Consider the following 72,089-nt stretch of genomic DNA (forward strand, 5'->3'; position numbering starts at 1 on the left):
AAAATCCATCTTGATATTTAAAATCTGAAAAGTGCATGAGGAAAATCTAAATCAGAACAGAGAGGAAGAAAGGGTTAATTGACACGAAGACCAGCACAATCCTGACCATATTGATTGTAGTAAGGTTTTCATTAGCAAACAATTAGCAACACCCACACCAAATAAAAGGAATTTCTAAACAACAGGTAGTAATAACAAAATACATTCCTTAGCTGAGAGTCATTAGAAGGTAGAGAAAGATTATCCATAAAGAGAGGATTAGTAAAACGAGAAACCCCTGATGTAGCAAAGGGAGCCTCAGCAGGCCAGCTGCCTAGATTGAGGTAATAATCCCACCTTTTCTTCAAAGAAATAATAGAAGTAAAAAGAAAGATCAGAGCCAATAAAAGAACCCCTTTGCATGATACAGTGTGCATGGATAAATGCATGTGCCTTTTAAACAATCATTTCTAACAGGGAAACAAAGAAGAATCAGCAGTAGGGTTCAGTAATATTTAAAGAGACCCAGGAAACTGATAATGCCACTTTTATACCTGTGCAACTCCACTGGCTTCTTGTTTTGTATCAGCCTAAGTAGGAGGAGAATCTGGATGCACACAGTACAGTACAGTGTGCTACAGGACAAATTGTTGTTCTCTGCTGTTTTTCTGACTGCTGGGGGGCAAACAGAATGAACTAATTGGTCTCTTTAGGGTTTATTTATTTATTTATTTATTTTCCTTAGAAATGTTTTAGGTTATTTTCTTGCCTTCGTATTAATCATTGTTCCATCGGGTTATTGCAGGAAGAGCAGAGTGAAAGTTTGCCAGTCCGAGCACCCCCGGGAGGTTTCCATCCCTTCTACAAGGGCAGCATGGCTACGGCACCAGGTAACTCGGAGAGGGGGGAGAAGCAGTTCAGGGGCCAGAGCCCAGGTACTCGGGACTCTTCTGTCGGTCCCATGGGCTGGTTCAGCCAGGTTTCCACCTGATGAATGAGGCTCCAGCGGTTCGCTCTCCTCTCGGCTCCACAGGACCCGCTCTGGCAAAGCGCACTGAGCTGCACCAGAGGCGTCCACATCCGCGTGCCTTCACCTGGGCACCTCGGATCCCAGGCTTCCCTATGGAAATTCCAGCTAAGGTTCAGGCTGGGTTCTCGCCCCTAGGATCTGCCCCGACTGACATCTGCCCTGTGCCCTGTGCCCCTCGCAGGCCGGTCCCGCAGGCCGGGCGTGTGGCGGCGGCGCCATGGCGGCGCCCGCGGCCCAGGGCGGGCCCTGCGGCGCGCGCCGCCTCCGTCAGGTGGCGCCATTGCCGCGGGCCCGGCCCGGCCCGGGCGGCCCCGGCTGAGGGCGGGGGGCCGCCGTCAGTCCGCCTTGTCCTGTTGTGGCCCGGTGAGTCTGAGGACGTGAGCGGTGAAGCAGGAGCCAAGAAATGGGTGAGGACACCTTTATTTGGGTGTACCGGAGAGGGAGGGTTTGTAGGGCAAACTAGTTGAGATTTGTGCCGCGTGGCCTTGACCTGGAAGAGCAGGTTTGCATCTGACATAGGTCACTGGAAAAGGTGTGAGGAGGGTTATCTGCAGCTCTGTGATATCTTTGATATCTTCTAGATAACCCCCCTATCTGCTGCTGCTGTCAGCTTTCCATAGCACCCTCAATGCCGTGGTGGGGCCGAGGCAGCAGCAGCTCTGAGCTGTCCGTGCCTGGCTGCCGGAGGCTGCCATCCCCCGGCCCCTGCCTCAGAGCCGGTGGGTGACTCTGCCAGGGCCCGGGCAGAGCCATCCCACCGGCCCTGGGGACTCACGGGAGCTGTAAGGAGCTGTAGCTGCTGCAGCGTCTCATCTGTGGAGAAACGACTTCAGAGGTGGGAAATAAAGAGCTACCAGCAAAGCCTCTCAAAGCGCTCACCTGCACAAAGTGCTGCACTGCACCCTGTGGCTTCTACTCATAACTCTGCACATGCATGTGGTCGGGTTTGGGAGAAATCCGCCAGATTCCTTCCGTTTCTACCGCACTGAAATTGCAGGACACTTTGAGTTTTAAATGCTCTCACAGCTAGTTTACAGCGAGGGACTAAATTAACAAAACAAAAGGTGCTAGTCAGGAAAAGTCACTTAGATGTACTTAGTCAATCTGTGGCATACAGAACAAACTATCCTCTAGGAATGCGCAGTTACTAACAATGAAGTCAAAACCAGTCCCTGTCCTACCACAGAGGTTTGGCTATGGCTCAAAAGAATGTACTGCACAGCCATCAACCTCCACAGCCCCCCTAAAGAGGAGCAGATATTGCTGTGGTAGTGATGCTGTGCTTCAGGACTGTCCTTTTTGCACACCCAGTGAACCACGAACTTGGCGTGCCAAAATGAGCCCAGGACCGGGCCAGCCAGAGATGCTCATCACCAAAATCTCCTCCAGGTGAAGTGTCTTTTTACACCCCCATTCAAATGCATGGGGGAGAGGGCATGAGCAACTCCACCCTCGACAAAAGCTTATGCACAAGGCAAAATCTCCTGGAGATTTCCTCCTACTCTGCTCCCTCCTATGGTTCCTCCTGGAGGAGGGGGCAACGAGGCCCATTATTTATTTAACACCAGATTGCTCAAAAAGAGGTTTGAGCTGACTGTATGAAGAAAAATAGGTTTCATTACCTATAGTGCTTCACATTTCAGAGAAGCTTGTATTGTTACACAGTTTGAATTGTTTGACAATATAATTATTATTATTAGTCCATAATGTACACTAACAGGTCTGGCGGTGAAAGGCTGTATATTAATGCACAGTAACTATGTTTCACTGGAGGGGGTTAAACAAAACTGTAACTAGGGTCAAAGCTATGCCTTTGCCTCCATCTGCTAGAAACCAGGCATAGTTGCTTAAATTTTAATTACAAATTAATAAAACAAAAATATGCTACATTTTGCCTTGGAGGGCTAAATGCTAATTTTGGAGCTAACCATGAAATATCTAATATTGGAAGGCTCTAATGTTAAAGGTTACTGTAGTTTGCCTTTGAAAATATACCTGATAAGAGCCTTGAATTGGAACTGAACTAATAATCAAAAAAGAATGGCATAGCCCAGTGAACTAATTTTTACACCTTCTCTCTTTCCGCAGGTTCAGATAATTTCCTGACAAGGCTGCTAAACCAATATTTTTTTCTTATTAAAGACTGACAAGTTTCTGGAGCTCCTCTATAGCCACACTAGTTTCTGGGAAGAAGAGATAAGCCCTTTCCTATTTGCCAAACAATGATGGCAAACAAAGCAGCATTCTACAGGAAGCAAAAGGCTTTTTAAAAAAATGTAGTTTGTTGGCTTGGCTGAAGGTTGCCTGCTAGACTGAACAAGCAAATACATTTTATTCATATTTCTCCATAAGGCCTGTTTCAGTACAAAGTACAGGCATTAAGGTGCAGGTACAGGATTGGTTTCAGGGTGACTGGTCTGTTTTATTCACAGTAAAACATTTGTGTGGTTAATAGTGCTGGAGATACAGCATGCTAATGAGCCCCCTGAAGGTGTTCTTCCTACCTAGCCTCCAGTCACGGAAGCAGTTTACAAAATGTTTAACTCTTGAGATGCAAAACAACTGGTGGCTGTGACTGCAATGGCACCATCCCTTCTTCTGGGTCTCAAAACCATATAAAACATCATGATTCCTGGAAATAAGCTGTACTCTTCAACAAACTAGTAAAACTCAGTGAGAAATGTGCAGGAGGAGGAAGATAGTGGCTAGAATATAGGAATTTGAGACAGTGAGTCAGATAGAGGATCTCTGTCAAAATACTTGTGAAACTTCACTTTTGGCAACACATATATGTTTAGGGCAATTCAGATCTTAGCTCCTCCTAGTCTGTTCAACATCCTGCTACAAATAATCTTTTGCTTCCCTTCATTTGTCAGGTGCACACACACAGCCCAGTTCCTCTGCCCTGGCAGAGCTGGAACCCATGCTACTTTGGACTGTGCCAAACACCTTGGGCAGCCTTGACATTCTTTGCCATTTGAGACCCCCTTGTGCCCTCACTGCTCAACAAATTTTGCTGTAAAAAAATTAGCAGGTTTAGTAGTAGTAGAACCATAGCTCTGCAAGGGCCAGAGAGAAAATGTATGCAGAGGGAAAATATACTGCTCAAGCACCTGAATTATCTTGAAGAAATCTTCCTTTCTGACAGGCTTTCCTGTGAGCACTGACAACCTCAAATCACAGTTTTGCTGATGTCAAGGCATGTTGAGGAGATACAGGACTTCTGCTATGGGATGTCTTTGCTGGGATGTGAGAACATTTCTCACAAAGTCCTATGTTCCCAGTCCAGCAGTTACATTTCAGATGATGGAAGGAGAATTGCTGCCAAGAACCCACGAGACAAGGGAAAGGGACGCTGGGCTGATGAGGTGATCAGTGAAGAGAGGAAGGTAAAAACAGCCAGCCACCACTTCCTTCACATTCTGCCAAGGGAGAGAGTTAGTGTCCTGCCAGCTGTGCAAAGAAAGCAAGCCAATCTGGAACCAGACCAAAACTGCATAAGGAAAGAGGGGTAAGGCAGAGAGCTAGTGCTCGTGCAAACCTGTCCCTATGCTTGCATTCTCTATGTGGCTACAGGGAAGTAGTCTTTCTTTGTGTTCCTGCCTGTTTCCAAGGGAGGTAGCATTTGAGAGTAAATATTTAATGGCAGCCAAGAGTTTGAGTTCCACAAAGGCAGTTAAGTGTTTATTCCTCAGCCTGGCTCCTTGCTTTCTTGGAGCAGAGTAGGTACAGAGCCTGTCCTGGAGGTGAGCCAAGCCAGGCATAACCACCCTTTTTGTGGCATGCTTCCCTATGGAAAAATGTCAGGCTCTCATTGCTGTTTGCTGTGGGCATGTGAATAAAGGGGCTCATCTGCTGTCCTGAGGGGTTCAGTGGATTTGGTGACTGATTTCCCACTTTGTAACAGGAGCTTCCAGAAAGAAATCCAAGCCCAGCGATCCATCTTTCCACATTCTGTCCTATAACCTGAATATATGGCTTTTAACAGTGTTGCCGGTTGCCCTGAGGTATTATTTTATGAAGCTCTGTTTAAACATGTAGGAGGTTTTGTCACCATCAGGCAAAGCTCTGTAAGAAACCTGAAATATGTAATGAACATACCATCCACCAAGGCTACCTAACTGTTCTCTTCAGGTTTTTGCTTGTGTTTTAACCTCTCTCAAGCTGTGTGTTTGAATTCCAGTCCATTCCTCTCTATACTAGATTCCACCAGTACCTGCTGCCTTATGAACTGATCAGAAGTACAAGGAGTTTAAAGTGTGTGCATGCAGGAGAGTGATTACTGGGGACAGCTGAGCATTATTAATGTTGCAAAAGGATAGGCAGGATCAAAAGGCTTCTCCTGTTCTGACCAATCAGCCTTTGTTCCTGGGGGGGGGGCAACTTCAGGAGCGTAACAGAGGTCATGACCTGTCATGAACCTGCAAATCTTGCAGATTGCAGCCCTTACTGCATCTTTTCTGGAGAAGTGGATGTGTTCTTTTTAAAAACTGGGTGACAGCTTCTGAGCAGGAGCCACAAGGAAGGAAGGAAGGAGGTGAGAAAATGCAAAGGGAGTCCTAGGAACGAGATTTTGTCCCTCAGGAGTATGCAGAAGCTTCTGTATGTTTGTGGGAAATATGGTCTTTCCCTTACCAATTCTTTTGAGCTCTGCTTTTGGTAAGGGCAGGCAGAGGTGTGTGCAGTTCACTTAATCACTACCCTGCCCTCCTTGGAAGCATCGAGCAAGCTTTATTTGTAATGAGTTCACTCCTGCAACAACAACAGCAACAGAAAAAAAGGAGATCTATCTTAACAAATGACAGAAAGACCTTAAATATAGAGTACTTTCCTAATTGTATGGTAGCATAAACCTAACTCTCTCTAATAGAAATGGCCCATAAGTCTTTGGAGTAATAGATTACTTTTATTAAAGGTAGGGTCTGATCTGGAGAGTCTTTGTACTGATACAATGGAGAGGATAGCTCTAGTTATCAATACCAAAAAATGAAAGGAAAGAAGAGGGGCTATTCTTACGCTATTTTTAGACAGACTCTGTTTTTACATTCTTGACTTTCTTGAGCCACAGTGCCACACAACTGACTAGGAGAATGTTTTTACAACAGAACTAATTACAGTGAGGTCAGTTTTGTGCTTTGTAAGACCAGGTGGAGAATTCTACCATGTTACCATTGTTTTGGTTAAAGAATGCATTGGACAAATTTTTCAATAAGATTCTGACAATAAAGTCAGCAGCAAGAACAGCAGCTGTGTCTCAGGTTAGGTACCTGGGGCTCAAGACTGAAAGAAAGTCAGATGCAGCATGATAGACTCGTCACATGATTCCCTTTGGGCCTCATATCCTCTCCCTGCCCCAAAAAGGAAATCATGGTGTTTTGGGAGCACAGATGCAATCAGGACATCTCTTGAAACTGTGACCCTTCCTGGGTTTCCCACTTACTGAGTATTGCATCTACATATTCCCCTGGAATCCAGCACCAGATACTGATAAGTTACCATTTAGGCTTTTGCAAGGGTTTGAGCTTATTGCACTCATTACTGTTAGTACCTTTTAAAACTTAATCCCAAAAGACTGTCAGAATCACAAAGAACTTTGATGTGTTTTTAAAATAACTTTTTGTTTTGACTTTAAATAGATTTGATCACTGGAAGCATCAACAGCCCTGTGTACTGGATTTAAGCTGCATTTAAATTAATTTGCATAGTAGACAATATTTTCCAAGTTTTCTGTAGTAGAATATAAATTCTCTTGACTTGTACAGCTTTTAAATGCAAAGGATAAAATTCTCTAGCATGCTTCTGGGAGGCAGGCAGTCCTTCTCATGAAAGCTGTGAGGTTTTGAAACGATTCTAGGGGGACAATGTTGAAAATCCTTTAATGCTAGAGCTCATTCAGCATATTACAAGGAATATGACATAGTTGACTATAAAACAGGGAACAGAACACCTACTTCCCAAACACTGCATTTCTAATGAAATACACTATTTCTTGATAACTTCTCCCATCCATTGTGAGGAGGGCTATGTGCTCCTTTAGAAGATGAAGGATGGATAAAGCCCAGGAGGAAAAGTTAATTCAAATAAGCTAACTCCACTGGGGCAATGTCCAGCTCCGTATTTGCAATTTGTGCTCCAGCTGGTGACAAAACATAGATCCAACACAGGCAGTCCTGTCCACCAGACACTGAGCACTGGCACAAGTCTCATTCTCTCCAGTGATAAGGCACAAGAGATGGTGGCAAATCCTTTTTCAGGGGTGTGGCTCCAGATAGCTCTTCCTGAGGGAGGGTGTACAGTTCCTTGCAGTTCCTTACCTTGTTCCATGGTGGTAACACTCCTTGTTAATAGGAAAGCCCATCACACCACAGTCACACATTGCACCCTCAGCCAGACATGGGATGCCTGGCATGGACCTTAGACATTTTGCATAAGTATGTGGGACTTCTGGAGCTGTGTGAGGAGTTTATTTTGGCACACACAGTTCTAACAGACTCAGCTGGAAAGGGACAGAAGTAAAAGATGCTGACAGATTGCTACAGGTCCTTGGCTATTCATTTTGGAAGTGAAGCTACATTTGGCTGAAGGTTTTATGATGCCCTCAGCAGGTGTGTGGTGATGGCAGATTATCATTTGACAGTTCTGTCCAATCTATAAGACAAAAAGGGGGAAGTGTTATTGATACTGCTTTCTTCTAGACCAATGCCAGCAGGCTGTGAGTGCACCTCGAGATATTAGACTGTGTCCAGAAGAACTGGAGGAATGAGGCTGTTACCACAAGATTGGGCTACGAGGAGAAGGTGCCTCAGCATAAGTACCACTTTGTGTTCTGTGTAAATTAGTTCAGGAGCTTTTTGAAAAGTGGGGTGAGGGACAGAAGTCCTTAATACTAAGGATAGCCATCTTATTCCCAGATGCTAGAATTGAATGTGAGCCAGAAATGAAACAATTTCTCTAAGAGACTATCTCTCACACACAGAAGCATTTCTCAAGGCATAGCCCAGCTACCAGAAAATAAAGCACAGGCAAATGGGCAAGAGCAAATGCAAAACCTAAATCATCTGAGACCTGAGACAGTAGATTGCCATGGCTGTCAGTAGGGTCACCCTTTTCTCCCACTGACAGGGGAGCTGGGGGTCCTGGGAACCTCTTGTCCCACGTCACCCTTTCTGGGACAGGGCTGCACAGCCTCTCAGTGAGTTTCTGGCTGGAAGTCACAGCAAGGCAGAATGGTCAGGACTAGGCTTGAATCCTATTTAGCTATCCCAAGAGATGTTTTGTTTTGGCTACCAAAGAGGAAAAGAGGCAAAAGCTGAAGGAGCTTATTCTCTGCTTCTGTGTTTTCGTCTCTCAGTTCTCCCCACCTTCAGATCCGTGCTGCTTTGGCTCAGTTGCTGGCCTCTATTTGCATTTTATCCAGTCCACTCTGGCATGTTGTCTTGGCTCCTTCTCCTTCTGCTGCAAAGATTTAGTACTGTTAGCAAGTCCTGGTAATAAGTTAGTTCCACTTTCAGTTTAGTGGCTGTGGAAAGAAGTAAGACATCATTTGGCCGGGAGAACCCAGGTGGCACAACACTCTGGGTCACAGAAAGGCAAATCCTGACACTTTTACCTCATAGTGAATTATGCTTTGTCTTCACATCCTCTACCATGGTGGCTCCACACATGAATGATACACCTGTTCATGATGTTATTTAATGTGCAGTGCCATTAATACCAGTACATTACTGATTGCAAACTTCATATATTTTTCATTTGTGAACTCTCAGGCAAAAGGAAGGGGTAGGTTACAGAATGGAGACACAGCTCCCTTCACCTGAAATTGAAACTATGTAAATTCTTCCTTTCTCCTTTCACTATATTTTCAGTACTAGAGTAGAAATGGGGTATTCATGGTCAAACCCACATGACAAGTGACACCATACGTGATGCTGAAACACACTGTTTGCTGCTAAGAAGTGTGTCTAATGCAGGTTGAAGCTGCTGGGTGTACTAGCCAGATCCTGGGCATACTATGCAAAAGAAATGATTAAGCCTTTTATGGATTAAGTGAGCTAACACAATAGAGGCCACCTGCCAAAGTGTTTGCCATATGAAACACAAGTGCAAAAATTTTCTTAGAGGAAAAAAGGGAAGGCTTTCCCAGGAATTTGAACAAAAATACAGGACTCTAGTGGTTTCATAGGCAGGAGGCAGTGAGGACACGTGGCCTGAATGCAAGCTAAAAGATAGTGAACTCTGGATAAAGAAAGAGATGGGATGTATGAAGAGGAACCATGCAGAATCAAGTAGTCTGTTTTTTTCTTTTTCCTGTTTTATTGCATAAAAGGATGTTTAAGTGCATTGTAAGTAAACTGGACTGAACAGAAGAAATACATAGCCCACTATTTTAATTTTCTGCTTCTAAATGGCACAAGCTGTATTTTCCTGTGCTTTCAACTTACAGTTTGAACCATGCAGGTGATTTCTAACGAAGATCCAGAAGTGCAGGAGAAAAACCCATTGAGTCAGGATGTAATTGAGTTGAAGAAATTCTTACAGTGATATTCTTCAGGTGATAGCAATACTTGCAAAACTCAAATACTGACCAATAATGTATTTGAAATTGAAACGGAACTTTTCAAAGGCAATGAAAATAGCAGCAATAAAGCAATAAAGAATGACCTTTCATGCAAAAGAATAGCTTTGATGCAAAAACTTTGTTGGGTATGCGAAGTCAGAGCAGATTGCTCTCCCAGCAATGTCAGAGTGAATTGGCAATTGGACAATTTTTGAGAAATTTTATGCTAGGCAAACTTTGGTGAGCCTGGAATTTCTTAATGATGGTGATCTTCAGCAGGATTTATGGAACTGACAAATAAGCATCAGAAAGAAATTAAAAGGATGACAAAGGAGAAAAAAATTGGGAAGTGAATAACTAGAGAATGTGGATTAAATGGGGCTTTGTCATATGTTCCTAGCCTTTTTTTAAACCACAGAAAGCAAGAGGAGAAAGGTCAGATAATCCTAGCTCACCGGATACAAAAACCCCCATTTCCTCTGAAGGAAAAATCCAAAGCTCGTTTCTCTGAAACAATAAGACTCATTTGTCCCACATGAATGGCTGGGAATGTAGGGGAGAGCAGGGCATTTCCCATGTCCAACTGAAATGTTCCAGCCCTGCTGACGCTGCAGAATACCCAAGGAGGAATTAGCTACAACTGACACAGCCCCCTCACTGGCAGTTTGGAAGAAGCCATCCATCAGAGTGGGCTGAAATACAACTAAGGATTAATAAAAACACATGATAGACAACTCCAAATATCAATGAATAATTTTAGGATGAATTAGCAAAGGACGTGTCTGTTCACCTATGTCTATGATTTTCAGGATTAGATCAAGAAAAGTATGTCAAAGATCTCATCAGTTTGGAATCTGAATTTTTTGCTGCAGCAGTATAGTAATGGAAAAGAAAAGGGATGGGAGGAAGCCTGAAGCTGGTGTTCTTCTACCTTGTGAGTATAGCTGGCTGCCAAATAAGTGAATGGAAACGGGGAGTGGACTCTAATCCTGGCTCGTCCACTTTGTGAATGACTGGCAACAAAATACTGTTTTGCAATATGAAACAACAAAATTAAATTTTCAGCAATGCAAGTTTATTGGCAAATTGCCCCCCCTTTTGCAGGAATTTTAAGGGAATGATGGGAGAGCATGGGGAAGGCTCTCTTAGTCAGCATTCAGGTGACTACTGCAAAAGAATAACCTGTGGCTTCATTTTCAGTTGGTAGTGTAAGATCACCCAAGCCCTCACCCACAAGCCAATTTGTTGCAACAATCACCATGTGTGAGGAAAGGTTTTGAGATGAGTGGGTGTAAATCAAGGTAGCAGGAACATTTGTGCTTTTGTTGTTCTGTGAGATACCACCCACAACCCACTGTTGGAGCACAAACCTTCACCACCAACACAATCCTCCGTGCCAGCTTTTGAAAATATTCTGCAAATTGACCTTAGGCAGTTTGAAAAAACAGTAGTTTTTGTATATAAGTTAAAGTATGTTTCTGGGTTTTGTTAACAGAATACATAATATTAAAAATTGGATTCAAATTAAGGCAATTGTGTGTCTCTACCTTTTTGTAGACATCTTTGAGAGGAACGTTTTGTCCTGAGCACCATTCATGGTAGCAATTGTGTGTGTATTCCTACAGCTGTTAGAAACTAACCCAGAAAATATCAAAGCAGCAGAAATAGTGATGGAAGATGCCAATGAGTTAATAGTCAGGGACACAGCTCCTGGACAAGCGTGACCACAAGTAAATCTTAGATTTGTTGTTTTATTCTATACCTTCTGCGATGGTGATTTGCCCTGCACAGCAGAACAGATCTTGGCCTTTCTTTTTCACTTACTAGAGGATTTGCAGAGCAGGAAAAGAAGATTACAATTCCTCTCAGCAGAAAGTAATCCTTTTAAGTTAGGTATGTCAGCATTCATTGAGAAGTGTGGGAAAGTGCATGCTACTTAAAATGCTTGACAGGTCTCAGAGAAGCGTGGTGGCAGGAAGATGGGAGTAAAGCCCCCAGTTGTGATTACAATGGCCCCCAAATTAGAGACTGTTAGAGGGAGCAGTGAAAGCAGAGTTCAGAAGCAAAGATTCATTTTGATGTTCATCCAGCCTGGTAAATTCACAGCAGTAAAGGCCAAAATTATAAACTAGAGTGGTATTGTTGATTTGAAACTCATGGGAAACAAATTTTCTGTTTACATGGCCATTTTAGAGAGGTGGTGATGCTGTCCTGTAATTTTACAGTGCATCATGTTGTTACTGAGTATCCCATAACTTCATGGATCTGCTCCACCTGATACATATTTCGAGTAGCTCATAATTCCTTCAGTACACATTTATTCTGTTTGTAAATTTTAGTCTAATTGTAATAGTCATACTGAGCCCAAGACAGAGCTTATTGTTTAGAGTTTCACTGTATAGTTTTGAGTCCAAAGAGTTGGACTGAGACATTATCAGCAATGCTCTCATGAGATGATAAGCAAGGTCAGAAACTATTCTGGATACAGTCATTGCAAAATAATCAGGCTTAATATATAAGGCTGAAGTTGAAGAGTACAGGAATTCAGCTAAATCTCATCTGAGCAGATGATGAGATCCTACTGACAAGGCAATAACACAAAAACTGTTGTGGGTTAGAAAAAAAGAACTTCGAAATAATATGACAAGAGGTAAAGAAACTGGACAGGAATTCAGTGATGGAAAATCCACACTAAGAAGTATTTGAGCTACAGCCACAGAAAAATTAAACTAACAAAAATTTAAAAAACCCCCACACTTCTAATAAGGCAACATAAAGAACAGTAACTGACAAGAAGGGCTTGAAATGCTGAGAAGGAGAATGATTATGAAAGTACAAGATGAAGTGGAAAGTTACAGGGGAAAAAAAGAGAAACAAAGCAACAAATTGCATAAAATAGCTGAAGATATCAGACAGTTCATAATGTATTTGTAACAGCATAATAGCTGCACATTTCTATTGTAAGAGAATTCAATTTTATTCACTCTAATTTAGCACAGGACAGTCAACACAGCCATTTCAAATCTGTTGTTCACAATCCAATATAGCATCTTGACAGCTTTTAGCAAACGAAGTGCTTCATAACATAGACTGTTAGGGACAAGGGAAAGAACCAAGCCCAGGATCACATAATATACAAGCTTTTCAGGAATGTATTGTACAAGACATCTTTATTCTTTTGTATTTTAAGAAGTCTGCATTTCAATTTTGCTGATATTATACATAATTCCCACATTTTGTCTACTGAATTCCCTCCTCCCCACCTCATGCCCAAAGCTTCTTATTTCTGCACCCTGAGTGACAACTGCAGGTGCCTCAATAGTGGATATTGCAATGCAAACCACTGTTTAAATGGCCTGCTTTGGCTAAATGCTTCTTTGTTTGCATGTAACGACTTCCCTCACATTCTCTCTTAACAAATACCTTCCATATGCTTGGAATATAAAGGCTTGGAAGTACTTAAATGGGTAGTCTGCCGTGTGTTACACTAAGGATCAGATGCAATGGTACATGGAGAGAACTCATTTCAGTTCCAGAAAACTGTTTCCAAAAAACTGTTACTTTCCTCTAACTTTTATTTTAAGTCAATATTTACAGTGGAGTGTTTAAAATACCTAGTCAGACCTGGGAATTCATTGGAGTAGGCAGAACTGCACTGCACATTTTGAAGCGCTCCCCTAAATGAAAAAATACATTATGCTTTTAAGTCTCTGTCGCCCAGAAGGTACTGAAATAGTCAAAATAATCTGAATTTATTTTTAGCACGGCAATTCACAATTGTGTTTGAAGGTAAGCTACAGAATAACACACTTGTTTCTTCTGATTTGCTTTTATCAATTCAAAAACTATAAAGGTGGTTATTATGGGCTTATTTCAGCCAGATTACATGGGCAAGTGAATTTCTTGCTGTTCTACTCCAGCTGTCCAGACTAGTGGGCTTGTAGAAGACACCAGACAGAAACCTGGGTGTGAAACATACTCTGAGATCTTATACTGAGATCCCCCAGTTCTGACATAGTCATCACTCTCCTGTTTTCTCAAATCCCATGAGGATGGCAAAGACACACTTTTATTTTACAGTAGTGCAAACTCTGAGGTATTTCAGTGCTGACCCAAAAGAGCTCTTTCCCACTAAGCCACTTAGAGAGTCCGTCCTTTTGAGATGGATGATGAACAGCTGGCAATAGCCCCATCGGAGAACGTATGAGGGTGCTATGCTGGCAAGATAAAGCTGCTCAGCAAGGCCTTCAAGGGAGAAATACTCAGATGCAAGGATGGGAAAAAGGAAGAGAAATTTATAAAATGCGCTCTAATTAGGGCAGTTAACATAATTGCAATCGTATTGGAAAGTGTACCCTTCTATTATCAAAGCTGCATCAGGAAAACACTATCTCAACAGCTTTCTGCTGAACCTGCTTCACATTACATTGGCCAAGGCAATATTCACAGTGTCAGTGGGACAGACTTCTACCTCACCCAATGAGACAACTTTGGGAGCACCTCTCTGCTCAAAGGATAGCTTTTCTCACTGAATTACTGGGCAATCATAACACAAAGTACCTAATCCAGTAAGAATCCCCTTGATTAAAAAGGGACACGTAAAACGTTGTTAAATTTTTAATAAAAATTAAACCTCTTAATTGAGGAATACAGGTTGTTCGGAGGAAACTAGAAAAAATATTTTGCTTGGCTTTGTGTTCATCTTTCATTCTACTAGCTGCACAGTGGAAAATATTAAATGGGAACTTGTGTGGAGGAAAAGTTGCTTTGAAATTTGATATATTCCTTTTTTTTCAATTATATTTCCCTGATCAGATTTACTTTCCAGCATTTGTGATATTTTGAAATTTGAACTATTGACTTGCTGTTTTAAGGAACCAGTTCTGCTTCCCATCCCTTTCACAGTGAAGTTAAAGGCTCTTGACTTGGGAAGCTGGGGAATGCATTTAAAGTCCGCCTGTACTTGGCACTGGTGAGGTCACATCTCTAGTCCTGTCTTCAGTTTTGGGCTCCTCGCTACAGAAAGACATTGAGGAGCTGGAGAGTGTCCAGAGAAGGGTGGTTGAGTTGGTGAAGGGTCTGGTGAAGGATCTGGAGCACAAGTCTGATGAGGAGAGGCTGAGGGAGGTGGTGTTGTTTATCCCAGAGGAAAGAGGGCTCAGGGGACACCTTATTCTCTACAACTGCCTGAAAGGAAGGTGTAAGGAGATAGGGGTTAGTCTCTTCTCACAAAGAACAAGTGATACGACAAGAGGAAATGGCCTGAGATTTTGCCAGGGAAGGTTTCCTCACTTAAAGGGTGGTCAGGCATTGGAACAGGCTACCCAGAGAAGTGGTGGAATCGCCATCCCTCAAACTGCTTAGAAATCATATGGATGTGGTGCCTGGGGCCATGGCTTAGTGGTGAACGTGCAGTGCTGAACTAATGACTGGACTTTACGATTTTGATTCGAAAGTGGCATCATTCCCCCCATTTTCCCCCCAGAGGTTTTCAAGAGGCTTACACTTCCCGCCTGTATTGCATAAATAAACATTTTAAGTTACTTGGAGGATGAAAGCCAATTTCCTTCCAAAGCCTGCCCCTTTCAGACGAACAGCTGCCGCCCAGCGAAAAGCGTGCAGGAAAGAGCGGGCGATGCTGGGTGCCCAGGGGATCGGCAGCAGCATCCCAGCAGTACCGGCCCACCCCGAGGCAGGCCACGCGGGGTGCCCCATCCCTCCACCCGCCTTCCCGCCGCTGCCGGGCGGCTCCACCCCGCCACCGCCCCGCGCCCCTCCTCCCTGCTCCTTCCTCCTCCTCCCCATCCCGCGGCAGCGCGGGCGGCCATGGTGCGGCGCGCGCACCGCCCCCGCCGCAGCGCGCTGCCCGGGACACCGGGCGGCCCGCGCTGCCGCCGGCAGCCATCCACGTGGCGCGGCGGCTCCGCGGTTGTGGGAGGCGGGAAAGCGGGTGGAAGCCGCCCTCGGGGCGGCCCTGAGGCACTTAGCGCGGCGTGGGGCAGCTGCAGCTGTCTGGGACTTGTATTGGCTCTAATAAAGTCTGGAGCGGATCATTGACAATTAATTAGTTGTGAGCCTGGGATACCACTTTAGAAATAGCTAATACATTTATTTATTTTTAATTCTGGCCGCTTCCTTTTTTTTCTTTTTCCTTTTTTTTTTTTTTTCCTTTTGAAACTCCACGATGCCAACGCTGGCACATACTTGAGTCGCCTGAGAGGCATGCTTCCGTCGGCTGTGGTCTGGTCCAAGCCTGGTGCCGCATGCTTGGGTGCATCAGGCTGGTGGTGTGGTTCAGATCTCGGGAGGTGATATTGCTACAGAATCATAGAGTACTTTGGGTTGGAAGGGACCTCATCTAGTCAACCTCCTTGAAGGAGTGTTGCCATCTTAAACTAAATCAGATTGCTCAGAGCCCCATCCAGCCTGACCTTGAATGTTTTCAGGGGTGGAGCGTCTACCAGCTCTCTTAGACAACCTGTTCCAGTGTTTTACCATTCTCCTTATATGTAGTGTAAATTGACTTTTTTAAGTCATGGTAGTCTTCCCAGGTGGTGGAAAGGAGCAAGGAGAAGTTCAGCATCTCATTCAACTCTTGATGATGGAAAGTTAGAGCTTTACAGGGGTTTTTATTTATTTATTAGAACCTCTGTCCTCGCAAAGACCTTCCACCTCTGTATGACCTCACCTCTGTATGACCTCCCAGGTTTTTATTTATTTATTAGAACCTCTGTCCTCGCAAAGACCTTCCACCTGTGTGTGACCTCAGGCCCTCCACTGGCAGTGTGAAGAAAAGAGTACTATAAAACAGTTCGGGATAACCTTGTTTGACTATGGACACAAATGGCACTCGATTCTCACCTCTGGTTCTGTAACACAAGACTCTTACTGTCTCCTAGTTCCCTTTCTGGTACACAGCTAAACACATGTTTCTTTCAAGGCTCAGCAAAGGGCAGAAGACAGTGTCTGTTCTTGGTGCTTTCCTGTTTCTCATGGGAGTTTATTTTTGTCTGAGTACAACCTTCTGCTGGCTCTGCCTTGTGTTTGTGATACATTGGTGAGCAGTGAGTTCAGTCCTGGCTGGGCCAGAAGGATGTGGTAGTGAAGGTCTCTTTGCCTCTGAAGTCATGGACCGTCACTGCTGACGGGCAGATTGGCTTGTGAGTACATGCCCCCATTTGAAAACAGTTGCTGAAGACGTCGGCAACTGTTTTGAATCGCAAGACCTGCAGTTCCATTTCCTGTCCCAGGGTGTGATTTACCAGGTCCTGGCACAGCAGTTTCAGTACACAGAGCTTGTTAAAGGGACACTGGCTGTGACTGTTTGCACCCACAAGGCCTGAACTCAAGTCCTAGACTTGAGCAGTCCAGGCACAAAGTGAGTGTGCATCACAGTATTGTACAAAATTGTTTTCCTTCGAATACCAGGGCCTGGACAGTAATTAGGCATCACCATGGGATGCTCTTGAATTATGCAGAGTTAATTCAGAAATAGTTGTTACAACTGTTAGGATTGGCAAGAGATTAGATGGTACAAAGTAAGAAATAGTAGCAGTTGATAGTGTTTGGTTTGTGTTCATATGCTGGCACGCTGATACTCACAGTACTACCAGCATTTTTGAAGAGTAGGAAGGTACTGCCTATGGAAGATGACATTTAAAATTATTTGCCATGTGATTATGACACTTGGGCATTCCTTATTTTAGGATAAAGTAGCTTTATGGACATTAGCTTATTATCAGTCCAAATAAGGCAATATAGAAACCATATTTGCTGTTCTGAAAACAGCAGAATTTACCAAAATTTCATGGAGCAATAGGTTTACGGGTGTGAAAATTGCCAGAGCCTTTTGAGGGAGCACCCTCAAAGTCCCAGGAGTTGTTGCTGAGACGGATTAAAGGCTTAGGCATAATCCATCTTTACTTTAGAATCGAATTATTCCTGCAAAGATCATAAAAGTGGGTGATGACTGCTCGTTCTATCAGTTCCTTCTTCTTTCAGAGCACTCAAGTGCCTTTTCATCTCCTGCCACTTCTGGCAGGAATACACTTCACTATCCAGGGGATTTCAGCTTCTTGTGCTTTAATGATGTTGAGAAATTCTAGAGGTCATCTGGGATCTTCCTTGCCTTCCTAGATTTTGTTGATGCCCATGAGTCTTGGGCTGATTGTGTGGTTGACAGTCTTTTTGACTGTGTAATTACACCAGTCTGTGTAATTCTTTAGCACTGCTGTTTGGGGCTTTGTATCTATGCTTTCCATGTCTTTCACACATTTGTATGATGCTTAAAATTAAGCTTTTAGAGTGCTGTTCACCTTTGTGACTCCAGTGGGAAAACCAGGATCTAGACTTCTAACTAGTTCTTGTTTATTGGTCTGGCACCTGTTGACATTCTGGCTGGGCCCTTCTGTTCTTGTGGCACTGCCCACAATTGTCAGCCTTGGAGTGCTTTCCTGTTCGGTTGTTCCTTTGAGGTACGAGCCAAATGCAGTGCCCTTGGGTGATGTGCCTTAGGCTGGCTTCTGGACTGAGCCTGGGACAAGCCAAGAGGCTTTCCAGCGTGTGCTGAAGGTGTGACTTTGCACAGGTTTGGTTTGTGTGAGTATCTGTTTGGGATAAAACTTTGGTTATTTCAGTCTGACTGAGTTTGAACGTGACTGAACTTGTCTGTCCTCTGCTTTGAGTAGGAATACCCATATATTGTGCTAAATTGAATTAAGGGAACACAGCCTAATTGATTTTTTCCCCATCATAGTAGCAAAAATAGAGAACTACACCTAAGTCCTGTTTCTCATGCTGTAGGTTCTCCTGATACATCACTGTTGGAGAAGAATGTGCTTGTGTGACAATTGGCAGGGAAAGAGTTATATGTAAATAACTCTTGAAATTAAACATGGTAGTAAGTGGTGTAGAAATAACTTGCTTCCCACCAAATCCACAGGTTTGCATGCAGGCAGGTGTTCTCTCCTCACAGCCTACAGGGCAAGTTGTCAGGAAAAAAAGTTGCTTTTTCAGTTGAAACATGAAAATTCTTCCTGTTGATGCCAATAGCAAAACAGCTCACCTTGGGCTTTTTTTTTCTTGACTAACAAGGCAGAATTCATGGGCATAGTGCTTTGAAAAATGTTCTTGTGACTGCTGGGGACCTTAGATTCTTTACTTTTCAATAGTTGATGTGACTGAAAGAGTTTTGACCATCCTACCAGCCTCTGTCACCCTCTGCCCTTGGTGACAGACATGCCAGCCTCCACAGGCACATGTGAGCTACTCACCCTGGTTCTGTGGGAATAGGATCTCCATGCAGCCCAACGCATCCAAGTATGCTCCTCGGTGTACTGGTGGTATTTTGTCTAATTTAGAGAAGGAAAACCTGAGAGATGTGGATGTCTTGAACTTTGGATTACTTCTTCAAAAACATAGGATATGTTATTATGGCAGTTTTTGGATTGTGTTCCATCTCTAGTGATGAAGGTTTGCTGATGCTTTTGAATAGTACCTTGTAGGGATTTTAAACAACTAAGTGTGTTTTATGTGCAAAATAAATTAGTTCAATAGATATAAAACTTCCTAACAAATAACACTGACTTTTTCAGCAGCTGTGAATTATTTCCAGCTTTTACTAGACTTTTGGTATTTAGACTTTTTAAGAGGTATATTTAAAAGACAGTATTTCTCACACCTGCAGCATTTCAGCAGTCCATTGTGGTCTATTCATGATGAAATATTTTCCCTGAGCAAGCTTGCAGTGTTCATCACATCTCTGCCTTCCTGACTTTTTTAGGGGTTTAGTGGCAAAAGTTCCTCTCCTGTAGTGCCTGTGTTTTGAATAGATCAACATTTGATCAACATTGTGACATTTCTGTTTAGACAAATATGTATTTTCTTTCTTGGTGTATAATAATTTGTTGACAAGAATGGAAATCCTAGGCTCTGATGCTGATTGTAAATCAGTTTCAAAATGTATTTTAACTGAAAGTTGAAGATGGAAATGTCTGTGGCTTCCAGGACTACCCAATAAATGACAGTGAATGAACCCATCACAGCGGCGATGTTTGCTGCAATCTTGTCTTTTATGTTAGTGGACTTTTCTTGGAAATAAATTTGGCTTACAATTTCAGGTGCAGAAATAGTGTTGCTAATCAAGATTCACCATGAGGCTTCCCTTTCTAAACTTCTGGAGTATGTCCACCTTGTACCTGTCAGTTGTCTGTTATTAACATGAGCCCTTCTGGTAAAATGGGGACTCATCATTGACCAAATTGAGATTTTTTTTGTAATCAGGCTATGGGGAGCAAGTCACAAACTAAAAATCCTTGGAGCTCTACAGTAAGTTACTTAAATCAGTACCAGTACTGTAGAATTTGGGAATGCAAAAAAAATTAAGTCTCCTACTGGGAAGGAATTTTTTTCTTGTTGTTCAAAATCAGTAATTACAGCCTCATAATGACTCCTCTGGTGCAGGTGCCGAAGCAATGCATGAAGAAGAAGAAATCAGGCATACAGTAATCACAGCAGTGGCTAACTCAGCTGTACGTTAGCACAAGAACTAATGCAGTGGCTCCTGGAAGCAGTTTATTCATAGCAGTGAGACTCTCAGCTCCTTGTATATGTTTCAATTGAAATGCACAATCCCTCATTTTTAGCACTGCTCTGTACTGAGTGTATTCCCTCACAGCAACAGATGTGGATTATGGATGTTCACTGTAGGAGGTGGGAGTAAGGGACTATCCAAAGGGGTTTGGACATGGACAGCATGACTTCAGCAACTCAACTGTACTTTGGATCTCAGGCCATTATAGGCCTGAGGGTCAGTTTTTCAGAGGTGAATTCTACTCTTGCTCCAGCAACATTTTAAGCTGGTTTTGTATCAGCCTACATCAGCTTTATAGGATCAGAACAAGAATAAAATTAGGCTCATGTTCACCCTTTACTGTAGCTTATTTCAGAGAGTGATGCTTTGGTGAAGGTACTGCTTGCTATTTTAATGGAAGTGGAACTTTTGCATCTACATTACTTTTGGAGAATGAGCCTCCTTTGTATCACTTGCCTTGCCACAAATAAACTTAGAAAAAAAAAATCATCATTATATATGCCCTGTATGAGCAACCTTGGTTTTCCGTGACAGTGGAAAAGGGCAGTCTGCTCTTGGTTCTGAACCTCATCTCTGAGATGTACTGGTGAATGTTCAGGGCAGGAAAACAGCACTTTGAGATGAGGAATTGGCCTCTGACCAGGCAGTCATTGATCTCATGTTCCTGAGAGTTAATGAGAGTGTGGCTTCAGCAAACAGCAGAGAGGCTTGTTTCAAGTTAGAGTGGTGTGTGTGAGGTGTGTGTGGGGTCCAGGGGAAGTAGGGGACGAGTGTCTGGATGCTGGAGAGGAATGCAGACACTGGTCTCCCAGAGCATTTGTGTGACTAGCCCAATGGTTTTGCAGATGATACTTGGATGTTGAAAATGTGTTCTGAAACTTGGCAAAATGCCGTCTTCCTTGCTTTTTAAGGCTTGATCTGTTCATCCCATCCTTACACCCACCCAATCCTAAAGCAGCCCACATGGGAACTGTCTGAAGGCTTTCTTACTATCCTGGCACATGCAGAGCCTTATCCAAAGTGTTTGCTGTGAACTGTCTGAAGGCTTTCTTACTATCCTGGCACATGCAGAGCCTTATCCAGAGGTGTATGGCCCAGTGGAATGGTTGGAGGTGGTGTTACAAGTCTCCTAGGCTGGGACTGGACTTCTTGAACTCTGAAGCTGTGACCTTGGTCACCTCAGGAAAGCTGCTGCCTGCCCTTGGCTGTGCTTCCCCCTCTCCTGGTGGGCCACATACTGGGCTTCTAGCAAAGGAGAAATGTTCTTGGTTAGCACATTTTCACTCTCTTAGTGTCACAGGAGAAGCTCTGTGACAGTACTGACCAAGGAGAAGGAGTTTCATTGGTTTTGTTTTTGGAGTTAGCTAAGTATCTGCTAAAATCCATAATGGTACTGTGGGATCTAAAGGTCAGGTTTCTTTGTACTTTAGCTTGTGTCATGTTTGAAGTTGTGTTCCTCACCTCTGAGCAGTCTTTGCTCTGGAAGAGCAGGAGGGGTGGTGGGTTTCCCCATGGGTAAGGGTGCCCTGAGCTCCTGCTTGAAAAGATGAGGCATGCATGTATTTTTTTATGTCTCTGAAGTACTTTGCTGTGGAGGTGAACACCCTGTGTGTTGCATCCCCTCCCTTATCCCAGATCCCGAGTTTGTATTCAGGGATTTAAACAGTCTATACAGAATTTTCCTGGAGTTTAGCTAAATAAGGTACAATTTACACATAGCATATTTTGTGCTACAGACCTGTGCTTGCATAGTAATATAAAAATAAATTTTATGGTTGTGAATTTGAGTTTTCCTGTTAAGTTGGTGTGTGTGACTCGTATTTTCTGCTTTGTTTTGAATCAGAAACAGGTACCCAAGGATGTGGCCAACATTTTTAATACCCCCAGTGACAGTGAAGATTTTCCAGGATTCCAAGATGATGCTTCCAAACAGAGCTTCTTGTCAGAGGACAAGTGTGCCAGTTTGGATTCTGTGGAGACTGGAAAAGAGGTAGGAACAGTTTTCCATAGTCCAGTCATGCTCTTGGGATGCAGTAATACTCTGAGCCTGTGTCAAAACTTTGTGAATTATAACTCTCACCTTAACCTGTAATTTGCAGTGCCCATATTCAACTTAAATGTAAACAAACTTAGTATTTAGGGTTTAGTGGTTGCTTTTGAAAACTCCTTCATAATATAAAAAAGAAAATGTGTTTCATTGGGAGATGAGTTTAAGTGAAATAGGTAAGTTTGAGAATTGCTTAATTTGCTTATTCTGTTAAGAATAAGAATTGCTTAATTTGCTTATTCTGTTAAGAATAAGCAAACAGGAAAAAGGGAATTACCATCCTGGAAAGATATTGCAGGATATGTAAGTGAAAATACATGATAGTGGATGGGCATTTGTGAGTATGTAGGCTTCAAAGTATTTCTTCCAGAAATATCTCCACGCTGTCTTTGCATTAAAATTGTGCTTTAATAGTGGTAATCCAGAGAAAGCATCAGCTCCTGCTGCAGTAATACAATCTGCTGGTTCTTTGCTCTCTTGATGAAGTGGCTTGGATCAGCACAATGATTTGATATTTTTTCTTCTCTGATAGCTGGAGATACCAGCTGAATTCACAAGAAAAGAATAGAACGGGTGTGCTGTCTTGGGTGGTGAAAAAATTAGTTTTTAGTCCTTTGGAAAACTATAATTATGTGCTTGATAGCCATGGGCTAATGTGTTATAAGATATACCTTTGTCATTTGTGCTCTTGCAAAGGTCCCTCTGTTTCATTAATGAGATAGCTGAATTTTTTTTCCTTTTATTTTCCTAGTCCATCAGGTCAGCACCTGGTCAAGAGGTGCTGATGACAAGGAGGATGATTAGTGTTAGCCAAAGAAAGACACAGAATAAGGCTTGTTACAAGTGTGTTCTGTTTCTCAGCCTTTATAGGCAAGTGACCCCAGGAGCGTGCAGAAGCCTTTTGAGGGTAGAGCCACAGTCTGTGCTGGGGAGAAGGACAGTGTCTAAGATGTAATTAAATGAACTGGTCTCTAAGTTGGTTTGTAATCTAGTTGCTAGACAGCAGTACTGGCAACTTCAGAAAACCAGGAGGTAGCTTGCTCTTGCATTTGTGTTTTTTTGGGGAGCATCAAGAAGGGTCAGTGGGGAGAGGTATTGGTGGTGGAGGGGAAGCCTTGTGTGGGAGCTTCTGCTTCTGCCTACTTGGGGGCTGCAGACACCTGACTGTACTTTTCCTTCCCTTGATTTCCCAACTTGTGACATAGAGTTTATGGTAATGATCTCTTCTGCAAAGCATTTTAAAATCCTCTGATGAAAAATGCTGTGGAAGAGATAGGTAGGTAGTTTAACATGCATTGCTGAGAATGCTAGTGAGGCTTTTTCCAAATTTACAGCTGGCACTGCAACCTTCCTTATTATTCTTGTGTTTCCCTTGGGATGAGAATTATTTTAAATCTTGATCAGTATTGAATTTAATTTCTTTACCACTAAATGGTACAATAAAAATACCCTGAGTTCCATCCAACTGCAGCATAATCTGCAGTCCTTGCACATCTGGGCCCTGCATCAGTGAGCATCATCCTGTGTTCATGATGGCAAACACCACTATGGTAGCAAAAGGCCATTGGTACTTGTGCAGGAAACAAAAGGGTTTTCGTGCAAAGGGGAAAATGATGGGAAGTTCAGAAAAATTCAGCAGTACTTGAGAAAGAATGCAAGGTAGCTGCCCTGCTGGGGTGGCAAATGAGCTATTTGTGCATCAGGTCTTCCCATGGATGCTGAGGTGCAAATGAGTTAGCAAGTAGTGATCTCTGTGTGCCTGCTTTTCCTCAGGGCTTTCTGCAGTCCTGCTCTGATAATCTCTGCGCTTCTCCCGAGTTCCCACAATTTCTCCCACAATAGGTATCCCTGGTGTGTATTTTACCAGGTGTAGACTGTTCTTCATAGATGAACAGCATAGCTGTAGGTGTGTTATTTTTAGCTAACAAACAGCATATTTCCCCCATCAACCTTCATTGTGGAATTTCATAAAAACACAGAATACATAAAAACTTCAGTTTCCTCCAAGAAATGCAATTTAACTTTAAAGTAACTTCCCTATTGTGTTTGTTCCTTTCTCAAGCAGCTGCACTGCAGCTATCAACAAAAGAATAAAGTAATTTTCCTTAGAGAAAACTCATTACAATTACCCATAATAATTTGTAGATGTTTAAGTGTAAAGAAACAGCATATGTAGTGGCTCTCCCCTCCCATTCCCCTCTAAGTTTTTCCACTCGCCTATTGTATCTTTTTTCAACAGATATTATTTTAAAATAAATAAATGGGTAATTAAAGTCAGGGAAGGGAGAGAATTGAAAGGAAGAATAAAGATATTTAGCAAATGCATTGTATTAAAGGTAATTTTTGTTTCTTGTGTGGGAGGAAGAAGTAACAGAGGAAAATTGGGGAAACAAACTTACATGTTGCTGACTTTCAAGAGGAAGGTATGATATGAACATGGATTCATACTTGCTCCTACCAGGAGCAAGTCTCTCAAGAGATTAGCAGGAAAAGGTTGATTAAATGGTTTTCTACTAGTTCTTGTTGGAAGTATGGAAGTATTTCTATTTAGTAAAAGCCTTGTGTTTAATTGGGATGTAATGTACATATCCTGAAGAGTGTTTTAATGAGATGTTTTTACTTCCTAGTCTATAGGCTGAAATTGAGGAGCTGCCTACCCTAGACCACATGTGATTGATAAATTGCACCAAAAAACCAGCAAGTTGAGAAGTTGAAAGGTGGAGGGATATTAGTCAGGCTGTTCAAAGCTCTGATCATTTATGTTGGTATCAGTCAGTTCAGTGACGGTGTAACAGCATAAGAAGCAGACCTCATCTCTCATTTGTATTTTCTTCTATTCAAGGCTTGTTGAAGAAAATACATAAAACAGAAGAAAATACATAAAACAACATGATGATTTACATACAAGAAAACTGATAGTTTATTTTTATTGGGTTGTAATGAAGAAGGAAGAAGTGAAGGAGAAAATTTCCCCCACAAGAAATAGCTCTGTTAAAGCCCTGTCCTCAAAATGAAGAAAAAAAATCTTGCAAAGTTAAAACAACTCAATATTGAAACTGAATGTTGTCTTCTTGTTGTTTGTTTCTTTTGACAGGCTTTGCCTGCAAAGTGCTTTCACAGTATGCTGTGTAGTTGGCATGTCTTAACCCTCCAAACCTGTTTGTTGTGGCTGTGTGAATGCTCTATATCTGAGTGTCTCTCACAGCTACTGAGTGGTGCTTTTGCAGGGGCTCCGGTTTCAGTCCAGATACCTCACCAAAGAGCTGCTGGGGATTTTCACTGAGGACACTGACTCTGAAACTGAAGTGTTTGAGGGCTTCGCTTCAAACGAGGTGCATGTGAACAAGAAAGAAGTTCTGGTAAAGGCAGTCACACCTACATGTGAATGTATATGTTGACTTCTTTTTCTGTCTCTTCTGTGTAAACTTAATGTTCATGTAGGAATTTTTCTATGATGCTCTTTTTTCATGCTGAATTAAAATGTGTGGTCCTAAAGAATGCTTTATTTAATATAGCATCACATATTAGAAATGAGAACTACTTCCACTGCTTGTAGATTGTACTGGGCAAGATTGTTCCTCTGGAGGCAGCCATGTCTGTATCCCAGACAATACTAATATGTAGATGTTTTGTTGATCTCTGCACAGGCAGAAACTGCATACTGTGAACTTGTAAAAAGATGTTAATTTAGGTGAATTTATGGTGGTGCCTTTGGGTGGAAAGACTGCTGTTTAGAACTAGTGATTTAAAAATTAACTCTCTTGAATTAACAAGATGTATCAGAACCAGTAATGTAACACGGGATTTTTCTTACCTCTAGGTGGTGGAGTCAGACTTGAGTGACGAAGAACATGATAATTTGTTGGGTAATGAGAAAGAAGAGGAGGAAGAGATGAAGAAGGTTTCCCCCAAGAGAAGAAGCTTTGGCCTTCGTGTTGCTTTACAGTTTCCCACCAGGAAGTCATCTGAGAAAAAAGAACAGGCTTTGTCTGATTTACCTGTAAAGGACTGTGAATCCCTCACACCTCTCAAGCAGTCGGACAAAGTAGAGGGCTCTGCTTCAGAGTCTGAAGAAGACATTAAAGAAATAGAGGAGGAAAGTTCCAATGCATTGCTTAAGAGAGCCATAAATATTAAAGAAAATAAAGCCATGGTAAGACTTAAGAGCAGTGTTTTGTTCTCTGACATTTACATCCAATTACTTTAGCATACTTGAAGTTTAGGGTCCCTGCTGGTGCTGTGATGGAACTTTGGGAAAATCTTATGGTGAATTTTTCTACCTGGGAAAACTCTAGAGGACCCTCAGCATTCAGACATTTAACCCTAAAATAACCTCAAGTAGGGACTAGCCTGGTCAAGTTTAAAACCAGAGTAGAACTAAGAATTTTTAATGTGGATATGAACAAAGTTATAAATGACCAAGTTTTGCAGCCTTCAGAACATGTCAGAAAACCAGCTGGTCATTTTAGGTGGTTTATGGTGTTGTTTGCACAATAGTGTTTCTACTTTTTGTTTGTGTGTGACAGATCTCCTGCAGTTACTGATTAAAAAGCCAGCAAAAAACTGCTGAGGATGATAAGTGTAATTTTTCAGCTGTGTGGGATGTGATTTTTACAGTATTGCTTTACTGTATGACTGCTGAACACGTGTGTATGTGTGTGTAGGTGTGGAAAAGAGCAACTGATCATTTACTAATGTTTTTTTCTCTATTATCCAACATGCCACCAGCTCTCTTTAATTATCATGCTGCTATGTAATCCAAACTGATGTTCAGTGATTAGTAGCTCCTTCAGTTTTACTGTGTTTCAGGGAAAGTTGCAGCTTCCAAGCAGTCTTGGAGCTCAAGCAGTACCTATTGGTGTGGGCCTGCAGCTCCTGTGTAAAAACTTGCTTCAGCTTTGTACCTGTACTTCTAACCTGTCATGTGTTGCCTCTGCTGTTGTGTTGGTCTTGCTGCTCCTTGGTCCTTCTCCCCTTCCACTCTTCCTTGCAGTTCAACCACTGTGAAATTCACTGGCATCCTAGGAGCAGTACTGTACTTAATAAATGCCACACTGAAGTATTTACTGAGAAATACACTATTCAGCTTTTAATCTCTTGATGGCTGTGGCAATCTCAGAGAGCTAGCAGCTTGGCTCATCCCCACTCTACCAGTGGCTTTTCAGAAGTTAGCTTCATTCTGGAATTCCAGAACAGGTCAGTGCTTTTTTTGTACCTATCAGCCACTGCTTCTGTGGAAATGTACTTCCAAGAAATACATCTTGTGCATGGTGCAAGAAATAATCATCCTGCTGAAGTACTTCTGATACTGTACATGATCAGAACATGCATGCATTGGGGGAACTGCCAGTGGGGCTTAGTTGCTCTCTAGCTTTGTAATGAGTGTGTACCCAGTGTCTGCACTGCTTAAGGGGATGCTGAGCTCTCTGGCAAAGAACACAGATGTATCTGCAGTCAGTAAAAGCTCACTGGGAACATCTTACTGTCTTCTGGCACCCTGTCTTTTTTTCCCTCCCTCCTATCATATGAACTTAATTTCTTGTTATCAATAATTACCGTGTTGTAATGCACTCCTTTGGTGCTGTTTTGACAAGATACTATGTAAATCTGACTAGCTCTAATTCCCAGTAAGAATTAGTGGGAGCTATAAAGTTAGTATCATTGGCAGAGTTTTTGCTCATGGCAGAGTAAATAAACCCCTTTTATGAGCCCCACTTTATTTAAGTGCTTCCATGAAGGTTCCTTGCACATGTTTATCTGTAATTTGAAGTGCATGTGAAGAATGGATGGTAGGTGGTGTTGCTTATTTTTTAAGTTGCAGTGAGTTTTCAACGTGACATCTCTTGATTCCAGCTTGCCCAGCTGCTGGCAGAACTGAATTCCGTACCGGACCTGTTCCCAGTGAAAATGCCATCCTCAACTCCTTCAGTAAGTTCCCAGTACTGGTTGGTGGTGACAGTAATTTTTGTTAGACTTAGATGTTAGACTTAATGTGTTTCATTAGAAACTTCCAGAAAACTTTCTTCTGATTTCCTTTGGGTTTGGTCACTTCATTTGTATAAATTTACTATGGTTTGCAAAGTGCCAGAGATTACATGAGGAAATGGAATTTTATAAGATATTTTATGGAGAAAGACAAAGACCAAGATGAGATGCTACATTTTTGCTCCAGAAATACTGTTTGAGATCTTAGACCAATGTCTGTGTATGTGGGAATAAGGAAGAGTACATGCTTTCCTTTGGGTTTAGATTCTGTTAATTTCCCTCTTGTAGGCTTTTCTTCTAAAATCCATGCTTCCAAGTAGAGCTATGCTTATGAAATTGAACCATTCAACACAAACAGAAATGATACAGTAGTCATTTTTATTGACTTTTCTTAGCTTTAAGCAGAGGAGTGTCAACCCTTCTTTCTCTGTAGAGTAGCATCTTTCCAGTGTATTATAAACTGGAAAGATCTGAGGAAACCTTGAAGGGCCATGTCTTTGGTAGGTGTCCATGCAGGACTTCTGTTTCATCAGTTTAATCACACTAATTTGGAGGTGTGACAGTATGAAGAGTGCCTCCCAAGAGTCTCCAAAATTAGGAATCTTGAACTAAATGAAGCAACTTCTTAATACCTTTTCAGTTTAAAAAAATTAAAAGAAAATTAACAAGAACTCAGCTTGTTCCTCAAACTGTCTATTCCTCAATGTTCATCAGTTGTGTATTCAGATTGTGGGAAAAGCAGAATATTTAGCTACCAAAGAGCAGTGAAAACTAGCTTCCACCACCCTACTGTGCCACATGTTACATTTTGGTATAGTTCTGTGATGTTAATTGGAATGGAATTTGATGTTAAGGTGTAATTTTTAAAAGTAGTAAAAAGGTATAGTGTGTAGGGAGTATATTTGGTAGTGGGGTTTTGCTTAACAAATCAGGAGTAGGAGAACAGTAAATCAATTCATGATAGTACAAGTGTGGTACAGACATTTTCAGGTTGTTTCTAGTGTTTAACACTACAAACATAACTGAAAAGACAGTTACTGGAATTTTCTTCTCTTGTAGAGGCAGAAGAAAACCCCAAGGAGGACATTCTCTGAAGGCCAGATAACACGCCGAATGAACCCAACCAGAACTGCTCGTCCACCAGCAAATTTTGCCTTGGAAAAATTTACTGTGTCAGCTGTCAAACTTGCAGAACACATCTGTAGCTACAGACAACAAAACCTCCTGAAGAGACTCAGTGTGGTATTTGCCAGATTTTGATATCCCCAGTAGTCAGGAACTAGGAAACATTTAAATTGTTGGCCAGCTCTTAGATCAGACATGACATCCTACACAAAGTTATTGAAAATCTTTGGTTGGGATTACCTACAGAAGTTATTTCCAGGCCTTTCTGTTTCATCTTTCACCTGTTAAGTGGGCTCTATTTGTGACCAGTGTTACTCAGGCATAACAAGACAGTTAACTTCTGGTCTGTTATTAATTCTTCATCTGAAAATTACTAGAGCCCATCATGTACAAAACCTCGGAGTGGCAAGGCAGTGGGGTGGTGGAGGTGGCAAAGCAGATCTTCTCTGTTACCATACTTGGGGGGGAAAAAAAGGCAGAAATCCTTCTCTGGAAATAGGAGAATGATGATGTGAGTTATATGGCTGAACTGAGAATGAATTAAGGGAATCTGCACCAGCACACTGTTAATGTACAGGCTAGTAATTGAAAAGTTGCAGATTTTACTCTTTCCTATTTTTAAAAATACGTTTTTTTCCTCCTCTAGCCTATGGTGGTCATTTGTCTTGCTTATATTTTCTGTATAGCCCTTATGGGGAGGACCCTTTAAGTCTGAATCCTTACAGGCTGGATCCCAGTTCTGCTTGTAGGAACAAGTGCTGGACGTAGTTAAAGCATTATAGAGGGAACTTGGCTATTAGAAGAAAAGGAGTAGCACCAAATGAGAACCTGGGCTGGCAAATGACTGTTTTGGACAGAACAGAACTGATCTATAGTGAAGCACAAATGAGGTCTTCAGAGACAGGTATGGGGAAGGCTAAGAATATGATGAGATTTGTTCATGAATAGGGGTCAAAGGGAATGATTATTTAGATGGAAAAAAACATTGCTTAATGGTGAAGTACTTTCTTCCAAATAAGAAAGGGCTGGGAGTGGCAGGACTAACCTAAAACTTCGGTAGTTTTTTTTTTGCAGGACATTAGAGATTGTCATTGGAGAAAGCAACTAGAGAACATACAAGGAGGTTGAAGGATGAAAGCATGGGAAGGCAGATGATCACAGTTCTTGATTTTGAGAGGGAGCAAATGGAGTATGAAGAGTTACAGTGAAGGAGGAGAGGGAATGCAAAGAAAAGTTAGCAGTAAAACATTGTCAAGGATTTATGCAAACAGAAGAAGTAGTGATGGAAAGGAATGAAATAAAATGAATAAAAAGTGTGGTAGAGAAAAGCTTATGGAGGAGAGGGAGAGAAAGAGGCAGGGGTGATTTGGAAACTCTTCCCTGTTGAGGTACATGAGCCTGTAGTTTGCCAGCTGTAGACTGCATGCTCATTGTAAATGAAGGAATTTGTCACCAGGTGTGGTGACAGAGGCTTCATGACATCAGACAAAAGGTATTGAGATGAGTTTGTTTAGCAGAGGGATTGTGGAGCACGCAAAAGAAGGAGATCATTGAAGTACTCGTCTCATCGCCCGGTAGAAGACATAACTGAGGAGGACTTGAACAACATTGCAATCACTGTTAGAGACAAAATCTATGACAAAGTTCTTGTAAGTGGTTGCTGTATTCTTCAGTGTGTCTGTGTGCTTGAAATGAAAAGTCTCTCACTATTTCACTGGTGTTTGCTAAAAGGTGTCCTTTCCTGAGGCTCTGGGGAGTTCAGCTCATCGTTATTATGTCACATCGTTATTGCTTTGAAAGCTTTGCCATACTTCTCTGGGCTTGGCTGTGGTGGTTGATACTCCCCACTGGCTTTTTGCCCCTGAAAAGTGTTTTTGTGCCACAGAGCTGTTAAGTCAAGTTTGCTGTAGCTATTACTTGCCACTTGTAAGAGTTGGCATCCTTTTTCTCTCTCTCACTAATAAAAATGTTGTGTTGTACCATTAAATAACAGTGATCCCTGCTGTTCTTTGTACCTCTGGAAATGACATTTCTGTACAGGTTGAGTAGTGTCCAGTGTTTTTAATGGAGCTCCTCCTTCCTTGCTTTCACTGGATTTGGTTATTATTGATTATCATAAAGATCATCTTACCATGTATGTCATGCTTCATAGTATTGGCAGGGATGAGTCACAAGATCATTTTCTCAGTAGTTTTAGGTTTTTCCTGGAGAGAAGTAAGGACCAGAGCTATGATTATGAGGTTCATGTAATTTGAGACTTCCATTTGAAACTTGGCACCGTCTCTGTAAAATTCCTAGCATTGTTGTATTATTTATCATGGTAATGGAACTCACTCTTCATTGTTTAATTTGACTTTGGTTTGAATTTGTGCTTATTATTATTAGGAAAGCTCATCAATGGGTATTTAAGATGTCCTTCATACAAATGTTTTTCTCTTCCATTCCACCTTTAGGGTAGTACTTGCCACCAATGTCGACAGAAGACAACTGATACAAAGACAATCTGTCGCAAGCAGGGCTGTGGAGGAGTCAGGGGGCAGTTCTGTGGCCCCTGTCTTCGAAATCGATACGGTGAAGATGTGAAGTCAGCTCTGCTTGATCCAGTAAGTGTCATTCTTGAACCTGGAATGAAAGTAGTGAATAGAGTTTTCTTAGTAATCCATGATGCTAAGAATATGCTCCTGGTAACGGTGTTCAAACTTTTTTGCCAAGAGCAGATCTGTAGTACTAACTGATGGCTCTGATGTGCTAGCCCAGTGTGGCAGTGGCTGCTCTGTTAGCACCTGTGCTTTATGTGCAGTTGCTGGGCAGCTTGGAGGTGCTTAACTTCATGTACCAGCTAGTTAATTCAGTCCCAGGAATTGTCCTGTACCAGCAGGCAGAGAGAGGCAAGGAACTTGTCATAGTGGGTACCCATCTCTTTGTAGGGAGTTGTCTACAGTCAGCCTAACATGGAATGAATGTTAGGCATTATAGATTACTTCAGTCTATTTGAAAATCAATACTGAGCACATCAGAGAACCTGAGGCTTCAGACTAAGAAGTATTCAAGCACTTAATAATTTTTCTAATCCTGCAGAATTTGGAAAATGTTAATAAGGTTGGCTGGCTGGCTGATAGAGGCTTGTAAAACCTTGCCCTGAACAATCACATGGTGGGGAAGCCATACTCACATTTCTCTGAGCAACAGGAAGGCCAGTATAACATTTTTCATGTCTTGCTTTTCCCCTTCTCCCACGTTCACACCCCTGCAGGCCTGGATCTGTCCTCCGTGTCGCGGGGTGTGCAACTGCAGCTACTGCCGCCGGCGGGACGGGCGCTGTGCCACCGGCATGCTCATCCACCTGGCCAAGTTCTACGGCTACAGCAACGCCAAGGAGTACCTGGAAAGGTGAGAGCTCTGCCCTCTGGTCATTCCTTTTTAAACTGTTACAGCCCTTTAATAAATAACATTTGACTTCTTGTGCCCTGAGGCAAATCCTGCACCTATGCAAAAGAAGTTTCTTGGATTTCAGATTTTTTTCCTTGGCTGAAATCAGTTTATTTGAAGAGAGGTATATTGTCTGTGTAAACAACTAATTCGATTAAAAAATGGGAAGACTTCTGCCTATTTTGGAATTCCTGTTGGTTGCCTGAAGTGTATAAAAGTGCTGTTTTGGAAATTACCATCTATAGCAATGGAAATTCATGGGGAAGCTGAGTTTCCTAAAAAGCACTAACACTGTTTTCTCATATCTTCTAGTTTACAAAAACAACTGCCGGATGACAATTGAGAGCACTGGACTCAAGCCATGCCTGAAACTGGTTAATATGTTAACAGTTTGACTTCAGAAGTTTATTACTATGTTTTACATAAAATAGAATTGTAGTATATAGCGTATTCATTTCTGTATTGGAAACCTTCTGATTGATATGGTCTTATGCAAAAGATCTCTCAGGAAGATGTTTTGGTAGAGAAATCTACATGCACAGACCTATATGTTAAGTGAAATGGCACTCTTGAACCTTGAGTGGTTAATTTTTAATAGAGCTACACAACCACATGATGGACAGCTTGATCAAAATGAGCAATATTTTTATTTATATAATTGTGCAAGTTTTCAGAAAGGGTGTTTAACAGCTACCTTCAAAGCAGCCCATCTTCAAAGAAACAAAACACCCTTGTCTACCAGCTTGACCATAAAGATCCATTTTTCCAGCTCTGCCTTCTGAACCTGTTTCACCACCTGTAGTTTATAGAACTTGTCCTTGCAAAGAAGGAAAAGGTACTTTCATCTGAATGCCATTATATTCCAGCCAAAGGTGATGCAATCGACCAGTGCAAGGATGGGTTTTGAAAATTTTATTCCAAAGTGCAATTATTCACCAAAACATGAAAGTAGAAGAGTGTTTAAAAAGAATTTAAAAATATCCCAGTAAAAAAATCCAACAAAACTTCTCACCAGCAGTTTTTGTGTAATGCACCTGCTGTCTGAAGCATCTACCCACCTGTCATAACTGTTCTATATCAGAGTTCAGGATTAAGTTTTTTTACAGTTCATACTTAGATATTTTTGCATTTGTACAACCAGGCTTTCAAACAACTGTGTTTAAATGCAAGATATTTGTATTGCATGTTAAAGTATGTTAAAATCCTGTAATATACACATTTCTTTTTATGTAGAGAGAATAAAGACTGTTCTAAAGAAGAGTATTTTGTGATTCAAACTACACCCTGATGCTGATGTTTCCCATTTACTTTCCCATAGCAAGTGTAATGGTGCTTGGAGATCAATAATCATTATGTGGAGAAACACATGAGCACAACATTGTCAGATGAGGAAATAACAACATAGACCACATAAGCATTACGTTAAGGATTGTTTTTTTGTGAGACAAAAACACAGTCCTTAATGTAACACTTATGCTCTAGCTTTTGCTCTAGCTGACTGAAAAATCTCTCTTTTTGCTATCAGGCAGACTTAGAAAGCAGCATGTTCTATTGAAAGCTTAGTATGAAACTGCCAGGAGTGAAACTATTCTTGCCAGAACCCATTTACCCGACTTCTCAATCTTCAGCTTGAAAGTCAAAACACAAGTTGTCCTCCTGCTTTTGCTTTTATAAGCTGGACATTCATAAACATTCTTGGTTTCCCTTTGATCCACTGGAATATCCTTTAAAAAAATGTCTGGCATTGCTGAAGTCGGCTCCTGAACCATGTTTCTGCTCTGGGCCCCACTGTCCCGTGTGGTGCCTGCAGTAATAGTAGCACCTGCTTTACATGATGTTCTGTAGTGCAAGACCAGAATAATTTGTGTTTAAACAGTTGCTAAATAGTTAAGGCTACATTTGAACATAGTAGTAGTGTAGATTTTTGATTTGGTTGGTTTAGATTTAGATTTTGTTGGCCTGCTGTGCATCATCTGTTTGTTTGAATGTAGAGATGAGTCCATAGCATCTGTCTGGACTGCACTTGTGGATTCATTAACATGCCCTTTTACTAAAAGCAGAGACTGTAGTGATAGGAAATTTTATATTTATAAACACCAACACAAGCCCAGACTGCACATACAAGGTTCCTTGATGCTTTCCTCATCTCCAGAGGAGGAATGAACTGTATTGCCCTTGGACTGACAGATGTATCAAAAAAAACCTCTGAAAAGTTGATGCCTCCATTTCACAAAGCAACATTCAAATGACATCCTTGCCATTGCTCCATTCCCACACTCTAACTTTCCTCTTGGGGTTTACCTGCTGTATAGCAACTCCTTTCCAAAAGAGTGGCTTTCTTTTTGTTATATTCAGGTCTGGTGAAGAGTATGAGTAACGATGGTGTTTCTCTGATTGCCACTGGGAGTCACTCACCTTTCTCTAATGAGCTGTAGCTCTCTTGACAGCTTTTCTCAGTTAAAACTAAAATCTGATGTTGACAGCAGGCCTGAATTGTCATTCCTGAACTAGATGCTTCAGTCTCAGGAAGATACAGATTCAAAAGAAGAAAATAAGGTGTTTATCATGTGAAGGTTGTTAAAAGAGGAGTTGCAGCTCAAAAAGTGAATGTGGTTTCCATTCAGGGACAGCCTACAACTCTATTACAGCTACTGCAATAACTGCTTGCTTAAAAGTCCAGATAAAAAAAAATCTCTTTCACTTTGCCCACCTAATTATACCTCATTTTACCTCATGCTAATCATAGAATCACTGAGTATTCTGAGTTGGAAGTGACCCACAATGCAGGTGTTCTCAAGTACTTTCCTTTATTCTTGGTATGTCTCCCCAAAAGCTTTATGGCATTACAACCCAACAAATATATATATATATATATATATATATATATGTTACATCTGTTTATTTAGAATTGGCAACTTTCAGACTTTCAGTCAAGGTAGAAGAAAAAAAACAGGATACAGATGCTTTTTGTGGGGTCTTATGTTTATTGGTTTGTGGATTTGGGGGTTTTGTTGGTAGGTTGGTTGATGGCTTTTTGTGCAGATTAGGTTGTGGTTTTGGGGTTTTTTTAATTGCAGTTGTGTGGATTACTTGATCCAGGTTGCCAACATGTGCTAACTACTAACCCTATTCTGCACCTCTGAGAGCTGCAAAAAAATTCTAGGAGTTAATTTTTGTGAAATTTATAGTTTCTGGAATAGTCTTTAAGCTTCTGAACCTAGGTTGGATTAGAGCTGCTGCTTTACTACAATGCAGACCTTGTTCAGACATAGTTAACAGTTATTTAAATGCAGGAAGTATATTTAATGATTAGAAAACCAAGCTGGTATGAAATTTATAGCCACAGTGACAAATGCCAGCAATCTAGCACCATGCCTAAGCTTCTTGTTGCTGTTCATAGGGTCACAACGCTTTAGTGCAACTCTTGATGATGCAGCTTCACTGCCTAATAGAATCCCTGAACTAGGAGATCAAGCAATTTAAGTTCATTTCTTACCTTGCACAGAAGGCATACAGATACAGGCTCCTTCCCTTGCTGGGTGGTCATGCTCCTCCTTGGTCTTTCTTGTTACATCTGCAATTGAGCCCGCCTTATCCAAAGGCCAGTTGTTCTTGCTCTGCATTACAGCTTAAAAAAAAATAATTAAAAGTGCTTTCAGTAATTCTATATCCAGACAGTAAGTTTAATGTCAGAACTGTCAACCTCTTGGGGCCATCATGCTCAAGCCTGAGACTGTGCTGAGTCTGCCCTTCTCCAGAGAGTGATGTCAGCCCAGCCAGTGTCCCGTGAGGAGTTCCTGGCCACCTTTCTGCTAGCCAAGTGAAGCATTTAGCTCAATGCCATTGGTGACCGTGCAGAATTTGAGCTACACTGTTGCCAAGCATTCCTGTGGTGTTCAGAATAAATGCAAACATACATTCACAAATTCACAGAATATTCTGAGGGAAGGGACCAACAAGAATCATCGAGTCCAACTCCTAAATTAATGATCCATATGGAAGTTGAAACCACAAACCTTGGTGTTACTCACACTATGCTCTAACCAACTCAGCTAATGTTCTGTGATTGTGACAAGAAATGAGGTGTACTGCTTTATTCACTACACTGATGAAAGTTTTCCATCCCCTCCTGTGGCAACAGCTACACAAAGAGGGTTGGGAGACTTGATTTATTTTTCTCCTTAGCCTCATAACTCTTTTATAGAAGAAAACAGAATGCCATGATATATTACATGAGTACAGAATACCATGATATGAAGCAGAGTACCATTATATATGCCCTGAATTAGTTAAAAAACAGTGGCAAGAAAAACTTGCACTCTTAAGCCTTTTTTAAACTATAAAGTCAAGCTCTTATTTCCTTACCTGCTTTGTCCTCACACTTCTAAGTAGCCTGAAGGTAAGTTAGGATTGTTCCCCCTGCATTGAGGAAAGGATTATTCTAAGGTTAATGTGATTTTCATCTTTTCATTTAAGCTGTGATTAACAGCACCACAAACATAGCCAACACCAGCACTTAAAGAGAAATGTCTGACATTGAAACTGTATGTTTGGTGGCCTACACCCATCACTGCTGACCTGTCAGAAAGCACTGATGATGGTGCAAGCCAGAAAGCCTCACCACTGCTGGCAGCACAATGTCCTGTGTCCAGATGTTAAGTTTTTAGTACCTCATGAGAAAATCAGTAACTCTGAAAGAAGCATCTGTAGCTCCTGCCTTAACTGTATGTGAACTGCTTTTTTAGGCAAAATAAACTACAGATTACAAGTGTAAAGAGTCCTTTTGTCTACAGAGAAAGTACACTGCTGAAGTCACCAGAAAGTATAAGCTTACAAAAGTCTAAGGTGATTGTTTCAGTGGAATTTGTTGTTTCCCTCATGTAAGTATGTCTGAAATCAGTTGTAGAAGCTGATCAGCATGGGATGGGTTGCTGGCAGCAGAGAATGTGATTATGCTCAGTCCTGTTAAACTGCAGTCTTGGGGAGAAACCTGAACATCACCATGAGAAGCTGCCAGAATCTGCTAACAGCTGATGCATTCTTAAATGCAAATTGTCTGATACCATCTTAATTGGTATTTAAACTTAATATTTAAACGTCCAATAAGCCAGTGCAAAGTGCAAATCAGGAATGTAAGGGATTCTGACAGAGGCTCTGAATAATGGCATAATGCAGCATACATTGCCATGAGATATCAGAAGAATTTCCAGAAATAATGCCTGTTTCATCCATGTCTAACCACTGCTGGTGGCAGGCTAACAGAAAGGAACCCCACAAGATGCTAAACACGCCTGGTACTTGGGACAAAGGGAGGTGATGGAGCCTTTGCTTTAGCAAAGTGCTTGGTGTTTCTACAAAACCCACTTCAAGGGAAAACTGACTTTCATTAGGACAAAATTTGGAAGAAATAAGAATGGAACAAGGCTGCTGGGCTTAAATCACTAGAATAGCTCTGCATAGTAGCTGAACCCTGTGACTGTGGGGTACTTACCAGCGGACAAAGCTGTGTGTGGATGGATATACTGGTTTACTCCATGTGTCTGGCACAACATCACGAAAGAGCGAACATTGCAGCACTTCCATGTAAGCAGAAAACATCAGCTCCTCCTCTGGAGAAAAATGAAAAGCATACATAAAGGATAAAGAATCATCCATGTCCAAAAGAGCCACAAAAGCCCTGAAATAAGTAATATGCCTTCAGACTGAGGTTCAGATGTTTAAAAGACCTATGGATCTCTGAAAGGAAAAGTTGCATCACCTTACTCTTTGAGGCAAACAAGAGCATAGGGTCTCCAGGCAATAGTCTTCCTGCATGATTTCTGCTATGTTAAGCTTCTCAGGAAGCATTTACAGAATATCACCCAAGACATTCTTAACCTCTTCAGGACAATACAACAGATCCAATAGAAATCCCAGCAAATCAACTCCTAACTCTTCCACTTTCAAGTGTCTGATTTCTTCAGAAGAGCACAAATATCTCATTTTCTTAGATAAAAAGCAGAGATGCTCCCTCCATCACCTTTGCTGTCTTTTTTGCAACAGTATTGAGAGGAATGACTGCAAACTTTCAAGTGTCTGATTTCTTCAGAAGAGCACAAATATCTCATTTTCTTGGCAACAGTATTGAGAGGAATGACTGCAAAGCAATTAACACTTAGCAGCTTCTATTTAGCTTTACATTTTCAGGTAACATTGACCCTTGAAGCCTACTAATGCATTGTCCTGGATTGGGATGACTGCTGTTACTAGGATACACCCTGGAATTGTCTTGATTTTCAGTCAAATGTGATCAGTAGTTTGTATTTCTCTAATACCTAATAGCTTCCATCACCCCCTCCACCACCCACAGTCCTTGCTGTCTCAGGCATTAGGCAAAACACAGCACAGGCACAGACATGCCTCACCCCCAAAAAGAGCCTCTCTCCCTGCAGGCTTAGTCTGCAACTGAGACAAAACATAAATGAAGAACAATTCATAACAGTGCTAATGAGCAGGAATTGAAATCACAGCATTACTGCAGCTCAGCCTCTGTTTCAGCCCTAGCTTTGGCAGACTTAATGATGAATGCCATATGTTATGGTCCAGACTCCCTAAAGTGGATGGGGACTGAGCATGAAAAGCACAAACTCCCTCCAGGAGATGAAGCAATGTTTGGCTACTTGCATGCAGAGCTGTCACATTTCCTCCTGCAAAACCTCCATGATCTGATAGTGACAAGAGGGGGAAAAGAAAAAAAAAGAGTGCTCAGAGGAAAAGGAGGGAGTAAAGAAAGGGGTGGAGAAATGCAGAACCAAAGTGGCAGTCATAGGGGACTTTAACTCTGATAAGGATAAGGAACTGAAGGCTCAGTCTCATCATATGCCAGGCTTTGGGGCACACCTACACTCAGAAAGGAAGATTCAGAAGATGGCAAAATCTGAAAACAGAACCAGCTGATATTTGTGATTACATTTTCCTTCCCTGCTCCTTTATTCATTTAATCTCTTAATCACTGGTGATGTTCTGTGCTTAAAACCCATCCTTTTAAATTTTTCTGGAAGGAGTTTGGCTATACTAATGTATCTGTGTGTCTGACATATCTTGACTATGAACAGAATTGCAATGTCCCAGCCAACTCCATATTAAGTGACAAAGCTTATCCTGGTATTACGGTTGGTATGTTTAACCCAGCATCTGATAGTTTATCAGTATTAATGTTATTGTTCTGCTAGACTCCAGGTTCTGTGGTGAGGTGCTGAGGCTAAGAGATGGTCAGAAACCCTCCTTGGCCAGGATTCACCTCTTCAGACTACCCAAAAACTAAAACTCCCCGAAAACCTCTTCCTTTACTGCTTGCAAGGGAAGTCTTGGAGCAGCCACAAGGCTCCTTCCAGGAAGGGAAGCAGTGGGAGAGCCTGTGTCAGGCAGCTCTTCCTGGCATGGAAAGCCTGCACACCACTGCTAGGCTGGGCTGTGAATGCAGCAGAAAAAGTCAGGACTGCAGGCTAGGAGGGACTTCCTTTGCTTGCCACAAGTGGGAAGGTGTAGGAAAGCTACCCTATGGATTTTTATCATTCAGGAGATGGGAACAAAGGACAGAGGTCAAGACTAGACCCACCAATTCAACACGTTTTTTCTAGTAAGTTATTTTTGCTGTACTCGTTTATAAAAAGTATACCAAAAAAAAGAAAAAAAAAAAGTTAGATAAATCTATACCTTGTTTCCCACCTCACAATAAATTCAATGTGAAAAAGAAATCGGTCCAAATGTCTTCCTAGTGCATTACCTCTTGGCCAGGCTGGTGCATTATCACAACCATTAACACTCATCTGATCTTTTCTAATTTGATGCCTTCCCCCTGCCACCCCCCCACAACCTTCCAGCACCCAAAATGAAGTCTGTTGCTGAAATAACACAGTAAAATGTGTATTCCACCTGTCATTAAAAGCACTGACAACACACTGAATGAAGAACTTCACCTCTTTCACTGCACTGGGAGAGGGACTGGCCTGATCCCTCTCCCATGTGTATATGGGTTGCTTTTCCAAAGGAGTTTTGAAGAGATTATCTGATGTTGACAAGAATCCCATCTCAGCACTTGCCTGCAGTCCCTGTAGTGCAGGGCTTTCAGATGAAAGCATTTCATCTATGTATTTATGGTATCCATCATAATCCAGATTTGGAGAGGCCAAGAAACATGGTGCCAAGTTCTCCTTCAAGCTGTAGGAAAAGAATCAATAATGTTATTGGTAATGCTGACACCAGGAAACATTCTCCTGTAGCTACAAAGTTTGAGAAATTTATTTGAAGTCTGTCAGCACCACAGCTGCATGTTCTGATATAAGGGAACCGAGTTATCAAAATATTCCCAGCACAGTTACTATTTGCATAATTTCTGAACACTTCCATTTTCTCTGGGGTTGCTTCTTACTTCATGAGGATGCTTTGCTTTTATTTTAAGGACTGTCACTACTGAGGCAAGTGTATTTTAAGTAGTGCAAGCCTGCATCACCTCAGCAGACAAGCAACGATTCTTATGCCATTTTGGTACTCCACTGCATCTTACCAAGTGCAGGAGTATTGCATGGGTTTCTGTACTGCTGCTTTGACCTCTGTGAGATAGACAATGGTGATAATTTTAACAGGATTAAAAATTAAAGTCTCAATCAGCTCAGTATTGAGCCAAGTACTAATTAACTGCACTGTTACTATAGAGCAGGAAGACCCTAACTCTGTGAGGATATTTAAGATAAGACTTGGGACTTTAGAGCAGATCAAGATTTATGTAGACAGGACTTTGGTGAGATATACTTTCAGTGGGCTGACCTCCTAAATAAAATAAAAAATAATAAATAAAATAAGAATAAAAGCTGTAGCGGTCACATTAATTTTTCTAGACTTCCCCATCTCTTGTACTTGTAAGAACTTCACTGAATTCAAAGAATTTCTCTGAACTTACTGTCATAGAGCTGTCTGCAATTTAAAAGAGGCTTGAAGTTGTTTTTGCTGAAAAATATTTCTAGCTCTAAGTGGTACTTTTCACAAAAGCTATTTCTTCCTAATGCAGGGTCCACTTCACAAAATCACAATAACATTTAACAGCTTCTGGCATTTAGAACAGTCTACAACAAGCTACTGCTCAAAATAACACCAGTAAGCACTTATTTCTGAAGTCATTTTGGTTCTGCAACCAGCCATTTACCTGTGCCTGAACTTGCACCACTAACCTCACCCACAATAAGCTGTATCTTAAGATGCCACTTTGAAGTAGTGCTGAGGTTTTGAAAAAAGCCCTGTTATTTACCTCGAGTGGAAGATCAATTCTGTCAGACAATCTGTACTTACCAGTCTCTCTCTGCTGGCACTTAAATCAGGTTTTACTGCATCTGTGGGAGTCATGTGCACAGAGGGAGGCTGTGGGTTACTGGGGTATGAAGCAGGAGCTTGCCGCCCTTCTGTCTTTACAATTGTTCCCAGGTGAGGTCTATCAAAGCCGACACACAGTGGGTTATTCTAATGGACCCTGTGGAATGAATTTGTAACAAAAAGAACTCATCATAGAGCAAGAAGTTAAAAAGAGAAGGTAATCTCCCCACTGAATACAAAGCCCCACTGCTGATGAAGGACCATCCATTCATTTGGCTGCCAGTCATTGAATGATTTTCTGGTTTTGCTGGTAATTCTGGACTTTAACTTTTTCCAATTACAGTAAGAAGCTAAGAAAGAACCCTCACTGTTTAAAATACCAGTGGATCCACGCTAAGGGTTGGGTCCCTAAACTTTCCAAAGGGCATACAAATAGCAGTGATTCTGTTCAGGTTTCACCACCTATACTTATTTTGCAATTATTTGAATGAAAGTTCAGGCTTGTGAAGGTTAATGGACTACCTAAAGTAGTAAAGCAGTAATTCTTTACTTATCCATAGGCTAGAGGCAGAGCTGGAGCCGGCAGGATGAGCTTCCCACCATGCCCCCACGACCTCAGCTGTCATGTGGAGAAATCAGCCTCTTTCGAGGTCAGGAGTACAGTGGTGTTTAGCCTTTCCATCTCCATGGCAACTTACTCTTGGGCATCTTCTTCTGAGCAGTTACTTCCAATTGCCTTCATCTGAGTGTGGCTCTTTGACATATGAAATCCCACTTCTTCAGGACCAAGGAGACACCAGCCCGCTCCTCTTGCTCACAGCCGAAAGGCAGGCTCCAACCCACTGCCAGGGGTGAAAGGGGCACTTTTCCCAGCTTAGCCCAGCTCCACAAATGGCCTGCTCACACCCAACATGATAATTTTTATTTTTTTTTCCCCCTCATAAATGAGCTTTTTTACCTTTGGACAATGAAAAATAACAAGTCTGGAAAGGGCGCTTGAAAAATCTCCTGGCTGTTTTTGGCAAATTGTGTACAATCAGTTCTCTAAAGTGGCTTTTCAGCAGCTAAGGAGAGGCAGACAGGGTTTTTTCATATTTATATACATATTATAAAGTACATATATATCATACATATAGTACATATCTATATTATATATGTGTGTACATATATACACATACCCCTGTAAAAATGTCCACATTTGTTATAACTGTGTATATGAAAACAGATTAAAGCAGTTTCCATGCAAAATTCCTTAGAACTAAAGTTAAAGCAACATTTTCTTTTTGTAGCCTCAAAAATGTTAGCATTTGCTGCTGATTAGAAGCAACTTTGGCAATCTGGCCCTTTGGAGTCATGGATGTTCCACATACACTGCTGTCCAGGATGAAAACTCAGTAATGAAATTTGAATAATTCAGTATATGTCAGCTGGTGATAAGCGGAAAAAGCTACAGAAACACATGTGTGAGAGGACAGTGGAAAATGAAAAACAGTCTTACAGACTATTTTCCCTATTTTAGAAAGAGTGAGATGCAAGGAAATTTATAACATTTCCATTATTTCTTTGAGGAAGAAAATGTACAAAGAGTAAGTTCTGAGAACAGTGCCATTGTGGACTGCTGAAACTGGTGAGTCTATCAGTTACATTGGTTAAAGTGCAGCTCCACAGGAGATACTTTCCCATGCCTACCCAAAACTTTCTAAATGGAAGCACCTTGAAATAGTTTTCCTAGGAAAACGGAAACCTAAGCGTATCCAATGTCATTAAGCTCACTATACAAGCAGTGTTACAAAGTACTGAATTCAATTTCCCAATTAATTGTACTTGCAAAAGTAGACAAGCAGTATGCCAACTTCCAAACCCTTTGAGCCAAAATCTGCTCAGGATAAATCATCGACAAAATTTGCTCCCCCACAGCCAGACAAGACCTTGCTGCAGGATGGATGAGAAAGTGTGTGGTCTTCTCCTTCCCTTAGGTTAAACATACTGTTTTCCAGAGCTTTAGGCACATGAAAGTTCTCATCAGGACTGGGCTGAGGAATTCTTGCAGATCCAGCAGAGCCTGAAGTCCCTGGCACCCATGATGTGGCCACCTTACATCATCTCACCAAGTAGTCTTCCTGTGGAACCCACCTGAGGAGCAGAATGCATCACTGAATAAAGCAAGTCAGCTGCAAAAAGGAGAAATCAAAGCTGCTCTGTATAAACACCCTTAAGAGAAATAACAGAAATCCAGCTACTTCCTTTCAGAAAGTTTCATGGTTATACATTTGCATTGCTGGGTTTGGTTTTTTCAGCAAACAACATTGAAACCACATTTCTTTTATTTCAATCCAGTGAGAGGTAACTGAGCAAAAATAGCAAAATTGTGACTAAAATTCAGTAATGGTGAAAAATGCATTATCCCAGCTTTATGTTTCCTACCTTAGCCCTTACAAAAAAAAACTTTAGAGAAAACCACATTTTCAAAACATCACATTATAGAAGAGAACATAACTTTGTGAACAAATGCATGTATTTTCCCATAGAGATCTTTGAAAACATAATCCTCATGAGTGACAGGAAGGTAACCTACTGTGCCTTTCTTGGAAGAGAAATAAAAAACTTGTATCTGATTGCAGTCTTTTATATCTCCTCACTAGGGAACGTTTAGTTACTGAAATTCTACATTATTTGAAATTGGGAAGTATTCAAGAACTTTGATAGAAATTGAAATAATATTAATCCCATTACTGCACCATCATATAAGCATTAAGTTTATTGTAGAATTCTAGTCATAATACCACAGAGAAAGCATGTGGTTAGGGGTGGTAAAACATTTTATTCAAGGAACCACTGTCTTTTTCTTTTATTTGGCCTCACAGCATTTGAAGCTTCTTTTTGCACCCCTTTGGTTTGCAAAATATGCCAGTTTGTGATGAAACCTTTGCAGACAGGAACCTTTACGCCCTTGGGGGCAGTATTTGCCTCCCAACAGATCGAGTAAAAACTTAATTATAGGCTTTAAATATTACATGATGTGACAGACAGACCAAGTAAAATAGCTGCAGCTATTCCAGCCTGCTTGCTACATAAAATTGCATGCAGCAATTTGATTATGTGAAATGCTAAGCCGTCTTTATTTTAAACTGGTTCAAAGAAAATTAAAAAAAGAAAATTAAAAAAAGCCACTGGACTATAATATGCAGTGCTGCATGCTTGTGATGAGAAGGCTGAGCAGAGAATCCCTGTGAAAAATGCCAGCAACTTGGATTTAGAACGGAACGTTCTTGCAGTCAGAATAAACCTGCTTTTCTCTTTGTTGGCAACAAAAACTCATTTAACATTTTTCTAATTTCATATATATTTATCTCAAGAAATTGCTTTTTCCTTTGTCTTTTGGAAGAGTATATCAATATTCTAATGCAGTACAAGCCCATTCAGCTGCACACTTCTGGGACATTGATTATACTGGGATAATCAAAGCTGGTGATATAAAAGGGACATTTTTGCGAGTGTGAGAAAGCGCCGGAGTTTGCATTAGAAATATTTTGGGCTGTCAGGTTCACATAATTGCCATTGTACTCTATACAAAACTGGTCTGTTGTACCCAAAAAAAACCCCAGAGCGACTGCAGGGTGGGTGGATAATGGAGAGGACAGAATCTACTTCCCCCCACAACAACATCCAGTGACAAGTCCTTGAACACATGTGTGGGGATCAGAAGGTGGAGGGACAATGAGGCAGGACCAGGCATCCTGTACTTCACATGAGGAGACCTTAACTATCGCAGGCTGGTGTGCTGGAGTTTGGAAGAACTGAGATACAAGACTAAATATTCTCAGGAAAACACTATAAACTGATGAAAGTTATAACAGAATCATGGATTGTGGCAATTTCCACTAGCTGATGAGCTAGCTCAAGCTGCCCAGTTTATACTTTCTGGTCAATGCTTAATTGCCTTCAGGAACTTCTTCCCAAAGGACAATAAATTATATGCATATGATTTATATCTATCTATCTATCTATCTATCTATCTATCTATCTATGAACAAGGTCATAGACATGCATATATATACATGGGAACTGACATTTAAAAAAAATCAGTTGCCTTATTTCTCTCTCCAAAATCTACGTTAAAAAAAAAAATCCTTATGAAGCCACAGGGTTATGAATCACTAAGCAGTACAATGCGAAAGACCAATAAGCCTCTCTCCGAGAGGAGAGAAGAAATAATTCTTGCTCTTACAGACCTTTCTAGTATTCCCTGCCATCAGAATACTCCCTCTCATTAATTAGCAAAATGAATTATCCAGCTTATGAATTGTGGTTTGAAGAGAACAGCTTAAAGCAGCAAGATTTATTAGCAAAGAAAACTAAGGGTTGGAATAAGCTGATTTCATAGACTTGTTTTCTAAATGGGAAGCATTATTAAATCATCATAATAAAATTAAGCAATTATTTCACTATGACACCAAGTACCACAAAAAGAAAAAACAGCTTGATGTCCTACTAACTAAATAAAGGCTAGTGGGAGTATGAAGGCAAAAAGAAAATTAATTTCTCAGAGTAAATACAAGCTGGGACATATGGAGGAAACCATATCATCAAAGGCTGACACTTCTGTCTCTTTTTTTTCTTTATAAATATCTCTGAAATTTATTTAAATTACCAAAATGGGTGGATTTATTCAATAATATCCTATATAATTCAGTAACAAATAATTACTGCCTTTTATTTAGACATTTCACATTTTCACATATAAAACTTACATAAATGACCTCAACTCAGTATTTAAACTATACAAGTATGAAATATACTGTAGCTCAGGAAACAAAATCACTCTCGTATCCTTAACTTTGACTCAAGGGGAACATTACTGAGAAAGTCACAACAAGGTGGCATCCTTAATACATAATAATGACACATTCAGGAAATGCACCATTATTTATACATGTGACGTGCTGTAAATTGCTTCCATCATCAGAACTAATTGTAGTGATTATTAATGCAGTGTTATGAACTGTCAGAATTGCTGTTTGTAATTACATTTGTGCAAATGCTTCATTACCTGCCTAATGAATTTGGCATATATGCACATGTAAACCCCTGTTTTTGTTAACATAATGAAGGGCATTTTTTTCCCCCTTAGCTACTGATGTGGAACCGGTTTTACCTATTTACAAAGTTCAAGCATCCACTGCCAGAAAAAAACCCCACAACCTCCCTTTGATATGGTTTATTTTCCTACTCACCAACAGCATCACACAATGCCAGCTACTTAAATAACAGCTTCAGGGAAAGAACTGTGTCCCTCTTATTCAGTATAAACGTGATAGAGTGGAAAAGACCTTGATGTGTGGTTACCTGACCACTTCCTACCTTCTGGTGGGCCTCTGAGCAGTTGCTGAGCACAGAGATCCCAGGAGCTGATCTGGCACCTTCCATTCCAGCCCCGAGGGCCAAGCTTCAGCCTCCCAGGAACAGAAGTGTAAAAATGGCACAAAGGAAAACATGCTTTTAAACTCCCCTTCTCTGGCGGGCAATTCAAGGGTCCGCTGTCAAAGAAGAAAAAAAAAGGAGTAACTTCTGCACTAGCAACAGGGAGTGTTGCTGAGAGCTGTGCCAGCCTCAGCTGCCAAAAGGGAGGACTCACAAGGCTGGAGCTGGAAGGAGAGTGAGAAACAGGTTTCTAAAGAATCAGAGGCTATTGGGCGGTATTTTTTTCAGTAATTTCCAGATTGTTGATAGTGACATTTTAATTCCCAAATGTCCCTTAGGAAAGGAGAACTGTTGTGCTACTGAAACCAACAAAAACAGTCTTTACCTGGAAGTTTATAAATACTACTCAGATAATCAGTATAGCTTCTTATCTAAGTCATCCATAGTGTTTATCCCAAGAAGAAAATTTACTAGTTTAACACTTATTAAAAAGACTTCAAACTCCTTGAAATTTTACACCATTTCCTGAAGAAATGATGTAAAATTAAATGGTGTAAATTTCAATGTTTGAAATTGAAGTTTAATATTTTTCTTTTTGCCTCCATTGTTTATAGTGTTAATAGAAAATTTCAGCAAGATGATATTCAGCACAGGGATTCATCTGGTTTTTAAATTATTCGGCATTTGCCTGTAAAACCTGCAGAAATTAATCCTTATGTCTCTGATATTTTTCTGTATTTTATCCTTTAGTTTAAGAAGTAATAAACATAACAAAATTAATTTTGTTACCCTTGAAAATAATGATGTGTGGAGGGAACATCAGAGGGATCAACTCTTGTCTTTTAAAAGGAAATAGATCATCCTGAGCTGAACAACGTGTAGCAGAATCTGGGCAAAGGTGAAGGATTTTATGTCTGACAAAAAAACCTCCTTAAATCAGAATGCTGAGTTCAGCCATGAAAAAATACAACACAAGTTTCTACCCTGAATAAAACCACAAACCCATGAAATGTATTGTGTCTGGATTAGGCATACTTTGATTTTCTTTTTGTAATTAAAAAAAAAGCCCCAACCCTTAACCAGAAATATATTAAAGACAGTGCCTGCACAGGAATTTGTGGTAAGCCACAAACACCTATGGCTCAGAATAGTGGGTGAGAAAAGAGAGTTCTCTAAAGTGTAAAGCTTAGAAATTGGTTAATTCAAATATATACATATTTATTCTTTCACTAAACACAGACTGAAGCAGGACAACAATGTATATGAACCACCTTTATTAAAAACTTAGTTTAATTTTTCAGCTTTGCATTAAAAATATTATAATAGTAAGTTATAAAAAAATAGAAAAAAGAACGAAATGCTGTATTAATAGTCAGCTGCTCAGCCACAAAACCACAGCTATTCTTCCTTTCTCACAAATATCTTTCCAAATCATCCCACACCATCAAAATCAATCCATCTGTAGCTCTGACACAGCTGTTTGGGTTTTTTTTGGTTTTTCTTTTTCTTTTTTTTTTTTTTTTTTTGTTGTTTTTTTGGTTTTTTTTTTTTTAATTATTTTAATTTTTTTTTAATTTCCCCCCTGGCATTGGCTAATATTTCTTTTTAAAGGAACTCTTACCCTTTTCACATCCCAGCTCTGCCCTCACGTGTGCTGTGCTCCAGCAGCTACATGAGGATACCCTGCTGGAAGGCGAAAGTGCGCAGTTACGGCTGCCTTCATCACGGTCTGCTTTGCTGATGAGAACAAGCTGACTGCTCCAGCACTGCCACTGCTGCAGGGAAGCTGAGTCACACTGGCCTTGGAGATCTTTCTGCAAGTTCCTGGGGTAGCACACAGGGATAACCAGGGATCTGGAGGGAAGGAGGCTACACACAACCTGTGACGTGCCTGTTCTCCACATTCTCATGTCTTCTTTCTCCTCCTTCTTCTTTCCACACACCAAGCAGAACTTTACACAGGGAAAGAGGAAAAGACAAAACAAACGGCACATAACCCTTACTCTTTAATTCCTTTCTTAATGCCTGACTGCAGGAACCCATGCACAGGGTACTGAGCCATTGCCTGGACACTAGGTATGTAAGTCCACTCTGTGGGAGAACGGTCATGACCGTGCATTTAGGCAAATTTAGAGCAGAGCAAAATATGTGAGTACCATTGAATAAAAGAGCAGGTACAGGTTTTTTTTTTCCTAAGTGCACCACTGGTTAAAGCTGGTGCAATAAATGCTCTTTCTGTGCATACCTGTGCATGTCTATATTCAATAGTACAAATGTTTGTGTTATTGTCACACCTTTTCTCCTGCCCAACACTGATGGGAAACACAGAGGTACAGAGGGCTGGCACCTTGCAGCTGTTGGGTTAGCTTGGAATCACGGTCCCAAGTGATGGGAATCACGGTCCCACGGAATGGTTATCAATGCTACCACTTGTCCCCAACAGGGGAATGAGCAATTATATCAAACAAAAGGAAAAAAAATAGCTTACTTTTACCTGGTCAAAACCACAGAGGGCAGCATGGAAATTAGCCAGCATCCTTGTAGGAGGTTCACCAGAAATTTTGAATTTTCTAGTATTCCTTGGGGAATGATGTGCTCTTCTGTGACTGGAGCTGGCTGAGCACTGATAAAGACATAGAAATCAGGATGACATACTGTACTGCTCAAGGAGTTTGTCCAAGGTTCTGATCCACTCAGCTACTTAGATGAATATTCCATTGAAAAACAGCCAATATGGTTATTGTACAAAATCAAATAAATTTGTTGTCCTTAAGGCATTGTCATTGTGACTTTTTAATGGGGTAACAGTTAAGTGATTGTCATTTCTTGGTATGTATTGGGGTTTCACCATTATCTTCTAAAATTTAAGGCCTTGATTCTGAAGCTAATGAAAATATTATAAACTCGGGGTTAAGTAATCTGTGGTTATGGGTGTTATCACATACAAAGACAAGCATAGCTCAGAAGACTCCTGGATTTTCTTTAATTTCCTGTAGAACTAGGACCTAGGACAAAACATGTCCAAGACGTACCAGGAGCAAGACAGAAGTGCTAGACAGATAATGGTTCCAGCTGTCCTGCTGCTTAGGAAATATGTCTTAGACTACTTCAGAGTGTAGCTGTCTTCAAAGTTCTAAATACATGAAGACAGTGGAAAGACACTGATATATCAGAGAAGAGCATTATAATGGAAAAGTACCTGCAGCTTCTGGTGAAAAACAGGAATATTGAGAAAAGTTTAAAACGTGGTGAGGCTAAAGATGTTTTAAACACACCATTAGCCCACACTCCACATTTCTTTGTTACAGTACTAACATTTCAACTCAAATTGCAGTTCATCCACGAGCTTTTCTTTGGCCCTTCACTGACATGCCAGAACCTCCTGACTGCACTGGCAAACTCCATGCAGCGCAGGGGGAATTACAGCCAAAGAATACAACACATCACTCACACCCTGGCTGCTGCCTCACTTTATTATGAGATCTCCTGGGAGGGTATTCCGAAACTGTCCCTTGCCACATGGAAAAAGGAATAGAGGAATGGAAAGAGAGGGAGGCTTTCATATCACGTAACATGATTGCAGCCTGGCAGCACCTGAATTGTCATATAGGCTGCATCCATCGAATGCAAAGCGGAAGTGCTTAAAGCCTTAATATAATAACAAATAAACATTCAATGTATCAGATATCTGCGTTTGAGATATTTCTTATGAGTGACAGAAGAGTGCAACCTGACACCAAAAAAAATGAAGTCAATCTTTCTTCTGCCAGTTTGCAGAAGACTGTGCCAACTGCATTTGCAAGATCTGAAGTCAAAGTAATTTTTAAAGTATTTCCTAGGTCAGTCAGAATAGCAGGTGTAGGTTGCTTTGTTTTTTTTCTTTTGAATATTTAATTATATACTCTCTAGCCTCCAATAAAACCCATAGTAAAATACCTCATCTTTTTGTTCCAAATTTTTTTGAAATATAAGCTTACAGGGTTTTTGGGCCCAAATGCAGAAGACTAAATCTTGAGAAGCACTAAAAGCATTCAAATCACAGTAGTTCTAGCTAGCTTAGTGCCATTTGGGATTTGGGCCAACATCTTCATGAAGTTTCAGACTTCCCACGATCCTTCACTATCAAAAATCTTTACAGCAAAATTGTTGCCTCTCTCCTCCCTCAAAAGCCAGGCATTACAGGCTGGAAAATGGAGCAGGTCTGTAACACCTGATATTCCCAATCAGATGTTTCCCATCCATCCTTGCGGCCTCAGACACAACACTGCCTCTGCCATCTCCCATTTTTTCATTCTGCCCCCAGAGCAGTTGAGAATCCTGACATATCCTGAAATCCAGCTGGACTCTTCCCTTCACAGCATTTCTGTGCAGCCTTGTTTTCAGACTGGCATGATTAGCTCACTCACATGAAATATGGTTAAGCACACTTCCAGTTTCATTGCTGACAAAGGGGGCAGTTTGTGCATGCTCCCAAGTGCCTAGCACACCAGGGCCCCTCATTAATCCCATGGTGGTTTTGTTTCATCTGGCAGAAAACACTGACTCTAGCCCATCTCTTCATTTGTTCCAGGCAACCTGGTTGGCAGACAAAGCAGGCTGCTGAGCTTAAAACCAGGAGAGGAGAGAACCACCCCATTCCCATAACCACCTTAATGTCAAGGCCTGGAACATGTACTTTCTTTTGCCTTCAGGGCTGACAGGTTGTCACATATAAACATTGGCTATTGAGCAAAAAACACTGGGGAGGGAGCATCTTTTTTTCAGCGGCATTTATGGTTGCCGTGCTCCTGTTCACTCTGTTACTGTGCTGGGAAACCACAGCTTGCCAGGGCATCCCACGGATCTCTTTGTCCACTGCAGAGCAGGTTCCTGGTCCATACAAAGCTGGCCAAAGCCGTGGCTGCTATCTCAGAAAAGCAGCACTCCAGGACTAATTATACAGCTTCCCCAGGGATAGTCAGACCCCTTTCATTAAAGTCTCCATTGTGGCCTGCTGAATGGAATAGGAGCTCTTAATTAGGCAGGGGAAGGGTGTGCCTGAGGGCAGTCCTACCCACCCACAGGGGCTTTCTGTGTTATCTCTCCTCTTCCTCCTGGGAGAGTGCACTGTTCAGCAAAAAGTGACATAAACCCTATTAATACGATGTTTATCCTGTTACAACCAAAAGCAAAAGCAAATAGAACAAGATTATTAGCTTAGAAATATTATTGTTTAGAACTTTTGATGTAATCATATTTTGTGTTCTGGGGACATCCCTCCAGGTGAGAGGTATTCCCCAACAGAGAGGCAGTTTGACACTCACTTGGAAAAGAACCCAATGGCCATGTGGGGCAGCTTTCTTGAGTGCCTCCTTTGCAACCATCTTCTGCTTTTGTCCTAGAGACGTATTATGAAATCTTCCAGAATCTATAGTGAACCCAAGCTTTTTGCCTGCAATAGAAATAATTGGGGAAGGGTGAGTGGTGGAGGGGGAGGAGATGTGAAAATTAGCAGAGCAGAGCAGAAAAAAAATGATAATGCCCCCATTAATTTCACTATCACTTGTGCAATGCATATTACTTCCTCTGAAGCACTTCACTAAACCCTTACAATTTCAACAAGCAAAATTGCGAGCTCTCAACAGTGGCCTTATTGCTGGTATTAGAAAAAGCCTGCAGAAATCTGTTCCCTTGGTTTTAAGATAATGAACCTTTTGACATTTTGATAGATGCTCAGCATTGTTACCGAGCTTTAGAAACTCTTATGGGGGGTACAGAGCAATTCCCTCATGAAAAAGGGAGCAACATGTGGTAGATATCACATCAGTTTTTTAACTGATTGGTTCAGTGGGTAAATGCACAAGCCTCTCACCTTGTGGGGCCTGAGCTTAAATTGAGCACAGTGAGGTCACAGCTGTATTAACCTGGTATTCTCACTATTGTCTGTGGGGAATAGTAATCCTACGTATAAAGCCACAGAGCCCTATACAATTGAATATAGTTTGTATAATGACCATTATTTAGTCACAGGGGGCACAAGATTACATGAGCATGGAGAAAATTGCCCTCTGGCCCTCATCTAGTCAAAAGGTAGAAAACAGTACAAAGGAAACCTGCATTATGCCAAGCAGAGGAATGCTCTAAAAATTTCTTCATACTGTAGTGCTTATGGCCTTACACTTTTCATCCACCCCATTGCCTTGAATATGGTGGGGGTGGAAGAAACTTCGGAACTTGAGTCTTCTGCCGAAAAAAAAGTGTGCCCAATTTCCACACAGTAATGCATATCCCATCCCAGTGACAGATGAACCCAGAAGGCTTTGTACTGTTCAGTAAAGAAAATACAACTACACATACATTTCTAGAAGCACGTACACACGAGAATATAACCATACATCAGTTTATCCACATTTCTAGCCCTGCATGCCCCATTTCACTTTCAAGCTCAATTGTTCTTTCTTTAATGGGAGACAGTTAAGTGGTCCTTGAACAAGGAGCAAATAAGAGGCTTATGTAGGGTCTCATGATCTTCAAGTGGCTCTAGTCCTGAAGACAGGATGAAAAGCACAGGAGTGGCTGGACTGCTCTCTTCTTAGCATTTTACTAAATCCATTGTTGTGCTTTTGGTGTACCTTGAGCCAAGATTTTTCTCCACACAATTTCTATACATGACAAAACATCTGCTAAACACAAAATATATGCCTTGATAAGTACTTCAGGTCTGCACCATTCTCAGACTTGAGTATCTGAGCCCGACAGTCATTTCATCAGAGAAATCATCAGGAGAGTGAACTGAAGGCAAGAAGGAAAGCAGGTGGGAAGCAAGAGAGAAGAGGATCTTTCCCATTTCCCTGCAGGATAGTGGCCATATGACAGAAAAGAACAACTTCTGAATAAAAAGGACCTCATTACATGCAGGCAATACTGTCACATAAAGCTGGGGCAGTTGGGCAAAATAAATAGCTAGGACCAAGCTTGCATTCTCAGAAGTCATGTAGAAATGGTGACTGTGGGATGTGGAGCAACAAGTCTATAGGACCATCACTTAGGACTGAAAGACAAAAACAGTACAACTGGAAAACAAATGTGTCAGAATTCACAGCTGAAGACATACAGAATCTTTCTGGGTATCACAGAATTTTCAAAAGGGATATCTGAAAAACTGTCATCCTGAGGGGTTACCTACCAGCTCTAATATCATAGTGAGAACTAACAGTGAAAAATACATTTATAGTTGTTAAAAGGATAGCTTACTGTATGTCTATTTATCAATGACTGCTCTCCTCAGGTTCCTATATTTAATCTAAAAGAAATCACAATCACAGCTCTCCAAATATGCTGTGACTCGTGTTTTACCACACTACCTTTTTATACACTTTTAATCAGGAGAACAGGCTGTGAAGGACCACAGCAATGGATCTCAAATGCTGGTTGACCACCCAGTTCTAAAGTTATTTGCTTGCTTCTTAAGATCTGAATTTGTCATGCAAGGCATTACTCTCACACACACTTGCCCTGAAAAATGAACCCTCAAATTTCCCACCTCAGAGCATACGACATTCTCTCCTGGACAGTATTACTAGTTTCTGAAAAGAGCTTTTTTCCTCCTTTTCTGGTTGTGTTGAGTCCACCCACTTCTTCCATTTCTTGGTGGATTTTAAATATCTTTACCCCTCTGAACATATCTGTCTGCCATAGCCTGGAAGCATGCCAAATACAGATATTGTACCTTTTGCATGATGACTGAAACAGGATGACACTGATAATTTTTGAGGTATGTAAAAACTCCTAGTGCAAGCAAGAGACTCAGGGCTTGCCTTAAAATGCTAAATTACATATATATACACAAGCACACATACATAAAAACAGTATTAACAGTAAGAGTTTACTTTGGTTGGTGTTGTGATTGTCTGCTTAAACATCTAGATATGAAAAACTGGAAACCCTGTACGGGACATTTACTACAGTAGGGAGTTAAAATTCTACTTGTAGGGTAGTGGACAAATTATGGTAAAACATCATTTCCTCGCAAGATACAGTATGTGACGTTTAAGGAAAAAGGCACTCAAATAGTGAAGAAAATTACACTTTGAAAACATCACTATTTCTACTAAAAAAATTATGGTAGAATGCATGACTTTATCTGAAAGTGTCTAGTTGTGGCACGTGTCCAGAAATAATAACAAAAAAGATATAGCACTGAAAAGCAATTTTCCCAAACTACTCTAATGATACTCCATGGCTGTGTAGTTAAAATGTCAACAGAATTCTTTTGTGTTCAACTCTGAACTGAAAAAGGAAATCCAATCCAAGGAGTCCTATCTCTTTACTACTTAGAAGAGCCATGACAGCACACAAAATTGAAAAAGGTCATCAGAGTTGCTTCAGAGACACCTCTGACTCCCAATACACCTGAGCCCTGACATTTTCTAGGGCATACAGTTACTAAAATGAAAAGGAAAAGCAATGGCCTGAATGTTATTTGGATATATATTATTTACTTCTTACTTATATAACAGATCAATTTAAACCCTAATTATCCAAGTGCAAGCAGCTAAGTCATGCTGTTTATCCTGAACCTAGCTTTATGAAGATATTGCAGCATTTTAAATTAAAATAATCACATTATAGCATCTCTGGAATTTCTGCAATTATTGTTGATACTGAAGTAGCAGTCACCCTCTGTAAGAAACTACACAACCACAGGGTTTGGGCACAGGCATGAGGTTCCAGAGAAGAAACAGTAAATCCAGTAAATGTCATCATCACCAATATGAAAATTTCTCCTCACCTGAAAAGCCATTTGGGCCAGGAAAATGAGCTTATAATTTTCAAAAATCCTTGGTTTGTGAAAAGAAAGGTCGAATATGTGACAGCTTCTTTTAGGTTAGAGGTACAACACTGAATATCTCCTGATTTTTCAGCCTGTTTGCTTGCTTTGTGGAAGATGCATTGAAGGCCTGAGAGTTAGTACAATTATTTTTATTTATTTGAATTTTGCATTTTTTGCTTTACTACTCATAAGATAATTGGTTTCCTACTGTAGGCTCCCATAAAGAGCTGACCCAAGCAGTGAAAAATGCAAGAGGCTGAAAAGAGGCTTTTAAAGGAAATTTTCAGCAAACCATGGGTGAGAGCGGCAAAGAGCAATACTCTTCTGCTTCCTTATTTAACTCAGCATGGAGACTCTCTCACCTGCACAAGCTGGTAATTTTAGAGTGGGTGATCTCCCTTACTCACTGCATTAGATCATTTGGTGGGTTTACAATGGGGAATTGCTTGCACAGAATTCCCCCAAATTCTTCCTTCCTGGCCCTGTGGGATGGCTTAACAGAAGGAAGGTAAACCTTTGCAAGCACAGTCAGAAAGCACTGTCAGAATGGAGGCAGCCAACAAAGAGACCCGTGGGGATGTACCATGGCTCAGAGCAGCAGGAGATCACTTTGTGTTCTCTTTGCTCTGACATGCAGCCCTGCCAATGCAAACATCTGGTACAAGCAATAACTAATGTATCAGGCACCACTGCTGGAGGCAGGATTCTGTTTCTTGCACTTTGAAAAAAAAGTTGGCAAGAGATTTTTACCTTCAGTGGGAGCTGGTAGGTGGGGTTGACACTGCCCAGGCTGACATTCCTGGGGTAAGGAGCGGATGCTCTTCCAGCTGTCAGTCTGTAATGCTCTCTTGTCATGTCACCCTGAGCTCCATTTTCTTTGGCTTCAGCTACCTGAATGGTGACAGCTGTCCCGTTTATTTTTCATGTGCCATGATTATCCTGCACAATTACCAAAATAGTCCTATCCATACAGAAAAGAATATGGATATACTCTAGAAAACTGACTTTATTTTCAGGCAGTAGCAAATATTTGAAGAAAGTAAGCTTCTTATCTTAGATAACCATTAGGAAATAACTGTCCTCTGCAGAAATAGGCCTGTTTACCTGGGAAAACATGGCAATCATATATTAATACATTTGTTCAAATTTAATGTTGGTATTTATTAATTTTATGAGTACTAATTCAAACACCTAAAAAAAAAATCAAACATGTGACAGCTATATATTACAGATATGAGAAAGTGAATACGGGGAGGACAACCCTTTCTGGAAAGGCAGTAATTTGACTATTCCTATTCTAGCTTATAGAAATGTTACACTTAATAATAATAGAATAATAAGAATAGACATTTTACAGGTGACTTGAATTTGTTAGAAACAGTTCAATTGTTACTGCCTTGTGTTGTATTTCTGCTGCAGTTGACTTTGCTGATTTGATTTTCTTTACAAGTTCACTGTGGTCTAGGAGACTGCCCTGGGCAGCTGGAGGCAGAGCAGCCTGTCATCCTCCAGCTGCCTGAGCTCAGTCATGAAACTGTTCTGGCTTCTTTGTGAGGACTGAATAGCAGAGGGAACAAAAACACTGTGTTTAAACAGCCACAGCAAGAAATAATGTTTTATAGCAGTTGTGAGCTATATTTTCTGTTTAATTACATCACTTAATTTGATTTAATTTCTGAAAGGCCAGTTTACTTTCTGTCCCAGTATACTAGATCTGAGGTTCTGCACACGCAAAGTGAGAAGGTTTATGTTGTCATGGACGAGAACTTTATCTCTTTCCTAGTGCCCCTCCTCCTGAGACTACACAAAAGGATTGTGATCTTGTCAGGGATGGCAACTTGTAATCTGTGTGGCAGCTGAGAAAATCAGAGAATAGCACAAGGCTGAAGAACCTCACTTTGGCAGCAAACAGAGTGGGAAAACGTTGTCATAGTCTGCTCTGCTGGACTGACCTTCTGACAGTGCAAGAGCTGGACTAGTCTTGTGGGGAGCTCTCAGTCAGACTCTGGCTCACACCAAAACCCCGGGTGATGCAGGCCTTGTAAGCATGCAGCCCCAGGTGGAATATGTGCAGGTGCAGAGGTAAATGGACAGCTGTTTTCAGATCTCATTCCCAAGTATATGGCTTTCATTCTTCAAGGGGTGATTAAACTCCCTGACCCAGTCTGCCCTTGCATGAAGCAGGAGTACCTCAAACAGGTGGAGCAAATCTTTGAGGATTAAGTTAGTTAATTACATGAGATAACTGGAAAGACACACTAGAGAAATAGGAGGTATTCTTGTTATTCATTTCACACCCCTAAGTATTTTCTTTTCATGCTTTTTCTCATAGATTACAGTCTGCCCAAAGTCCTTCCTGTAACCATTTATAATTTCTCCTCATACTATATGTTGGTATGGCTGCAGCAGCCACTGAACTGCATCCTTGCAGGAATAAATTGTGATTTATTAACCAAATGCCCTATCTTTTAACAGTGCCATTATACCCTTGTACAGACTGGCATGGACTTTTATTTACATTTACTGGCTCAAGATCGCTGAAGCACAAAGCCCTGCAGAGGGCTTTAATCCTGCTCTGTAAATTAAATGCAGTGCACAGAACAAACCAAGTGGTAGAGAGAAGTGTGGGAATAATATCACAAAAAATTTAATTTCTAGCAGAGCTTTAGGTCAAGACAAGCCATTAGGGAGCACAGATTTGAACAAATCAGAAAAGAAAGAACTTTACACTTTACAGACTCTTAAAATCTTTCTAATATGGGCTACTAACAATTACAGTACAGTGGATTCAAGCAGACATATTAATTCTTGACTTAAAATCTCAGAGCAGGCAACAGACAAATCAAAATATAGTCCCCACCTTATGTTTTTTGTGAGTCTTGCATTAACAACCTCAGCCAACAGCTGGTCTTCCAGCCGTCCCTGGTGATAGTGAAGTTAATGAAGGTGGTCTGAGCCTGCAGTTGTGGCTTGTAAGTGAGGGTTAGCCAGTTTAGTGTGAAGGATGAGATGAAAATTCTTGTTGAATTCACATTTTTTGTCTTCAGTCTTGGTACATCTGGGAAAGAATGAAATGCACAAGAATGGAGATCTCACTAAATTAAAACCTCACAGGTATCTCAGATTGCAAACAATGGGTACTCTATGATCTTAGCAGCATAGAAAATGCATACAAGCCAAAATTTAGCCTGCAACTTAAGAAACAAAATGAGGATGATTGAACACACCAAAAACATAAGATGAATACACAGAGTATTTCTTATTTTTTGTAGTTTCATTTATATATACAGCAGACACAGGGAGATTATTCACTGCTGTACTGAAGAGTCTCTGGTTTAGAGATAAATGTCTATCATCATAACTTACCAGAAATTTAGGAAAGTTTTCAAACAAATGCCAATGAGTTGTTAGTTTTTACTATAATTTCCTTAAATATATAGCCTAAAAAAGTAAGCAGGAACATGTATTTATAACAAATGGATAGACTAGAGGAGAGGGAATGACACAAATGAAACAACAAAAATAATGTTTTTTTAAAGTAATTTACGTAATGTTTCATTGCAAATTAATTATTTGTTGGATGAAAGAATGAGTTATGCTAGGTTCACCTTTTATTTACTGAAATCCCTTACTGAAGAGCTGTCATTTCCTGATCCCTTACCTTCAGTGGGGGGTGAAGCCTGTCCTATACAGCCACTCTGTGCCATTTTGAGGCCCAGCCTGAAATCTCTTACTGAAGAGCTGTCATTTCCTGATCCCTTACCTTCAGTGAGGGGTGAAGCCTGTCCTATACAGGACAGGCTTCACTCTGTGCCATTTTGAGGCCCAGTAAGGAGGCAACATGAAGTTCACCTGCTTACTTCTGTGGCATAGCATCAAAAAAAAAGTTGAAAGATCACTTGCAGGCTACAGTGTGTGCCATGTGTCTGGTCTGGTGTGACCCAGTGACACAACTCTTTGTCATTGACTTGCCCAGTGAACAGTGTGCCAATTTTCACTTGCCACACATAAGCCTAAAACCAGTATTTTCTGTACAGCAATAGTTTAGAATGTTCTCCGCTAAGAAAGAAGATTCAAATATTAGTAATAAAATTCTGTTTAAAAAAGGGTCGATAGAACATTTATAACATGGAACACTTATAACATGAACTCTTCATAAAATTCAAATTGGCATTTGTTAACTCAATTTTCAAAGTGATTGCATTAGCATAGGTACTAAACACTTAAAATGAGATTTATGAAAGTCACATCAGGACATGAATAAAACAAGTACTTTCTGTAGAAATTTTAACATTGCTTTATTTCTGGGCTATCACAGGGCATTGCCAGAGCCAGCAACACAGATTTCAGCTCTTAAGACCCTTGCCTGCTTCTGACATGCCCTTAGCTATAAGACATAGGCTAAACATAATGGTGAGATCCTTCTGCATTTCACCAGGGAGAAGGAAGAAAAGAGAGCTGCTTAAGTGAATTCCTTAAGGAAACCTACTGTGTCTAGTCCTGGGAAACCCATGATTCTACAAAACTCAACATCAGACATGTATATTGTATAATACTGCCAGGCAAACTACTGGAGATGGGTTTTCCAGGTTTATGCCTGTATAATACTGCAATATTTTAGCCATATGGTCATGTCTTTCAGATTATACAGCCTCTCTCAGGTGGACATGAATTCACTGTCCAGTTCTGCCACATGATCTCTCCACAGCCTTCAAAACTGACTGCAGCTGGAGGGGACAAAACTGTGGAGCTTGACATAGAGAACACAATTTTGCTTTGCTTTCAAGACACACACACACTGATGAAGCAAGAGATCTGACAAAAGACATGTCCTTCAGTTTGCTTTGTCAGAAGAAAAACCTTTGCTAAGGGAGTCATGCTGTGTTTCAGAACATCTATGAGGAAATATAACAAGTTTTAGAGTTCTGGGTTAAAATATTTCCTTTAGGAGTTCTCAATTCACAGAAGCAATAAATAACCAATTTCTGTGATTATCACCTATGAAAGGCAAAACCTACATAATGACTTGGTGGGTTTTATTACTGCAGCTGTTGTAGGTTTTCTGTTAATTACAGATTTGGGAAAAAGAAATGTTTTGTTATTGCTCTCGCACTGTTCAAGAGTATAAGCAACAAGGATAAACAGAGAGGTGGGGAACCCAGTAGGATGACTTAATTTTTTCAGTAAAACATATCTGTTTAGAGTTTAATTCTGGATTATGAAGAAATGCAGCAAAATAGGCATGAATAATGGAAGTCCATCATAAAAGGAATATCAAAAAATAGTTACCAAAGAAACTTCTAAAGACAAGTTCTACTTTTGGCAATGTTTTCTTCATGATGTCCTATTCCCTCACCTGCAGCAGATAGAACGGATGGAAGCAAAACACCACTCTACCCAGAAATAGACACAGATTCTTTCATGTGAGTCCCAGCTCCCTGGTATTTAAGAACAAACAGAGTAAATTAAAAAGAGATGTTTCCCACTAGCTGTTTTTGTTTTCCTGTTGATATTCTCATAGATTTTGAAATAAAGTAGGTTAAGGGATTCAAAAAGGATTTAAAAAGCTTTATAAAACCTGTATATGCCCTGAGTATAAAATATTTTTAGCCAAAGCAAATATAAAACCAAATAAATTCCAGGAGGTAACATGACCTCTCAGATATGAGAGGACTGGGACATGTGTAACATCTTGTCTGATCTGTGCAACTTGATTGATAGACACAAAGATCTGCTGTTCCCTTGTGTATGTTCTGCCTTAGGTAACAATGCCTAGGTCTTTCAAAGACAGGAACTCATGAAGGTGAAAAATTTTGAATATAGGAACAACACTTCATATAATGAAATGGCTCGAGAGTTTATGCAACATCTTTTCTTATGGGACAATTTCTTCTTATGCAACACAAAATTAAAGCGTACCTTTCAGGGTGGATGTTCTCCAAAACAGACCATAACTCTACACAGTAGAATGGTGGGATAGCTTCCTGTAGCGAGATGTTTTGGATCAGCTCTGCAAGAATGAAATAAGTGATAAATTTTTGGACAGGAAAATAACAGGGAAACAATATTTTTCAGTGGGAAGAAAGAGGGATAAACACATTTTCCAGAGGAGGTTTCATTCAGTTCCTGCTGCTTAAAATTAAAAGCTTCTGGAACCGACTTGCAAACCCCAACAAGTAACGTAGAGAACGAAGCAGAATAAATCAGGTGAAAACAAGCGCAGAACGGGGCTGTTACTAGGCAATCTCAGTAGGCAAACTGTGCAAGTTGGTCAAACTAGTTCAGTGGGAACAGCACTGCCTTGAAGCTGCACAGCTGATGAGATGTTCAAGGCAAGGAAAGCTTTTCCCTGTGGAGAAACTGAGCGAATTTTCTTGCTGTTTCATGAATAATAGTCATGCCTCATAAGAATGGAAACTTGTTCATACAAGCTATATTTGCACATAAATTAAACTTCAAGACATCTTAAAAATCGTCTTAATAACCCAGTCTTGCAGCTGAAGAGACATGACTACCTCTGTGACTGTGCAAAGGAGTTCAGCAAGTGTAACACCTTGTGTAAATGCAAATAGGAGCCTTATGAACAATGAATTTATTTCTCTATCTGCTCTCCTATGAGCCAAAATAACATTGATCTGTTATTGTTAATGCTCACAGCCAGTGATTTCCAAAAGAGACGTGCTGGGGAAACAGGATAGGGCACACATAGGTAAAAATTCAAATATTAAGGGTCATCCATACCGAACCTATTAAATGGCACAGTTTCCTTTATAGCAGGTGAAGGCCAAAACACAACACTATGTAGAGTTGGTACCTATTTACTTTTATGCCTTGGTTTTTCTGCTCCAAAAAACCCCTAAGTATTTGCATCTTGAATAATTTTTGCATACATTGCTAATATGTTGCACCCAAATTTTACTTATTTTTTGTCTTGTGGTTTTCATGCTTACATAAAGGTATGTACTACAACTGATATTTTCTTAAAATTATTTTATTATTTTTTTCCTTTTCTCCTTCTCAAAGCAAATATCTTTAAATATTTTAACAAAAAATCTTAGCACTTTAAAGCCATTTTGAAGATATGGCCACAGTCTAAAGTGCACTAGAAACAACAGCAGTTTTGCAGTTCCAAAATTAAAAATAAAAATGTATCCAAATTTGACCAACCAAAATTTGTTAGACTTCTAAATATGTACTAAGGCACTTAAGCATGAAGTCTGCTTTTCAGAGACAACAAGTACCTTTAGTTCACCCTTTTGTGAGCTGGTTTTGAGGAAAATATACATTTATTCATTTGAAGTTCTCCAAGGCTGAGAATTTCTTTCGCAGGCTTCATTCAGAAACCAAGAGCTGCTGTTGCAGAATATCCAGGAGTGCAACATAAGAGGCATCTTGCAAAGAAGGAAGGGGAAAGGTACTTTTATGATGTGGTTCACAGATCAGCAAGTTCTCTAATAAACAGGCTAGTAAATTTGCTTTGCAAGGAGTACAAGTTGATAAATCCCCCTTGCTATGCTTTCTGTCGATTGATATGATAAGATATATTTTACTTAAAATTAGGATTGTCTGAAGCTCAGTGGATTTAATTATTTGTAATTATCCAGTTGTTGTCAGTATGTGGCCATTTTATGACAGTGGTATCTACTGTGTGGGTCAGGTTCAACTGTACATATTTTCAAACACAGAATTAATGTACTATTGATGAAACCATTACTAGAACCAAATTAAAGTCTGGGCTGATGTATTGGTCCATGGGGTGCTGTCAGACATGAAAGGAGTAATTAGTATTCATTACTTCATACTCTGCAACATTCCAATTATTAATGAACTTCAACTGCTGGACTGCACCATATCTATCACAAATACCTTTCTAGTCTTTCTTTATTAGAAAGAAAAAATTCAAAGTACTTGACAGAACAACTAAAATAAAAAAAATAACAGAAATTAATCAAGAATGAGGCAAACTCTGCTTATTTGGAAATAAATGGGGGTATATCTTGTGTGGGTATATATATATTTTGGTGTATATATATATTGTGGTGTGTGTGTATATATATCTATATATATATATCTATAATTATACACACACAGGCACATGTGCCCCTCAAAGGTGACTTGCGTATCTTCAATCAGGCACAGACTGCCAGGTCATGTAAATATTCAACAGAAGAACCTGTTTTTGAATAGCTTCATATATTTGCTTTTGTGTCCACACACAGAGCTTCATTGTGCTACGTGGAAGCCCTTGTTAAATAAATGCAAAGCTATATTGCTGTGATCCTTGTCCTTTTCAATCCTACTTCTTTCTGTTGTTTCACATCCCTTCACATCCTCCCATTCCTTAAAATCTGTCACCTTGTGAAAATTCTGATCTCTCTTTTAGACCAGTATAATACTAATTTTCAGTAGAGTTTCTTCACTATGGATTCCGAAAAGCAAGATGTATGGTCTTACTCTGAAGTACTTCAAATACAGCAATAGAGAAATGCAACAAAGAGGGATCATTTCAAGGTCTCACAGTGTAGGGCAAGAGTGCATCTTCCAGGAGCTCCATGTATACAAGGAGATTTGGGCTGTTTTTTACTGCTTAGATTTACTCTGCAGGCACCGATGCCTGAAATATAGGGTGGGAAGAGAGAAAAATCTTGGGCAATCTGTGCAACATAAGAGAACTTCTTTATTTATAATTTTTTTTCATATTTTCACTTTCAACAATATGAAGCTGTTCAAGCACTCTAACCACTCTTTGACTAACATGTGAGATCCATCCAGAAATGCCCCAGGAGTATGTCTGGCTTTATATCACAATAAACATCACATTCTCCAACACGAAAAATCTAGCTTGTTGATGAGTTGCTTGCAAACAAGAATAGAAGAGAGGAACACTTTCAGACTTAAATTCATATTTGAGCAGAAATATGGCATTTCAGTTCATCAGATGAAATATTCAATGAGGTTTAATAAGTTTACTCTTGAGCAACCACAAATCAACATTATTCTTTAGGCTGACATCTGCCTTGAGGACTCAACAATTTCATCTGAAGTTTTCGTGAGAAGTTATGGAAGACATTACAGAATGAAATTTACTTGCACCTAGTACAAACTCCTTTATTTTCCCTATTATCACCCTGAAAATGTGTAGTGAAAAGGTATCTGAATAAGATCTTAAGAAATTCGTGAGAAGTTATGGAAGACATTACAGACTGAAATTCTCTTGCACCTAGTACAAACTCCTTTATTTTTAATGGTTTAGGGGGGAAATGAGCAGGCATTAACACCACCGTAACATCTGCTGTGATGAATTTGTGGTCAGGGTCAGCTGCACCGGTTTGATGCATAGGTGGCTGGCAGCAATAACAACATAAACAGTCCCCCCCTCTGCATTACTTATTTCTGCCCTGTGTCCTACCATATCAGTTTTTCCTCATTTGTCTTATTTTCCAAGGTTTTTGCTTGTTTGTTTTTGCTTTTTTTTCCCCTTTTAAAACTGCTTCATTATTTCATGAGGTGGCTGAAAAACCAATTATGGCATAATGAAGGCACAGTTTTCTTAAGCTGATATTACAGCTGGAAAACTCTTTAATGTTAAATCCAAATCTAGCCTGTCATTTCCAACGCCTTCCTGCTGGCTTTCCATGGAAAGGAAATACTTTCCTGTCTTTTGAACCAAATTATAATATATGCTACTCCTTGTTTTACTCTTTTTTTTTTTAACTAATAAAGTAAGGAATTCCACTCAAATTTGAGAAACATATATCTATAGAGTATTTTGAGTCTAGTTTGGAAACTGAGAACATAATTTTGCTACCTAATCAGATGCAGATACTAACATTTTAATATCCACTCATCTCCAGATACTAGCCATTACATTTTAAAAAGAAATAATTTGTTACATGAGGAGTTGAAGCACTAAGCAAAATGTGGCAATCAAAGCAATATAGATCTAGTTGTCATGGAAAAATTCTGATCACTCAAGCATACATACTTTCCCTTTTTAACTATATCTGCCAAGCAGAGGATCAAGTATGGGATCAATGGAGTCACACATGCTTTCAATTAATACAGTCTCATAAAAAGCTAAAGCTCTTTCAGTGGTCTTCAGAAAACTTTACCTGAAAAATACAATTCCCCCTTCAATATTAGATAAATACTGGTTATAGAAAGATTTCCTTTATATAATATAAATGGTGAGGTTTTTCAAAAAGCACGTAGTTAAACCATGGAAACCTGTTCACAAAGAATTGCCCAGTGTTTAAGAGTTTGACAGTTTTGAGTTCAATATCTTTCTACCCATGCTCTTGCTATTCCTCATATTAAAAAACAAACAAACAAACATATATTGCTATGGCTTTTCTTATAAGCAAATATGAGGGTACAGCCCCACATGGAAGACAATGGAATTGACAGAAATTTTGGGGGAGCATATATCTATATCTAGATCTATCTATAGATATTCTTGTGTTACAACTTTTGGTATTTCCTCATTTAAATTATAAATATATCCTTGAAGGACTTCAAGAACAATTAGAATCCGAGTGATTTGGGAGAAATCTGTTCCAACAGGCATGGAAAAGGACTAAATAATAATGGTGAGATAAGTAATCAGAAAATATAGCTTCACAGAGCAGGGTACTACTGAGTGTGAATGAAAAATGATGATTATTTGTGAGGGTTGGAAAATGAACGAAAACCAAACCAGGACAGGTGAGGGAAAAGAGCTGCTTCAAATGAGCACACAGGCTAGATGATTAAGACTGATTTTAAAAATCAGGCATTACTATGACCATTTAGTGTGTTGTGTAATTGATTGTGTGTTATATCTGGAATTCAGTAGGAAAAAGTCTGTACACCCTTTAAAATGGAACATTATCTCCCTAAATCTAAATAAAGATAAGAAAATTCAAGAAGAGATCAGTTACATGCCAGTGCTATCAGCTAATATATATAATTCAGTCGTAAGTATAAGAATTAAAAATATGTTGATTCAAGAAGAGATCAGTTACATGCCAGTGCTATCAGCTAATATATAATTCAGTCATAAGTATAAGAATTAAAAATATGTTTATTTACCAGGAAATCACCCAATATTGGCTTTTGCCTTGAATGCTGCACATGCATGTGAGGTGCACATGCTGTATTCTGCTGACCAAACTGTAGAGTATAAGTAAGGTTTTACCACCAGGCTTTGCACCTTACCTGCTGAAAACGTGGTTTGGCCCACACAAGAAGTGCACATCAACCTCCACTTCATTTCCTCCTCATCACTTGAAAACAGCATAAGAAGGGCATCTTTTCAAGCACAGTTTTAAAAGGAAAATGATGCTATGAACAAATGAGCAGAATTGTTGTAATATTTCAATTCTTTAAGTGCATTCCAACAAAAATCCCTTATGGAAATTAGGGGAACTTGAAGGCAGTAAATGCAAAAGCCAATTCTTCATCGTGCACATATCTTTTCTGTCCTAAACTTACAACTTCAAGGTCAGCTCCATATTTGTTCTTTACCCATTTAATTCCCTGTTGCTGGGGATCTATCATCAGAGGTCAGCACTCACAGATTGTTAGAACAGTGGTGTTTTCTGTTGCCATCCTATCACCCTCGTTGCTCCATGCCACAGCTGTAGCATCATCCCTCAACGCGGCAATCGGGTCCAGGCCTTCTGTCACAGGAAAAGGAGCCTTAGAATCAGAGTGGAATATAATCTTCCAGCAAGGTTACCAAGCAGCAAGACATGACTCAGTGCGATGCACCAGATAACTGGGGGATATAAATTAAAGTAAGGCAGAAAAGTAAGGAGGATCCCTGTGGAGTTTCAGATGAAAGGAAAGTGATGAGAAGCAGTTTATTATATTTACAATAGATTTCAAAAAAGTGTTTTCTCTCAAGACATTTACTTCATAAAAATATTTATAGTTCAATAAAGTTAAAAATGCATCATATATTATAAAAGTAATTGTATTCTGATATTGCAAATTCAATGCTTCTGTATGCTTTGAGCACCTATTTCTGGAACATAAATCTGTATTTATAAAAAAAAAAAAAAATCATTAAAGCAGGATTCCTATGGCATCTTGTTAATATAGTTCAGATACCCTCAAAAGCCAGGGAATGGGGCCATCTTGGAGCCATCTCTGGGGGCAGAGGCAGCGAGGGAGCTCCCTGTGGGCAGAGCTGCAGCAAAGCTCTCATGTGAGTGCCCCTACACTGGGGGGACTGTCACAGAGCAGCCATCTCACAGCCACGCCTGCTGGGTGCCAACCCCTCACAGCCACGTGCAAGGAGATGAAATAAAATAGAAATGGAATGTCTGAAATCACTGCCTACCAAACAGGTATGGGTGGGAAGAGAAATGCCTAATGCAGCACAACAGAATAAGAGAGAGTGAATAAATAAGTTGTTTGGAACAAGAAAGAGGGGCTGGTGGAAGTTAATAGAACTGTACCAGATGCCTGGAATTAATTTTTTTCCTTACTGAAGGAAAGGGCAAACCCCCAACAAGTCCTTCATGGCGTTATTCCAGGCTTCCTTATCAGTGATTTTTGGATTAAATTAAAAAGCCATAAATAAAGGAAAACACTGCATCATCAGTATTAAACCTGAACTACCTTCTCCCCCCATTCAGAAGTATTTTAAAAAGTCTTCCATTAAAATTTTCTTTCTCCCTGGACATGTCTAATCGTCATTGCTGGCTTTTAGACTGAAGCCTCTTTTAAAAGTGCACATTGAAACAAAGAACAACCCCCATGTATATCTGACAGTGATTTATAATGAAAAACATTACATATATTTAAGTTGAGCTAAATTTGCACAATTATTAATAATAAGAATGGCATCATATCTCTAATGCAGCTTCTGTGGCACAGTGTCATTGTTACCATAGTATTACAGAATACATACCACCTTAAATTGTCTAACTCTTGGTTCTAATCTCTGACCCCAAAATAAACCTAACTTTTGATGAATGTGCTGAAAATACAAGCACAAAGGTCCCAGCAGGCATACACTCCTTTCTGCAAGCGTGCAATATGTCTATCTCCCATGCGTAACACGTTCATCTAAATATATCAAAGGACTGAATACATGATTTGTTTTATCTCTGGACTGTAAGACAACCAATACAATAATTTTAATGATCTCAAATACTTCCTTATGAAAAACAATAGCACTGGGGTATTATCAGAGTTCCTAATGTTAATTTTCACACAAAGCACAAAAAATATCTGAATATATAGGTACATCTATTGTCACCATATCTGCTGATACTTAATAACATAGAACTACTTGCTCTTCCTCCTGTAGAGAACTATTAATAAATGTCTATTTTAACATAATTTTTCAAGTGTATTTCTCTCTTATTTTCCACTCTCCCTCACTTGCAGGAAAACAATCAAAAGTGAAACGAGGTATTTTGTCTCACTGCTGTTCAGTGAAAGCATCTGCAAAAGTAAAACATCAGAGTATGGTTTATTTTTATTCATAAAAATGTTCAATCCATTTCAAAAGAGTCTTAAGAATTATTCTTAAAAAGAATGACGTTTAATTCCAGAGTCCTACTATTGAAAATATACTGGACAATTTTTTTCTACCTAGGCTGTAAGGTCAAAGGAGTTTTCTGAGAAAGGTTTTTATCTGCAAGCAAGTTCTTGGTGGAAAAGGACAGGGAGAGGTTCCAGATAAAGCAAAGCTCTCGACAAATTAGCAACTCTAGCAAAAGGCAAATGTTTACAAAGAGATGTCCCCACAGTTCTGAGTGCTGACCTTGGAAACCCAAATTTGGCGTTAAATCTGTTTCCAGAGGGTCCTCATAACTCAGCTCACCTGCTGTGTCATAGATCTGTGATTGAAAATGAGGTAAGTGCTGCCCATTTCACATATTTCTGGGAATAAATTACATTAATCATCATATAATGCACAAAAGAAATAGGAAACAAGTAGGAAGGGATGAGGAACATTTGCACTAAGGAATAAAAGAATGGTCCAAAGATTCAAAAGTAAGGAAGGGGAAAGCTTAGCAGAGACAACTGCAAGGACTGGAACTACTGAGTACTATCATGATTTCCTCCATGTGCAGAAAATTGGGGATTATCATAACCACATGCTCTTCCTGGAGCTGAGCAGCTAAGCAGAAGAGGTCTCTCTGTACAGTTCTATCATTTTTACAGCATTTGCTGCTATAAAAGTGTCACCAAGAACAGACTTTGGCATTGAGAATTGAAAAGGGAAAGGATATTCTTCTGCCAGAGAACCTCTCTCTTTCATTTCCCTCAAAAGATACCTGTAATCTGAGGAAAGTATGCCTGTGTGCACACATGCTATAGAAATATATAAGTGTACATATGTACATACCCTGCAAAACAAACATCTTCAATTAGGCACTTGTATATACAGATCTACTTCAATTTTTACTTTTTGTACCTTTAGAGAAGGAATCCAGAAATGTTCCTTTGGTTCCTGGTGATGTTGTTTTATGAAGGGTCCAAAGTAAGACACAAATGCTGCTGTCAATAAGATGTCACCACATGAAAGTTTTCTTCTGTGCTTTGAGGTTTCCAGTGAACTGGCTCCAACACGTTTTTGGATGGCAGAGCAAAATTAGAAAATGTTATCTCCTGAGCACCATGGAAGTGACAAAATGTTTAATCTCTGTGTTATTAACCAGAAGCACACAAAAGTACAATGGGAGAAATACTCCATCAGCAAGAGACACACTTCCAAAGACTGCAAAGGCTGGAAACAATCCAGAATTTCTGGTGGTGATTTGAAATCTTTGAAGCTGAAAACAATGGGATAGAACTCTTTGTCAAACATTCTCTATAATGATTTTTTCAGTAATTGGTGCTTTTGTCTAGATCAGCTAAAGCATGGTGGACACACTTCAATATTGGCAGCACCTGCTGTCCTACTGCCAGTGCAGGCATTTCCAGCAACATTCAGGAAAGGTAAGAAAACAAAAATATTAAAAGACAAAAAAGAGGAAGAAAAAGCTGTTTCAACCTCAATAAAGATGTCACTTCTACTTTTTTTTTTCACACTTTTTTTCCCAAGGGGAGGAGAAAGGCAGCAGAGTAGGTATCCCTGCCCATGGCAGTGAGGGATTTAGAACTTAGATGGTCTTTAAGGTCCTTTAACCCAAAACGTTCTCTGATTCTGGAAGACCTGAAGGGTTTTTTGCTCTTATTTATCTTTCTTCTTTTACCCACTAGGTACAGACATCTTACTCAGCTAAGGCTGCAATGATTTGGAATTTTGACAGGAGAAAAGGTGAGGGTGGCCAAACATACAGGCTGCCCAGAGAGGTTGTGGAATTTCCATGGTCCTGGACAATCTGGTCTAACCAATGCTGTTTGATCAATACGGGTGGATTAGAATATCTCAGAAGGTTCCCTCCAATTGCAATGATTCTGTCAAAGTTTAACTTTAGAATAATTTTCTTAATATATATATTTTTTTCCTACAGAGAGCCCTGCTTTCCCTTGTTCTTTTGCAGAGTTCATTTTAACCATGCCAACCCTGGGATATTTAGGATAAATAGTCAGGAATGGTCTCAGATCTTGATGATTTATTATAAGCATCTATGTGGAAAGCTGTTATTTTATTCCAATTATGTGATAAAGACAGCCCACCATCTATTTGAAATGTAAGCTGGTTACAAAAGAATTTCAGAGAATGAAAGCATCCTCTTTAAAGAAAATGAACATTTAAGATATAGATCCTCTCTTTTTCAGTCAGGATTTGTGACATGGCATAAACCCCAAACCAGCAGTTTT

At 40.3% G+C, this 72,089-nt stretch overlaps 1 protein-coding gene across 1 annotated transcript; it reads left to right on the plus strand.

Moving 5' to 3' along the window:
- The first annotated feature begins 969 nt into the window (after positions 1–969).
- On the plus strand, positions 970–34,003 carry CDCA7L (cell division cycle associated 7 like). The gene is made up of 10 exons (XM_039703165.1): positions 970–1,416; positions 22,001–22,147; positions 25,432–25,563; positions 26,025–26,357; positions 28,058–28,132; positions 29,249–29,431; positions 30,832–30,963; positions 31,768–31,917; positions 32,568–32,704; positions 33,056–34,003. The coding sequence occupies exons 1-10, from the start codon at positions 970–972 to the stop codon at positions 33,084–33,086; spliced, it is 1,767 nt and encodes a 588-aa protein (XP_039559099.1). The 3' UTR covers positions 33,087–34,003.
- Positions 34,004–72,089: the final 38,086 nt, after the last annotated feature.

The sequence above is a fragment of the Passer montanus genome, unplaced genomic scaffold (genome assembly GCF_014805655.1).
Source record: "Passer montanus isolate IOZ18808 unplaced genomic scaffold, ASM1480565v1 scaffold10, whole genome shotgun sequence".
In the NCBI taxonomy this organism is placed as follows: Eukaryota; Metazoa; Chordata; class Aves; order Passeriformes; family Passeridae; genus Passer; species Passer montanus.

Bases quoted from the DNA above. Each gene is read 5' to 3' on its own strand.
- CDCA7L (XM_039703165.1), top strand. From the start codon at position 970: ATGAATGAGGCTCCAGCGGTTCGCTCTCCTCTCGGCTCCACAGGACCC. The intron at 25,564-26,024 runs GTAAAGGCAGTC...TCTTACCTCTAG, and splicing joins TGAACAAGAAAGAAGTTCTG to GTGGTGGAGTCAGACTTGAG. The intron at 26,358-28,057 runs GTAAGACTTAAG...TCTTGATTCCAG, and splicing joins TTAAAGAAAATAAAGCCATG to CTTGCCCAGCTGCTGGCAGA.